The 72089-nt window shown below is 38.8% G+C and overlaps 1 protein-coding gene across 4 annotated transcripts; it reads left to right on the forward strand.

Annotated features, from left to right (window-relative positions):
• The first annotated feature begins 29682 nt into the window (after positions 1 to 29682).
• On the forward strand, positions 29683 to 50634 carry LOC110299447 (vomeronasal type-1 receptor 4-like). Of its 4 annotated transcripts, none has more exons than XR_015047993.1 (3): positions 29683 to 29765; positions 31318 to 31464; positions 50542 to 50634. XR_015047993.1 is itself a non-coding variant. In XM_085842009.1 (2 exons), exon 2 carries the CDS (start codon positions 35531 to 35533, stop codon positions 36488 to 36490), a length of 960 nt encoding a protein of 319 aa, XP_085698135.1. In that variant the 5' UTR covers positions 29687 to 29765; positions 35136 to 35530; the 3' UTR covers positions 36491 to 36682. The 4 variants fall into 4 exon arrangements, 2 of the variants coding, with proteins under 2 accessions (XP_085698135.1, XP_085698136.1); XR_015047992.1 differs by lacking the exon at positions 50542 to 50634 and adding an exon at positions 31582 to 31884 and having other exon boundaries at positions 29688 to 29765; XM_085842009.1 differs by lacking the exons at positions 31318 to 31464; positions 50542 to 50634 and adding an exon at positions 35136 to 36682 and having other exon boundaries at positions 29687 to 29765.
• The last annotated feature ends 21455 nt before the right edge of the window (positions 50635 to 72089 follow it).

Consider the following 72089-nt stretch of genomic DNA (forward strand, 5'->3'; position numbering starts at 1 on the left):
AGATGAAGGCTCAGAGTCTGATAGTGGAACTCTAGAAAACCTGGGTGAGCCCTAAGTTTCGATGCAGGTGGTCAGTGTGGTGGGGGCACAAAAATGGAGAGTGTGATTGCTAAAGATCCAGATAGGGTGATGCAGAGACAGGTTCAGGGATAGGGAGGAAGGTAGGGTAGGATGAAAAGCTAAAGATCCAAGAATACATTACTATTATTATTATTTTTTTATTTTTAAACTTTTTATTGGTTCTTTGTGAATTTTACAATCATGCACTCTAATCCCACTCATCTTCCCCTCACCTTGTACCCATCCCCCCACCCTTGCAACCTCCCAAACATCAGAGAAGAGAAACCTCATTGTGGAATCTGTACTGTGTCATAATACACTTTTCTCCATACTTCCTTATTTGAAAATGTCAAGATTCATTGGTCTGATAAGAGATCTCTAGATTCTGTAACTCTGACACTACACTGGGATATCCTGTTGTTGCTCTTTGGCATATAGATCTTGTAGATTTGGACTTGTAGGACCCACCCCTTCATGCATTCCAGCAGTTCATTGATGGGGTAGATGTTGGGGTGAGCTAATTCCAATCCCTGAATATGGGACAGAGGTTTTTGAATTTGTCAGCCTGATGACCCACTCTAACATCTCACTAGCAATCCCTACAACCAGGTCCAGTTCAACCCTGCTGTCCAGATGAGGTGCATGGTCCTCTCTCCAGAATGTCCAGCTGGTAAGGTTCTTTTACTGTCAAGACCCTTAAGCCGACTTCCCCATCTGCCATAGATAGGGAGGGATGATGGAGCAGAGGAGGGCATCTCTCCTTCATCTGTGCTACAGCCCAGCAGACAAGAGACAGAGATGGTACTCCTGGATGTCCATCATATAGGGCCAGCTCGACTGTGCTGTCCAGGTGAGGTCCTGGGCCTGCTTTCCTGAGTGCTGCAGCAGGTAGAGGACAGGACTAGCTCCTCTGTCTGCTGTAGGTCCTGGGGCATCTCTCCCTTATCTATGTCACTGAAAGGCAGACAAGTTGCAGGGTCAGCTATCTCACACTCCCTGGACTATCTCACTTGCAACCCTGCCATCTGGGTCAGCTCTACTGTGAGATACATGGCCAGATCTTCTGAATGCTGCAGTCTGTGAGTGATAGGGATAGTTCTCCTGAGTTTATGACCCCAGTATCAAGTCTCCTGCCAGCTGGGGATGGTTAGGGGCAAGAGCAGAGGAGGATATATCTCCTTCAACCAGGACACCTCACAGGAGACAAGTAGTAGGGCCAGCCTTCCCATGCTTGTCTCACCCTCAAGTCCTGCAATATGCAGAAATATCTCTCTTGAGTACAGCAGCTGACTAGGGTCAGGGTCAGCTCTCCTGCTCTCATGCCTTTAGGACCAGCTCTCCCTCAGTGCCCAGATAAGGGGTGCGGCCAGTTTTAAACATCACTCAGACATCAGTATATCCCTGGATGGGAGTCCAGGCCAGAAACTTGCACATGGCCTTTTGTTGTAAGAGACTCCTGTTGTTTCAGGGCCACAGCACAGGCCTCTAGTGTCAGCATAGGTTAGGACCTCACCATAATCCAAGGTGACATGGCTGGCTAACATTTGGCAGTTTCTCACTACCCTCAAGTCTTCAGTTCTTCTCTTTTTCATTCTGCCCACATCCCAAGGACACATTTTAAAATAGAAATTTCTCAGAAAAAATAGAAATAAAATACTGGGGCCGGAGCACCCAGGAGAGCCATCTTGGTTCCCGGATCCCACCGAGACTAGTCTGCACAGGTGAGAGTGTGGACTACAGAAGCTAACAGCTTCGGGGACAGGTGAAAGCCACAGAGCTACTGAGGCAGACCCCGTTTCGGGCTCCAGATATACGGGCACCTTACTTGCCAGAGGAGAGGTGTCCACCCGGCCTGGGAGGGCTTTGCCGGAGCACCTGGGGGAGCCATCTTGGTTACTGGATCCTGCCTAGACTAGTCTGTGCAGGTGAGAGTGTGGACTACAGAAGCTAACAGTTTCTGGGACAGGAACTGTTTCGGGCCTTCATCTTTTGCCAGGAGGCAGTTCCAAATGCCAGATATCTGTGCACTTTCCCTGAAAGAGGAGAGTTTGCCTGCGGACAGTGCTCTAACCACTGACACTCAGGAGAGAGCTAGTCTTCCAGGTCTGCTGATAGAGGCTAACAGAATCACAAGAGGAACAAACTCTAACCAGAGACAACTATAACAACTGACTCCAGAGATAACCAGATGGTGAAAGGCAGACATAAGCATCTTACTAACAGAAACCAAGACAACTCACCATCATCAGAACCCAGCACTCCCACCTTAGCCAGTCCTGGGCAGCAACAACATACCCAAAAAACTAGACCCAGATTTAAAAGAACATCTCATGATGATGGTAGAGGATATCAAGAAGGATTTTAATAACTCACTTAAAGAAATACAGCAGAACACTGCTAAAGAGTTACAAATCCTGAAAAAACAAACAAACAAAAACGGGAAAACACAACCAAACTGGAAGAAGTCCTTAAAGAAAAACAGGAAAACACATCCAAACAGGTGATGGAAATGAACAAAACCATACTAGACCTAAAAAGGGAAGTAGACACAATAAAGAAAACCCAAAGTGAGGCAATGCTGGAGATAGAAACCCTAGGAAAGAAATCTGGAACCATAGATGCGAGCATTAACAACAGAATACAAGACATGGAAGAGAGAATCTCAGGTGCAGAAGATTCCATAGAGAACATCAGCACAAAATCAAAGAAAATGGAAAATGCGAAAAGATCCTAAATCAAAACATCCAGGAAATCCAGGACACAATGAGACGACCAAACCTACGGATAATAGGAGTAGATGAGAATGAAGATTTTCAACTTAAAGAGCCAGCAAATATATTCAACAAAATTATAGAAGAAAACTTCCCAAACCTAAAGAAAGACATGCCCATGAACATACAAGAAGCCTACAGAGCTCCCAATAGGCTGGACCAGAAAAGAAATTCCTCCCAACACATAATAATCAGAACAGGAAATGCACTAAATAAAGATAGAATATTAAAAGCAGTAAGGGAAAAAGGCCAAGTAACATATAAAGGCAGGCCTATCAGAATTACACCAGATTTTCCACCAGAGACTATGAAAGCCAGAAGATACTGGAGATATGTTATACAGACACTAAGAGAACACAAATGCCAGCCCAGGCTACTATACCCAGCCAAACTTTCAATTACCATAGATAGAGAAACCAAAGTATTCCAGGACAAAACCAAATTCACACATTATCTTTCCACAAATCCGGCCCTTCAAAGGATAATAACAGAAAAAACAAAACAAAACAAAACAAAAAAAACAAAAAACAATACAAGGATGGAAATCACGTCCTAGAAAAAGCAAGAAGGTAATCCCTCAACTAACCTAAAATATGACAGCCACAAGAACAGAATGCCAACTCTAAAAACAAAAATAATAGGAAGCAACAATTACTTCTCCTTAATATCTTTTAATATCAATGGACTCAATTCCACAATAAAAAGACATAGACTAACAGACTGGTTACACAAACAGGACTCAACATTTTGCTGCTTATAGGAAACCCATCTCAGGGAAAAAGACAGACACTACCTCAGAATGAAAGGCTGGAAAACAATTTTCCAAGCAAACAGTCTGAAGAAACAAGGTGGAGTAGCCATTCTAATATCTAATAAAATCGACTTCCAACCCAAAGTTATCAAAAATGACAAGGAGGGGCACTTCATACTCATCAAAGGTAAAATCTTCCAAGAAGAACTCTCAATTCTGAATATCTATGCTCCAAATGCAAGGGCAGCCACATTCATTATAGAAACTTTAGTAAAGCTCAAAGCACACATTGTACCTCACACAAAAATAGTGGGAGACTTCAACACACCACTTTCATCAGTGGACAGATCGTGGAAACAGAAACTAAACAGGGACACAGTGAAACTAGCAGAAGTTATGAAACAAATGGATTTAACAGATACCTACAGAACATTGTATCCTAAAACAAAAGGATATACCGTCTTCACAGCATCTCATGGTACCTTCTTCAAAATTGAACATATAATTGGGCACAAACAGACCTCAACAGATATAAAAATATTGAAATTGGCCCATGCATCCTATCAGATCACCATGGATCAAGGCTGATCTTCAATAACAACATAAATAATAGAAAGCCAACATTCACGTGGAAACCAAACAATACTCTCCTCAATGATACCTTGGTCAAGGAAGGAATAAAGAAAGAAATTAAAGACTTTTTAGAGTTTAATGAAAATGAAGCCAAAACATACCCAAACTCATGGGACACAATGAAAGCATTTCTAAGAGGAAAACTCATAGCTCTGAGTGCCTCCAAAAAGAAACTAGAAAGAGCACACACTAGCAGCTTGACAACACACCTAAAAGACTAGAACAAAAAGAGGCAAATTCACCCAAGAGGAGCAGACGACAGGAAATAATCAAACTCATGGGTGAAATCAACCAAGTGGAAACAAGAAGAACTATTGAAAGAATCAACCAAACGAGTAGCTGGTTCTTTAAGAAAATCAACAAGATAGATAAACCCTTAGCCAGACTCACTAGAAGGCACAGGGACATCATCCTAATTAACAACATCAGAAATGAAAAGGGAGATGTAACTACAGATCCTGAAGAAATCCAAAACACCATCAGATCCTTCTACAAAAGGCTATACTCAACTAATGTAGAAAACCTGGATGAAATGGACAAGTTTCTAGACAGATACCAGGTAACAAAGTTAAATCAGGATCAGGCTAAAGATCTAAACAGTCCTATAACCCCTAAAGAAATAGAAGCAGACATTAATAGTCTCCTAACCAAAAATAGTCCAGGATCAGATGGGTTTAATGCAGAGTTCGATCAGACCTTCAAAGAAGATCTAATTCCAGTTCTTCACAAACTATTCCAGAAAATAGAAACAGAAGGTACTCTACCCAATTCATTCTATGAAGCCACAATTACTCTGATACCTAAACCACAGAAAGACCCAACAAAGATAGAGAACTTCACACCAATTTCCCTTATGAATATCGATGCAAAAATACTCAATAAAATTCTTGCTAACCGAATCCAACAACACATCAAAACAAATATCCATTCTGACCAAGTAGGTTTCATTCCAGGGATGCAGGGATCGTTTAATATATGGAAATCTATCAACATAATCCACTATATAAACAAATTCAAAAACAAAAACCACATGATCATCTTGTTAGATGCGAAGAAAGCATTTGACAAAATCCAACACCCCTTCATGATAAAAATCTTGGAAAGGTCAGGAATTCAAGGCCCCTTCCTAAACATGATAAAAGCAATCTACAGCAAACCAGTAGCCAACATCAAAGTAAATCGTGAGGAGCTGGAAGCAATCCCACTAAAATCAGGGACTAGACAAGGCTGCCCCCTTTCTCCCTACTTATTCAACATCATACTTGAAATCCTAGCCAGAGCAATTTCACAACAAAAGGAGATCAAGGGGATACAAATTGGAAAGGAAGAAGTCAAAATATCACTTTTTGCAGATGATATGATAGTATATATAAGTGACCCTAAAAATTCCACCAGAGAACTCCTAAATCTGATAAACAGTTTCAACGAATTAGCTGGATATAAAATTAACTGAAACAAGTCAGTGACCTTTCTCTACACAAATGATAAACAGGCTGAGAAAGAAATTAGGAAAACAACACCCTTCTTAATAGTCACAAATAATATAAAATACCTTGGCGTGACTCTAACTAAGGAAGTGAAAGATTTGTATTATAAGAACTTCAAGTCTCTGAAGAAAGAAATTAAAGAAGATCTCAGAAGATGGAAAGATCTCCCATGCTCATGGATTGGCAGGATCAATATACTAAAAATGACTATCTTGCCAAAAGCAATCTGCAGATCCCATCAAAGTTCTAACTCAATTTTTCAACGAATTAGATAGGGCAATCTGCAAATTCATCTGGAATAACAAAAAACCTAGGATAGCAAAAACTCTTCTCAAGGATAAAGGAACCTCTCTTGGAATCACCATGCCAGATCTAAAGCTGTACTACAGAGCAATTGTGATAAAACCTACATTGTACTGGTATAGCAACAGACATGTAGACTAATGGAATAGAATTGAAGACCCAGAAATGAACCCACACACCTATGGTCACTTGTTCTTTGACAAGGGAGCTAAAACCTTCCAGTGGAAAAAAGAGAGTATTTTCAACAAATGGTACTGGCACAACTGGCGGCTATCATGTAGATGAATGCAAATTGATCCATTCCTATCTCCATGTACCAAGGTCAAATCTAAGTGGATTAAGGAACTCCACATAAAATGAGAGACAGTGAAACTTATAGAGGAGAAAGTAGTGGAAAGCCTTGAAGATATGGGCACAGGGGAAAAATTCCTGAATAGAACAGCAATGGCTTGCGCTGTAAGATTGAGAATTGACTAATGGAACCTCATAAAATTGTCAACCTTATGTAAGGCAAAAGACACTGTCAATAAGGCAAAAAGCCATTAACAGATTGGGAAAGGATCTTTACGTATCCTAAATCAGATAGGGGACTAATATCCAATAAATGTAAAGAACTCAAGAAGGTGGACTCCAGAAAATCAAATAACCCCATTAAAAATGGGGCTCAGAACTAAACAAAGAATTCTCACCTGAGGAATACCAAATGGCTGAGAAGCACCTGAAAAAATGTTCAGCATCCTTAATCATCAGGGAAATACAAATCAACACAACCCTGACGTTCCACCCCACACCAGTCAGAATGGCTAAGATCAAAAATTCAGGTGACAGCAGATGCTGGCGAGGATGTGGAGAAAGAGGAACACTCCTCCATTGTTGGTGGGATTGCAAGCTTGTACAACCACTCTGGAAATCAGTCTGGCAGTTCCTTAGAAAATTGGACATAGTACTACCGGAGGATCCTGAAATACCTCTCTTGGGCATATATCCAGAATATGTTTGAATAGGTAAGAAGGACACATGCACCACTATGTTCATAGCAGCCTTATTTATTTATTTATTTATAATATTTTTTATTACATATTTTCCTCAATTACATTTCCAATGCTCTCCCAAAAGTCCCCCATACCCTCCCCTCCCCCCCACTTCCCTACTCACCCATTCCCATTTTTTGGCCGTGGCGTTCCCCTGTACTGGGGCAATATAAAGTTTGTGTGTTCAATGGGCCTCTCTTTCCAGTGATGGCCGACTAGGCCATCTTTTGATACATATGCAGCTATAGTCAAGAGCTCCGGGGTACTGGTTAGTTCAGAATGTCGTTCCACACTGGAAAGAACCTAGGTGCCAACTGGCGATTATCATGTAGAAGGATGTGAATTGATCCATTCCTATCTCTCTCTTTATTTACATTTCAACTTTTATCCCCTTTTCTCATTTCTCCTTTGAACCCCCCCATCCTATCCCCCGTCCCACAGCTCACTAATCTACCCACTACTGCTTCCCTGTCCTGGCATTCCTCTACACTGGGGCATTGAGCCTTCACAAGGCCAGGGGCCTCTCTCCTCATTGATGCTCCATAAGGCCATCCTCTGCTATATGTGGCTGAAGCCTTGAGTCCCACCTTGTTTACTCTTTGGTTGGTGGTTTAGTCCCTGGGAGCTCTGAGGGGGTGGGGTCTAGTTGCTTGATACTGTTGCTCTTACTATGGGGATGCAAACCTCTTCAGCTCCTTCAGTCCTTTCTCTAACTCCTGTATTTGTCAGACTCTGGCAGAGCCTCTCAGGAGACAGCTATACCAGGCTCCTGTCAGCAAGTACTTGTTGACATCCACAATAGTGTTTGGGTTTGGTAACTGTATATGGGATAGATCCTCAGGTAGGGCAGTCTCTGGATGGACTTTCTTTCAGTCTCTGCTCCACACTTTGTCTCTGTATCTCTTCCCATAGATATTTTGTTCCTCATTCTAAGAAGGACTGAAATATCCACACTTTTGTCTTCCTTCTTCTTGAGCTTCACATGGTCTGTGAATTATATCTTGGGTATTCTGAGCTTCTAGGCTAGTATCCACTTATCAGTGAGTGCATACCATGGGTGTTCTTTTGTGATTGGGCTACCTCACTCAGGATTATATTTTCTAGTTCCAACCATTTGCCTAAAAACTTCATGAATTCATTGATTTGGTCAAAGATCAAGTGACTGTAAGTGTGTGGTTTTATTTCTGGATCTTCAATTCTATCCCATTGATCAATATGCCTGTTTCTCAGACTTTTAACTTGTCTTTCTTTGGATCTCTCTGATGTCTCTCCATCCATTCTTCCCACTCTCTGAACCTTTCTTCCTCTCCCACTTCTGAATCAACATCATCTCAGCTTTCCTGAGAAATGTCAATAAGAGACAGCAAATGCCTGCTATAGAGAAATGGAGCTGCAAATCAAGGTTCAAGTCACTGAGATGCTCTTGTGATAATGAATCATGAAGGGCCCAGTAGCATCTCAGAGTCATCTCAAACTACAACTTCCATCAGCCTCTGTGCTCCCTGATGCTCATCTGCATAATGACAGCCTTCTATGTTCTAATATGACAAGTGTGTACCAATCGTGCCTTCTTGACAAAATTAATTTAAAAATTGATGTTCCTGAACAGAAGTGACCACCATGGTCAGGACATGTTTTGAGTCTATTTTGAAAACAATAGATCTCATGTTTCTTTCCCTACCCTGGAATTTTTCTCACTTTCTCCACCTCTGTCCATATCTCATCTTTGCCACACTGTGTGTGTGTTTGTGTGTGTGTGTATGTGTGTGTTTATATGTGTTTGTGTGCTTGTATGCATGGGTGTGTGTGATTAACCAGCACAAAAGTTGTTAAATTTAAATCACTTAGGAACAGATTGGTAAATAGCCACCACCTGCCTGGCCACCCTTACCCATCTGAAGACCTAAGAGTTAATGGATTATTTCACCACTGGGTCTTTTTTGAGTGATAGGATGTCCTAATCAGTGCACCACCAGTATTGTAGAGTAGGGGAGCAAGCCTGGGCTACCTAAGGCCCTATATCAATACACACGCATGTGCGCGTGTGTGTGTGCGCGCGCGCACACACACACAGACACACACACAGACACACAGACACACAGACACACAGACACACACACACACACACACACAGACACACAGACACACACACACACACAAATATCAATGCATATGCCCTTCCATCTGGCCAGTTGTTCCTGACATCTCATCTAAGAAGATCCTTCCTGTGACCCATCTTAAACCTGATCAATACCTCTGGCAACATGTATACAAAATGAACTTGACCCATCCACTGGGTTACTTGGGAAGGGAAATGGATGATCCCTGGTGGTGGTCCTGACTGTCAGTCATGTCTACAGTACAGACTGTTAGTACCTGTCAGTACAACCATCTCTGGGCATCTTCAGGGAATTGGTCCTAGGAATATCAAAGTCTTCTAGTGCTGAAAGTCCTTGAATAGAATGGTGCATGTTTACAAATAACCCACCATCATCCCCTTGTGACCTTTAGCTCAGTTTAGATTTCCATGTAGCTAATAGAAATTATATTCTATGGAAATGGTCAGTACCCATTTTCTTTAGGGAATAATGCTATAGGAAACAAAACTATACACATGTTTGATTTAGATGTATTTATGGTTTCAGATGGGTCACTCCATTGAATTTTATGCAACAATGTACTAACAATCAACAGCTCAGGTTAATGATATGAAAGAAACTCATTGACTAAATGTTAACAGGGAAGCAGGCTTTGTTTATATTTGCTGCATTGAAGTGATTTTCAAACACAGATACATTTGCTGCACTTGTTGGAATGAAAAGAATGTAGTGACTACAAGGGTGTAAGATGGGAACCAGTCTTGATGACAACTGATCTGCACCTGGATGATAAGCCTATGCTCTTTGTGAAGATTCACTAAGCTGTGCTTGTTTTGGTGATGACCCACTTCATCAATGTCTTCCCTCAAAACATAGAGTTGAGGCTCAGTGGTTAGGGGGCACTGCTGGTAGTATAGGCCACCTGAACTTAGTCTGCCTCTAGTGTCACATTGCTAGTAACTGCCTGTAATGCCAGCTTCATGGGGTTTGAGGTTCTATTTTGGCTTCTTCAGAAACCAGGTATGCATTTGTGCACTTGTACATAAACACACATGCATACACACAATTATGATGATACATGAGAGGGGGGAGAGAGGCAGAGATGACAGATAGATGGATGGATAAATACATCATGTATACATAAATAGATGATCAATGGTTGAATAAATACATAGATGATAGAAAAACAGAAATAGAGATAATTAATAGATAATAGATGGTTGATGAATTTACACACACACACACACACACACATATATATACAGACAAATAAATGGTAGATGATAGATAGATAGATAGATAGAACACATCATTTTTATTATAGTTGGGAATCAGAAGTTAAGAGCACATGCTGAACAGTCATGATGACTGGAGTTTGTATCCTAGCACCTATATAACAAGTCAAGGGATTCATATGTACCTCTGACACTGGATTATATTATTGGAGGATTAATATAGAAGATTTCTGGGACTTGCTGACTTCCAGACCCAGGTTCAGGGAGGGACCCTGCTTCAAAGGACTTGGCAGAGTGATAGAAGAGGACAGGTGGTGCCCTCCTCATTAACAGGTATATGTACCCAGTTTGAAATATATTCATCATATATGCATACATACATATACACATACATATTTAATACTCATAAATAAGCTATAGTTATAGTTAGAGTCTTTAGAAATTGTACTTACCCTTCTGCTTTCCGTCTGTGCCCAGAGCTGATCCTGCAACAGATCCTGTGCCACAGGGCTCCATATCCAAATACCACGAGGAGAGGGATGCTATCCAAGGAGTGCTAACATGCGTTTGATCTCATGTAAAACCACCACTTCTGTTCAGAGGAACCAGCCTGGAGTCCTCAGGGCACAGGAACTGAGGAGCAGCCTAGGACAGGATCCTTCTAGCTTCCATCTGGGACAAGAAGAGATCCTGTGCCACAGCTCTCCATACCCAAATGCCTCTGAGAGAGCTGGTCTCCTAGGAGTACTGAGACACAGGCTTGCAGGAGGGACAAGCCACAGTCAGGGACAGTAAGACCAGCTAACACCAGAGATAGCTAGATGGCCAAAGGCAAGAGCAAGTGCCACAGAACCTCTTGGGTCCCTTGCCTGTGTAGGACAGGTCTCTGGGTGCAGATGGGCAAGGAGTCCGCGAATGACAGACAGATGCACACAGAAGATTGTGTAGAATCTGAATGCATTGTCACAAAGTGAGCACCAGTCTTATACAATACAGAAAATAAAGGGGGTAGGAAGTCACATCAGGCAAAGTACATTGAAGTTACCCGACACAAAACAAAGGAATAACTTCAAAAGAGCTTACAGGAACCAGGTAATATTTACAGTAAAGATATAGCAGTCCTGCCTAGGGTCAGCTAATGACAGGTAAGGATTTCACATCCTAGTCACAATTATTGCTACTTCTTTGAGCCTTGTGAAAGCTAGTACCAGGGGGTTCTGCTCTAGCAGACCTTCTCATGAAAAATGCAATACCACAACTCCCCTATTTCCTAGGCCCTGATAAATTCTTGTATGACTGTAACTTTTAAGTATCTGTGGAGAATCTCCATTTGTCAGAAGAATTCACCAACTTGCTTCTAATATGCAATGTAGCCTGCTATACCTGGCTGTAGTGAAGATCCCTGTCTCAGTGGGATTCCCTAACTTTTACATGGTAAACCCATCTATTAGCTAGGCCATTGTGAATGGGTGAGACTGGCTACTGCCTCAAGTAAACACTCTGCAGACTAGTCATGAGCTAGTCTAGCTCTGTTCTTTGTAATGCTTAATTAGTTTCACTGTCTCTTCTAAGCTCCTCAGCTTCAAGCATTTTCTAGGACATTGGAACATTGGCGAAGGCTTAGCTATGTCAGAATTCAATCTTAAAAGGCACTTATAATAAGATAATACTAAAAGAGAGCACGTGGATCCATACACCAGACTAACTCAGGGATAGGGTGCCGCAGACCCTCTGGGTCCCTGTGTATGCATGGAACGGGGTCTCTCGACGCGGGTGGGCAAAGCGTGGATGAATGAGTGACAAACAGGCACACACAGGAGAGTTCGTGTGTAGAATCTGAATGTAATTTTACAATTCGAGCTTCAGACTTTTTATACAGAAGACAATAAAGAAGTTGGGTGACATACCTGCAAGGTACAAATGAGGTAACCGGATGCTTAATGATTCTTACACAGAACAGAGGAATGAAAACACAAAGATCGAAAGGAACTGGGCAATAAAATAATTGAGACAAAGTCAGCCCTATCTAAGGTCAGCTATAGTCTTAGAAGCCAGGTGTGAGAACTTTTCACTCCTAGGGCAAGGGCTTTCACACCCAAGTCATGGTTCTAACTAGGGAGTTCCGTTCTAGCTAACCATCTCATGAATAATGCAATACTCTAAAACCACAGCCCGATCTGCTTCCTAAACCATTGTAAATTCCTGTAAATAGGTGTAACTCAGCTATAATTCTAAGCATCTATTCTGGTTTCCCCTACGGTCAGAAACTTCTTTCTTCCTAGGTGATGGTAGATTCCTGTGAAGGGCAGTGACCTAACATTTACTCAAAGAGATAGTGTAATACCGGGGCAGTACTGAAATCCAAGCCCAAGGTCTTGCTAAGAATGAACTAGGACTGTTGGAACACTGGTTTAGCTATGTCAGAATTTAATCTTAAAAGGCACTTATGATAGGAAAATATTGAAAGAGAGCACGTGGATCCATACACTAGACTAACTCGGGAATGGAATTCGGGAATGAAAAATTACTGTATGGGTAGGGAATGCTAGACTCCAGGAGGAGAGCTTCCTTGAAGCCCTTTTGCCTCATGAGTGACTTTTAAGCCTTTCGGCCTGTCCAGTTGACTCGACTGGAGAGCGTAGCAATAGGGTATGAGTATATGGGTTATGAGAATGCCAAAGTTCCAGGAGATGAGTTTCCATGACTTTGCCTCATGAGTGCTCCCAGGCCTCTCGGCCTGCCAAGCAAACTTCACTGGAGTGTGCGTAGCAAGCAAGAACATAAGCAACAGAAACCAAGGCTACTTGGCATCATCAGAACCCAGTTTTCCCACCACAGCAAGCCCTGGATATCACAACACACCAGAAAATCAAGTCTCTGACTTAAAATCACATTTCATGATGATAGAGGGTGTTTTTAAAATTGGATATTTTCTTTATTTACATTTCAAATGTTATCCCCTTTCCCAGTTTCCCTCCCTCCTGGAAACACCCTATCATATCCTCTTCCTCCTGCTTCTACGAGGGTGCAAATTGTATCTTGGGTATTCTAAGTTTCTGGGCTAATATACACTTATCACTGAGTACATATGTGTGTTCTTTTGTGATCAGGTTACCTCACTCAGGATGATATCCTCCAGGTCCATCCAGTTGCTTAAGAATTTCATAAATTCATTGTTGTTAATAGCTGAGTAGTACTCCACTGTGTAAATGTACCACATTTTCTGTATCCATTCCTCTGTTGAGGGGCATCTGGGTTCTTTCCAGCTTCTGGCTATTATAAATAAGGCTGTTATGAACATAGTGGAGCATGTGTGCTCAATACATGTTGGAGCATCTTCTGGGTATATGCCCAGGAGAGGTATTGCTGGATCTTCTGGTAGTACTATGCCCAATTTTCTGAGGAACTGTCAGACTGATTTCCAGAGTGGTTGTACCAGCTTGCAATCCCACCAGCAATGTTCGAGTGTTTCTCTTACACCACATCCTCACCAGCATCTGCTGTCACCTGAGTTTTTGAACTTAGTCATTCTGACTGGTGTGAGGTGGAATCTCAGGTTTGTTTTGATTTGCATTTCCCTGATGATTAAGGATGCTGAACATTTCTTTAGGTGCTTCTCAGCCATTTGATATTCTTCAGCTGAGAATTCTTTGTTTAGTTCTGTACTCCATTTCTTAATAGGGTTATTTGGTTCTTTGGAGTCTTAACTTCTTGAATTCTTTGTATACATTTAATGTTAGCCTCTATTGGATGTAGGATTGGTAAAGATCTTTTCCCAATATGTTGGTGGCCTTTTTGTCTTATTGACAGTGTCCTATGCTTACAGAAGCTTTGCAATTTTATGAGGTCCCGTTTGTCGATTCTTGATCTTACAGCAAAAGCCATTGGTATTCTGTTCAGGAATTTCCCTCCTGTGCCCATATGTTAGAGGCTCTTTCCACTTTCTCCACTATAAGCTTCAGTGTCTCTGGTTTTATGTGGAGTCCCTTGATCCACTTGGACTTGAGCTTTGTACAAGGAGATAAGAATGAGTTGATTTGCATTCTTCTACATGTTGACCTCCAGTTGAACCAGCACCATTTATTAAAAATTCTGTCTTTTTTTCCACTGGATGGTTTTAGCTCCTTTGTCAAAGATCAAGTGACTGTAGGACTGTGGGTTCATTTCTGGGTCTTCATTTCTATTCAGTTGATCTTCCTGCCTGTCTCTGTACCAATACCATGCAGTTTTTAATCACTATTGCTCTGTAATACAAATTGAGGTCAGGGATGGTGATTGCTCCAAAAGTTCTTTTATTGTTGAGAATAGTTTTTGCTATCTTGGGTTTTTTTTGTTATTCCAGATGAATTTGAGAATTGCCTTTTCTAACTCTATGAAGAATTGGGTTGGAATTTTGATGCGGATTGCATTGAATCTGTAGATTGCTTTCAGCAGGATAGCCATTTTTTTTACTATATTAATCCTGCCAATCCATGAGTATGGGAGAGCTTTCCATCTTCTGAGATCTTTGATTTCTTTCTTCAGAGACTTGAAGTTCTTGTCATATAGATCTTTCACTTGCTTGGTTAGAATCACACCAAGGTAATATTATTTGTGGCTATTGTGAAGAGTCATGTTTCCCTAATTTCTTTCTCAGCCTGTTTATCCTTTGAGTAGAGGAAGGCTACTGATTAGCTTGAATTGATTTTATATCCAGCCACTTTACTGAAGTTGTTTATCAGCTTTAGGAGTTCTGTAGTGGAATTTTTTGATTCACTTAAGTATACAATCATATCATCTGCAAATAGTGATATTTGACTTTTTCCTTTTCAATTTGTATCCTCTTGATCTCCTTTTGTTGTCTAATTGTCCTAGCTAGAACTTCAAGTACTATGTTGAATAGATAGGAAGAGAGTGGTCAATCTTGTCTAGTCTCTGATTTTAGTGGGACTGCTTCAAGTTTCTCTCCATTCAGTTTGATGTTGGTTACTGCTTTGCTGTATATTGATTTTACCAAGTTTAGGTATGGGCCTTGAATTTCTGATCTTTTCAAGACATTTAACATGAAGGGATGCTGAATTTTTTCAAATGTTTTTTCAACATCTAATGAAATGATCATGTGGTTTTTTTCTTTGAGTTGTTTACGTAGTGGACTACGTTGATGGATTTTCGTATATTGAACCATCACTGCATCCCTGGGATCAAGCTTACTTGATCAGGGGTGAATGATTGTTTTGATGTGTTCTTGGATTCATTTGGCAAGAATTTTATTGAGTATTTTTCCATCAATGTTCATAAAGGAGATTGGTCTGAAGTTTTATTTGTTTGTTTGGTCTTTGTGTGGTTTAGGTACAAGTGTAATTGTGACTTCATAGAATTAATTTGGTAGTGTACCTTCTGTTTATATTTTGTGGAATAGGTTGAAGCTTATTGTTATTAGGTCTTTTTTAAAGGTCTGATAGAATTCTCTAGTAACCCCATCTGGTTGTGGGCTTTTTTTTTTTGTTGTTGTTGAAAGGCTATTAACAACTGCTTCTCTTTCTTTCAGGGTTATGGGACTGTTTATATGGTTTATCTGATCCTGTTTTAACTTTAGAACATTGTATTTGTCTAGAAAATTGTCCATATCATCCAGATTTTCCAATTTAGTTGAGTATAAACTTTTGTTGTAGGATCTGATGATTTTTTTGAATTTCCATGGGTTCCGTTGTTATGTTTTCCTTTTCTTTTCCGATTTTATTAGTTTGGACACTGTCTCTGTGCCCTCTGGTTAGTCTGGCTAAGGATTTATCTATTTTGTTGATTTTCTCAAAGAACCAGCTCCTGGTTTGGTTGATTCTTTGTATAGTTCTTTTTGTTTCTATTTGGTTGATTTCAACCCTGTGTTTGATTATTTCTTGCCATCTATTCCTCTTGGGTGTATTTGCTTCTTTTTGTTTTAGATCTTTCAGATGTGCTGTCAAGCTGCTAGTGTAAGCTTTCTCCAGTTTCATTTTGGAGGCACTTAGAGATATGAGTTTTCATTTTAGCCCTGCTTTCATTGTGTCCTATAAGTTTTTGTATGATGTGTCTTCATTTTCATTCTAAAAAGTTTTTAATTTCTTTTTTTATTTCTTCATTGACCAAGTTATCATTGAGTAGAGTATTGCTTAGTTTCAAAGTGTATGTGTGTTTTCTGTTGTCTTTGTTGGAATTTAAGACGTCTTCGTCTGAGGTGATCAGATAGGGTGCATAGGATTATTTCAATCTTCTTGTATCTGTTGAGGCCTGTTTTGTGGACAATTTTATGGTTAATTTTGGAGAAAGTACCAGGAGTTACTGAGAAGAAAGTATATTTTTTGCTTTAGGATGAGGTCTTCTATAAATATTTGTTAGATCCATTTGGTTCATCACTTCTATGAGTTTCACTGTGTCTCTGTTTAATTTCTGTTTCCAGGATCTGTCCATTGATGAGAGTGGGGTGTTAAAGTCTTCCACTATTATTGTGTGGGGTGCTGTGTGTGTTTTGAGCTTCAGTAAAGTTTCTTTTATGAATGTGTGTGCCCTTTCATTTGGAGCATAGATATTCAGAATTGAGAGTTCATCTTGGAATATTTTACCTTTGATGAGTATGAAGTGCCCCTCCTTGAATTGAGAAAATTGATATTAAGAGATATTAAGGAAAAGTAATTGTTGCTTCCTGTTATTTTTGTTGTTACAGTTAGGATTCTGCTCTTGTGGCTGTCTTCTTTTAGGTTTGTTGAAGGATTACTTTTTTGCTTTTTCTAGGGCTTAGTTTCCGTCCTTGTATTGGTGGTTTCCCCATATTATCCTTTGAAGGCCTGGGTTTGTGGAAAGACATTATGTGAATTTGGTTTTGTTGTGGAATACTTTGGTTTCTCCATCTATGTTAATTGAGAGTTTTACTGGGTATAGTAGCCTGGGCTGGCATTTGTATTATCATAGTGTCTGTATAACATCTGTCCAGCATCTTCTGGCTTTCATAGTCTCTGGTGAGAAGTCTGGAGTAATTCTTTTTTTTTTTAATTTATTTTTTATTAGATATTTTCTTTATATACATTTCAAATGCTATTCCAAATGTTCCCTATACCCTCCCTCCGCCCTGCTCCCCTGCCCACTCATTCCCGCTTCTTGGCCCTGGCATTCCCCTGTATTGGGGCATATAAAGTTCTCAATACCAAGGGGCCTCTCTTCCCAGTGATGGCTGACTCGGCCATCTTCTGCTACATATGCAGCTAGAGATACGAGCTCTGGGGGGGGGGTACTGGTTAGTTCATAGTTCAACCACCTATAGGGTTGCACCTTGGGTGCTTTCTCTAGCTTCTTCTTTGGGGGCCCTGTGCTCCATCTTATAGATGACTATGAGCATCCACTTCTGTATTTGTCAGGCACTGGTACAGTCTCATACGAGACAGCTATAACAGGGTCCCTTCAGGAAAATCTTTCTGGCATTGTGCAATAGTGTCTGGGTTTGGTGGCTGATTATGGGATGGATTCCCGGGTTGGGTAGTCTCTGGATAGTCCATCCTTTCATCTTAGCTCCAAACTTTGTCTCTGTAACTCCTTTCATGGTTATTTTGTTCCCTATTCTAAGGAGGAATGAAGTATCCACCCATTGGTCTTCCCTCTTCTTGATTTTCTTGTGCTTTGCTAATTGTATATGGGTTGTTCTTTGTCTCTGGGCTAATATCCACTTATCAGTGAGTGCATATCTAATGACTTCTTTTGTGATTGTGTTACCTCACTAAGGATGATATTTTCCAGATACATCCATTTGTCCAAGTATTTCATAAATTCATTGTTTTTAATTGCTGAGTAGAACTCCATTGTGTAAATGTACAACATTTTCTGTATCCATTCCTCTGTTGAGGGACATCTGGGTTCTTTCCAGCTTCTAGCTATTATATATAAGGCTGCTATGAACATAGTGGAGCAGGTGTTCTTATTACCAGTTGAAACTTCTTCTGGGTATATGCCCAGGAGAGGTATTGTTGGATCTTCTGGTAGTATTATGTTCAATTTTCTGAGGAACCTGTCTGGAGTAATTCTTTTTTTTTTTTTTTTTTTTTTTGGTTTTTCGAGACAGGGTTTCTCTGTGTAGCCCTGGCTGTCCTGGAACTCACTTTGTAGACCAGGCTGGCCTCGAACTCAGAAATCCACCTGCCTCTGCCTCCCAAGTGCTGGGATTAAAGGCGTGCGCCACCATGCCCGGCCCGTCTGGAGTAATTCTAATAGGCCTGCCTTTATATGTTACTTGACCTTTTCCCCTTACTGCTTTTAATATTCTGTCTTTATTTAGTGTATTTGTTGTTTTGATTATTATGTGTTGGGAGGAATTTCTTTTCTGATCCAGTCTATTTGGAGTTCTCTAGGCTTCTTGTATGTTCATGGGCATCTCTTTCTTTAGGTTTGGGAAGTTTTCTTCTATAATTTTGTTGAAGATATTTGCTGGCCCTTTAAGTTGAAAACCTTCATTCTCATCTACTCCAATTATCTGTAGGTTTGGTCTTCTCATTGTGTCCTGGATTTCCTGGATGTTTTGAGTTAGGATCTTTTTGCATTTTGCATTTTCTTTGTTTGTTGTGCTAATGTTCTCTATGGAATCTTCTGCACCTCATCTCTTGTATTCTGTTGCTGGTGCTTGTATCTGTGGTTCCTGATTTCTTTCCTAGGGTTTCTATATCCAGACTTGTCTCCCTTTGTATTTTCTGTATTGTTTCTACTTCCATTTTTAGATCCTTTATGGTTTTGTTCAATTCCATCACCTGTTTGGCTGTGTTTTCCTGTAACTCTCTAAGGGATTTTTGTGTTTTCTCTTTAAAGGCTTCTAGCTATTTACTCCTGTTTTCTTGTGTTTCCCTCTTAAATTCCCCCATCATCATCATGAGAAGTGACTTTAGATCCATGTCTTGTTTTTCTGGGCTGATGGTGTATCCAGGACTTGCTAAGTTGGGAGAGTTTGGTTCTGATGATGCCAAGTAACCTTGGTTTCTGTTGCTTCTGTTTTTTTCTTTTTTAAATTTTTTTAAATTTTAATTTTTTATTAGATATTTTCTTCATTTACATTTCAAATGCTATCCCAAAAGTCCACTATCCCCCCCCCGCCCCGCCCTGCTCCCCTACCCACTCACTCCCACTTCTTGGCCCTGACTTCTTATGCTTGCCTCCTGCCATCTGATTATCTCAAGTGCTTGCTGCCCTCAATATTTCTGATTGGAACCTGTCCTTCCTATAGTCCTAGTTGATTCAGGAATCCTCAGAGTCCAGCTTTCTCTGTGATCTTTTGATTGTGGGCCCCTGTGATTCTGAGATCTTGGTGTGTCAGAGATTTTGGCAGTCAAGCTTCCTCTGAGACCTTGAAATACTGGTGTGACTCAGCTCCTGTTATCCTGGGATCCTGTTGTTCTAAGATTCTGGGCGTGTTACAGTGCCTGGAAGTGGTGTCTCCTTTGAGGAGCATAAAGCTGTCTGATCAGTGATCCTAAGATCATGTGGAGAGTCCTCTGGGGACCTTGGGGGTGTCTGCTGACTCTAGGCCATAGGTGACTGGGTGCTGGTGCCGACCAGAAGGGACCAGTGCACCTGGTCAGGCTGGTTTTCTGCTGTCTCAGGTCCCGCATGATTGGATTGGAACAGGTGTTGTGTTCCACTCACCAGTGATCCTAAGATCTCGAGGTCAGTCCTCTGGGGACCATGGGGGTGTCCGATGACTCTGGGTCCTAGGTGACCCGATGCTGGAACCGACAGGAAGGGAATTGTCTTGCATACATTTTCTTAAGAGATTTATTTATTTCCTATTTAAGGATCTTTTTCACAGTAATAAATGCTATTGTAAGATCTTTTTCATAAGCTTTAGCTGTCCTAGAATGCCCAGAGCCTACTGTACTATGGTTGCTGAGTTCTAGTAGAGATCTTGTCCTGGCTTTTATTTATTGTGTTTTTGTGCGGGTATTAGATATCTGGGTTTAGGAAGATTATAATTCTAGATGCTGTGGTCTTTTCTCGTCTGTTCTTCATGCTTGTTTTGTTCCTTGGTTTCTATTTCCCCTCTTGTTCTTAGGAGAATGTGGTTGCTGCATGTTGTCTTGTAGGAAAATTTTTCTGGCATAGTTGTGAACATAGTGGCTTCAGGTTAAAATCTGTTTCTATGCATTGGTATTTGACTCTTAGAAATATGTATGGGCTATGTAAGGGAAAGGTCTGGAGAGTGTCCACAGCAGGTGGCGTTATGTTCTTAATCCCCTGGGAATGGGGTCAGAGAATGAGTAGAGGCAGCAGCACATGGTCTACTTTAGACCTGGGGATGAGACAAGGTGATTAGACTTGGGTGAAGATCAGAATTTACCCTTCTTGTTTCCCTGGCTGAAGTGGCTTGAGTGTTCCCATGGAATGTCATTTGAAGTTGGAGGCTGTGATAGAACAAAGAATGGACGGAGTGAGGATATATTTAGGTAGAGGTGGTCTGTGTGATCTATTGGTGATTGGGGCTGCAGGGAGTTGTGCGTGTGTGTGGGAGAGAATAGGAGCTTTGGCAGGTGGTCTGATGTGGGGCTGTGGTAGGGATGAACTAGTTTTGGAGAGTTGAAGATCTGCAGTTAGTTAGTTCCAGTGGTCTTTGTGTTCCTAGATAATACCAGTTCATTATGATCTTATATCAAAAACTGTGAAAATGCTATCTCAAAAATATTAAAAAATACAATAAACAAAACTAAAACCACTAGATGAAAATACAGGCAATATTATTTAAGATATTAGAGTAGACTAGAAATTTCTGGACAGAATTTCAATAACACACAAAAAAAGAACTAACCCAGGATATCAACAGATGAAATTAAAATGTGTCTGCATAACAATCAAACTATCAGCACAGTACACTAGGACCAGAATAGGAGAAAATATTTATCAGCTATTCTTTAAACAAAACCAATATCCTGAATTTACAAAGCACTGGATAGACTACATGGCAAATATCAAAATGGCTAATTATAAGTGAGCTAATGAATTAAATAGTTTTACAAAGAAGAAATAGAGTGAGTATATATTTTAATATTCACTCAATATTGTTATCTTCATGCAATTGAAAATTAAAGCAACTTTGTGATATCACTTCACTCCAAACACTATGTTACTATCAAGATATTTGAAAAGAAATATTGGGGAAGAAAAAGGTACACTTATTTACTGTTGTTCGTGGTACAAATTAATACACCCATTATGGAAATCACTCTGGAAGTTCCTATCAAAATTAAAAATAGTACTGCCATATAAACCATCTCCAGGTATATACTTAGAGAACTCCATATCTTACTAGAAATGTATTTGCACATCTGTGTTTACTGCTATTCACTAGACCAAGAAAATGGAACACAGGCATATATAAACAAATGAATCAATACTTCATAGTGGAATTATATATAAAGTAGAATGCTATTTAGTTTTATTTAAAATGAAAGCATAATGTTACAGAAGAAGGAGGATGGTAGAAGACAGGATTTGATTTAAAATATTCTAAACAAGTAAAAAGGGCTCTAGAGTAGTGCTTCATGTGTCAAAAGTATACGTCAGGGTTACTGAGGTATTGAAGATGACAAAAACTTGAGCATCATACCATTTGGAAGTGGGAAACAGGATACATGGAGAGAGGGTTAAGATATTTGATTTGGGAGAAGGCATATAGCAAGAGAATGGAATATAAAAATGATGACTAATGAGCTGAAGTTTAGGAAGATTACTCCTGAAGTGTTTTTATTAAATACCCATGTACATTTTCAAGTAAGTAAACAAAAATAAAACACCAGGTATCTGAAGTGAATTTTTCAAGTGGAGCACACATCTGAATAGAGTATATAGAGAAAAGAAAGAGAAAAAGCAATTCTGTAAGATGCTTAAAATTTCCTTTATCTAACTAAATAAAACAGACCTCTGTTGTATTGCTGAAGGCTACAGACTTGTTGATAAACATTTCAGAGGTTGGGCCAAGCTTGACGTGTGCAGGACTTTATATATGGAGTTCTACATCAATTGCCAGTAGATATCATGATATTTTCCTTGGCACATATGATTTTGTTAGTGTATTATTGTCTTCCTCACCACTGGTACGTAGAATTCTTTTTATAAAAACGATATAAAATTAATTGTAGTTAGAAAAATTTTTGAGAGTAACTTTCTAGAATGCCAGATAGAAGAAAAACAACCAACCTGGAATGCGTTTTGAATCATTCAGTCACATGTGCCATAGGAAGACCAAATTTTTACCATTTTAAAAAACTGTAATTCATCAAAGTTTTATGCATCACAGGAGCCGTCATAAATGAAGACTCAAAGACTTAGGAAAAGCTACTTATTCTAAGGATACAATAAGGAATGGACAGTTGTACCAAAATGTGATTGGATCAAACCGAATGACATAATTTAGTAGGTGGGAGAAGGGCTGTCTGCTCAGATTTCCTAGGTTTCTGTGCAGCACTCCTTACCAATGGGCAGTAAAGGATGACCATTTTTAAGGCAGATTATTTAAAAAACCCTTGTTATGGAATCCTGTGACTTGGATTGACATTATGCTGCTTTGAAAAATGAATATAATCCAGATCCTCAGGGATACCCTCGTGTCTCTAGCTGCATATGAATCAGAAGATGGCCTAGTCAGCCATCAGTGGAAAGAGAGGCCCATTGGTCGTGCAAACTTTATCTGCCTTAGTACAGGGGAACACCAGGGCCAAGAAGTGGGAGTGGGTGGGTAGGGGAGTGGGTCGGTGAGTGTGTGTGGGACTTTTGGGATAGCATTGGTAATATAAATGAAATAAATACCTAATAAAAAAATTACATCATGAAATTTACAGGCAAATGGATGCAACTAGTAAATATCATCCTGAGTGAGGTAATACAGACTCAGAAAGACAAACATGGTACATGGTCCCTTTAAGTGTATATTAGGCATAAAGAACAGGACAATTGTGTACCATTCTTATAACAAAAGGATCTAAGTAGCAAGGAGGATCAAAACGGGAAGGCTTGAATCTCATTGAGAAGGTGACATAATCACAGGTGGATGGATGGAGAAGACTAAGTCTGGGAGGGGGTGGGAATGAGAAGAGGAAGGATCTTGTATGAGGAGGACAGAGGGAGAGAGTACTGGAAGATCCAACTGGAATGGGGGGCATCTCTGGGAAAAGCCAGAAACCTAGAATAATAGATTCTCACAAGTATTGCTTTACTCTCCCCATTACTCCCTCAGGTATACTTACTAACCACTTTAACATTTCTTGGTCTCTAGACACATTCAGTCACACATAAACACACAGATAAAAATTGGGAGCTATGAAATTACACCTGGGATAGTGGTATGTATCTTTCTAACTTTGGATTGCATCATTTAATGGAGTAGTTTTACTTTCTCTTGCAGAAAATCCCTAAGGTGTTCTGCAGTGCCACTGCATGCGGAAGGGGAGACAGTAAGAACCCTAAGTTCTCCTCTCACATTTGTACTTTGTTTAAAGAGTTCCCAAGTTGCACTGACAATTTTGCCTCATCCCTTCATTATGCAACTGACTGTCTTTGCATGGCTGAGGGTTAACAGTGCCCTTCCTGGGACTGAACCTCTGAACCTGTAAGCCAGCCCCAATTAAATGTTGTTTGGTTTTTTTCTAAATAAGACTTGCCTTAGTCATGGTGTCTGTTCACAGCAGTAAAACCCTAACTAAGACACTTATCTATCTAAAATTAACCAAAATAAGGAAGGAAGTTTTATCAGCTGGTTGAATTAGTACCCTCCATCCTATGATCATATGATAAGTGGCTGACTGAACTCTTCAACTTATAGCTACTATGGAGATACTTGTAAATCTTTGCATACAGCTGCTCTTTACCTTACAGTAATGAAATGAAACCCATATAGAAATCCATAAAGAGATGATTCATTAATTAAAATTGGCCTCATTATGTAATAGAATGTTAATTAGATTTAATTAACATGAAAACACAAAATCTACAGGAATATGGTAGATAAGTAAGGTCACCCGAATGCAGAAAAAAAAAAAACAAACAACTTTTCACATTCCTCATTATATTCAGACCCTAGCCAGGGATGCTTTCATGCATATATATGGACAGTTGTGACTGTAGGTGCAAGAAAATATTAAGTGATGAAGGAGAAAATTCAAGTATGACTTGAAATAGGACAGATAGTTATTTTTCTAGTTTCAAAGATGTTTGGTTTCTTTTTCCTTTTTCTGTGATGGTCAAAGAGATAAAACGTTATTAACAGTGAAACTGTAAAACCCTAACTAAAGATTTATGGCTTTACAATAGTGACTTTAAAGCTGTTCAAAAATTCATTGAGAAATGTAGAAGTTGAGACTGTCCAAGTGCTATTTTGAATGGCTACTTTAACATAGCTGTGTGATATTTTTCCTTGTATGTTCACTACTTTCAAATAATTTATATATTTAAAATAACTTTAAGCATGATGATATGGCCGACTTCATTCCAGAGATAAAGAAATGGTTCAACCCATACTCATGATGTGTTTTTTCCACATGGATAGACTCAACTAAAACACTATGGTTATCTCATTAGAATAGACTTTGATAGTATCTTGCATCTCTTCATCATAAAAGTCATGGAGAAATTAGAGGTGAAAGGATAATGCCTCAACATAACAAAAGATACATGTGACAAACTTATGGCCAACATGATACTAAATGTTGAGAAACTGATACATTACCAATATTATCAGGAACAACAGAATAGTCTTTACTCTCTTTAATGGTGTTCAACAGGGTTTGAACTGAAGCTAATTTGTTAACGAAGTAAGAAAAGTTAATGAAATAAAGGAATACAAATAGAAAACTAGAAGTATATCTATTTTTACATAGTATTATTAAGGTATATTAATATATGCTAAGTATTCTATATTTAAGGGCCACAGAGGCCTCTGAAAAAATTCTTATTGATGACAAGTTAATTAATTTATTTCAGAATTAATTAATTAAATTAATCAAATTTAATTAATTTAAATTTAATTCAACTAATCAAATTAATTAATTAATTTAATATTTTAATTAATTTTATTCAGTTAATTAATTTCAGAATTAATACTCATATCAGACACCTTGTTACACACCAGTAACAAGTGTGTGTATGAAAGACATATATATATATATATATATATATATATATATATATATATATAAATTATTGTATACCTATAGACAGAGACAGAAGAGAGTGATATTAGAGAATTAGAGAGAATGAGTGATACAGTGAGAGAGGTCATCTAATACACTCAATCTCAATTTTCCTAAAGCTGCTCCCATTTAATATAGTTCCTCATGTTGTGATGACCACAACCATAAAATTACTTTAGTTACTGCTTCATAGATGTAGTGTCAGTACTGTTATGAAACACAGGGCAAATATCTGTTATGCATGGTATCTAATATGTGACTCCTTCTGCACAGGCTGAGAATCACTGATCTACTGCATCTCATCCTGTTTTCCACATATCTATGTATCAAGACTGACTTCAAAATGCAGATTGTGCTTTTCATCAGTGGTAGAACAGAAGTAGGCAGTACTGTTCAGGAAAAACAAGCACAAACAAAGAATCTGCTGAAGAGTTTCAGAGAATGGATATGAGCAGAGAAAGCAGATATCAGTAGAGAACAGAGACTGTAAAGAATATTCTTGCAGTCATAGATACTGGAATAGTTTCAAGGAGCTGCACAGGGTTAGGATCCAAGACTGAATTCCTACACTGACCACCTCCAATTATGTATAACACACTGAAATTTCGATGTGCTACTTCAAAAGTGCCTCAATTGGGGTATAACCTCACAAACAAATATCTTTTAGGAGGCATAATATATTTGAGTCATATAAATATAGAAAATGTGTTCACAGAGAGGATGATAGACATGAGAATGGAACACAAAATATTATTTGATCTGTAGAGGACAGAGGATAAAAATGGATATAATTTGTTTAAGATTATCCTAAAGAAAATGATAAGGAATCTAGAGTCATGTGTTAATGATCAAGCATATAAATTAGGATTCTGGGTGAGTTGTAGCTGTCTAAATGTTGAGCACTATAGTATTTGGGAGTAGGACACAGAGTATGTTGTGTATAGGGTCATATATTTCATTTGAGAGGAGCATAGAACAAGAGAATGGAGGACGGAAATGATGAATAATGGGATGAAGTTTAGGAAAATGACTACTAGAGTGTTTTCCTAAACACAGATGTCCCAAAAGACTTCACAGGAAAGATTAGTGACACAATAGAGATGAGACACTATCTGGAAAGTAAGGAATAATGAATATATGGTGACATTTTTTAAATTACAGGTTCAGAAAGATGGTGGATATGAATATTGTTTTGAAAATGTTCCCATTACATTTCTGAATAATTACGACACAGATATTGGTCTATAGTGCAAAGCACTCACCAGGGTTTAGGGATTATATTGTATAAACACCACCAGCTATGAACTTAAGTCCTGCCCTTGGTTAGGTGTAGACATAGGGATAGCTCTTAATATACCAAGGGTATTTCCAGACATATGGTGTCAGACTTGAACCTTGTGATATGTTTTAGTATGCCTTTGAAAGTATCCTCATCTCAAGTCTCATTATTTTCTATAATTAACGTTCTGTACTATTAAGGATGTAACAGAAAAGGTATACCATGCTGTGCTCAAATCTGTCCTCCTGGGCAACAGTATAGGAATGTCCACGTTGGCAGAAAATATTAAACCATCATTGTCTTCTCAATTTCAGATCAAAACATCCACATGTTTAGCCTGACAAGCCAGGAACTCAAGCACTTTTGCTGTGGTTAGATTTATTTGTTATATAGATACCCCAAGTTGCTTATTATGACCACAATTCTTTCAAAGCACAGATTTTCATAACCTCCTAGATCCTGGCATGAAAGAGGCTGTGCTGGCTAACTTTCATAGTACTAGAGAATGCTATGTAGGTTTAGCAGGGAGAAAAGTCACCAATAATCTTACCAACTGCTGGATCCTGCATACTTCAATACCAATCTGCCAAGCAAGGTGTGCACATTGATGAAATGGTGACCTGAGAGGTATCAGGTAGCTAACTGTTTCCTGAATCTATTTTAGATTTATTCCACATGAACATATTTCATGGGTGGCACTTTAATATTGGGCAAATATCCATGGCTTGAACTATTAGCATTATGCTAGTACCTGCTATTGTTATTTTGCTCAATGATCACACTGACAAATTGTATTTTACCTATATTTTATAGCCATAGACCTATGCTACTCTCAAACATTGTCAGGGAATTTTTTCATTAGGCAGAAGTAAATGGAGTGACACCTAAGCACTCAGGTACTGAGAACAGGAAGCTGTGAGCGATCAGTCCTAAATGGGATGTCTGTTCCATAGTCTTCTTATACCCACTCCAAAGCACAGTTTTAAAATAAAATGAATTTTTATATTATTTTAATTGATTGAAGTTTCTTAATGAATATTATGTTACATGTATGACACAACTTAGCAATCTTGGTATATTAAACCTGTATTAGTTATTTTCTATAGGTTTGAAAAATACATAAAAGAACAATTTGGTGGGGAATTTATGTTAACATGTACTTGAATGCATGCTGAGGAGACCTCTGTTTTATGGAAAGGTCCTTATTTATATGTTTTTTTACCACAATAATTTCATGGTATCATAAAATTAATTTATATTACATTACACTGCATTCTCATGGTCTCTGTGATAATTGTCATACCATATTTTTACTTTTATTCCTTGTTACCTAGATATTTTTTCATATCTGATTACTTCTGCTTAGTATGCCAAAGTGTGGCAGATTAGTTATTTAAATGCTAAGAAATAAACTGAGGACAATTGAGATCAATGTTAATAACTTGTAAAGTTTGGGGTCAATAAGTCTCTAGATTATTAGACCCTACCAGTGAAGATACCATATCTACATAGAGCATGGAGAAATGAGGTGGTAGTCACCCAGAGCTCCATTCTTACTGGTTAGTTTTTACAGTTCTGAAATTAATAATAAATCTTACCCAGATGTGAACCCCGAGAGCCATAACAGCAACAAGTGTGGTGCAATAGTTCCATGAACATCATGGGAGTACCCATCTATTTTATGATTGAATTGAAGGCCTACTTTACGGATTGAACCCATGCTGGCACCAGTATCAGGGTCAAGACTATGTGACTAAAGGATACTCAGTGAATAAATTAATACTCTCTCTCTTTTTTTTTTTTTTTTGCTAAGTAGATAGAGTTATAAACTGATACCTAACTTACTACCATTATACTGAGGTATTACCTGTATCTCTCAACCATTTTCAAAGAAACATCTTTTTGAGGTCTGTGATGATTACTAGAGGGGCCCATAATTAATGAACAGGCTGAGAATAAATGACTCAGTTTAATTCAGCTAAAAATGAGACAACTATATCATATCTCCTTCCTCTCAAGATTCAGGGATCAACATGGTAGAAGAGGGAGAAAGTGTCTAAGAACCAGAGGCGGTAGATGACTTGAAGGAAACAGGTTTTGTCAACAGAAAAAGATATTTGCTCATATGAATTTACTGGTTATATCACTATGCACAAAACCTGTAAAAGATAAACCTAGAAAAATCTCAGCAGGTTGGAGCCTTCAGAATGTCCCACTACTAGCTGAAGAGCTATTGGCCTAAAGTTGTGTCAGATTTCTATAGGGACTTAACAGGCGGGATGCTACCCATGCTTCTATAAATGCTCCTTAACAAGGCACAAAAGCATCTAAATACACTGTTTTATTTTGATAGCCTTTATTTTAAGAAACACATGTAATATGGCAGGAGTAATGGTGGGCAGATAAGAAAAGACTAGGCAAGGAGGTAACAGAGTAGAGGGTGGGTGGATGTGAATAAAACACATATGCATGCATGAAATATCCAAAAGCATTTAAGTAGTAAATGCTCTAAAATCTTTTAAAAAAAGAACTAACTTGATATGTGTTGGAAAAAGTCAGAGAAGCCTGAATCCAATGAGACAAAGAGACTTCTGTAAATTTCTCATGAATATTATATTAAGGTTTCTAGCACCGTCCACTGAAGAGCTGGTTAGACTTCAGGGATCCTGAAATCATAACACCACTTCAAAACAAATTGTCTGTTAGGGGACATTCATGAAAAACTTTTAAATTTGCAACTAGAAAAAGTTTCAGAAATGATTTTGTCTCCCAAAGGCTGTGCTGTCATTTCCACTACAGATGAAATGGAAATTGTCATTCTGGAGGGAGATGAGGTCACAGAGTCATCGTCCTTTATCTCAGGCTTCAGCTGCCTCCCTCTTCCACAGTGCTGGTTATTACGAAGTCAGGGTCTGTACACTGAGCTCACCATGCTGCAGACCAAGACGCCAGGTGAGTGTCTTATATTTCAAAAGTGTGCTGTAGAGCCAGCAAACAAGAGGCTCGAGTAAGGTCTCATGTTTGGTGATGAGAATCTTGGGTAGAACTGATCCATATAAGAGATGGAAATATTTTATATCTAAGAGGTGTGTGAGAAAGATAGAATTGTTCCTATCTTGTGAGCATCCCTGTTGGTTATTACTCTAATATAAATTTCCCACGGAAGATGACTGTAGTAAACACAAAGATAACTCAGTCAAACTCTGAAGATGCTGTAGAAGTAAGTCACTGTGATAACACACCTTACCTTGTATGGTATGTAGATATTATTATTATAGGTGACCTTTTCATGGTTCCAGACCATACTAAACATTATCATGGAACTATTAGAAGCATGCTACCACAGGGAGATGCAGGACATGAATCTGTTTTTAGTGTAAAATACATTCTTGTGTGACAGTATATTCATGAGTAATAGAAGCAGCTGCGTCTACAGTGAATAATCCCTGGTGTGAAAGTTGTTTGAAACCTCCCTCTTTAACTTTGCAAGGTAATACTGAAGCAAAGCTACAGTATGAGGATCAGGCTGGGACCAACTGTTATTGTGTTATCTCTTGGTTTAGTCACACTCTAATGTTAGGCATAACCTGACCATGCCTCTCCTCAGTGTTTATTGCTGTTGCTAATGGCCCTTGTCATTGGGGGGTCTGGGTTCTACTCCTCATCTACATGCATGTCTAAACCTAATTCATTTTTCAGATGCTCTTATGTGTATCTCAGATGCATCTTCTCTTTGACTGAATTACAACTTTTATTATAATGAGTTCATCAGTATAAGAAGTAAAAGTATATACAGAATTTTGAATAAAATATTTTCGTGACTCGATATTCTTATCTTGCTAAGTCAGCACACAGTGGTTTTCCATGATTCACTTTGTACAGAGTAATGGAGTTGGTAATTCATCTGTACTTAACAGTACATCCTTTTCCCCTCAATGAAAGGGGTGCATATTTCTGGGGACATTAAACACCAAATCTATCCCATGCTTGTGAATTGGAACTGGGAGGTGAGACAGTTTTTGTTTTGTTTGTTTTTGCTTTTTAAAAACCAGGTGAGATTTATGCAGTTTAGTAAAATCTTATTTAAGTTTGTCATTTGCCCTTTAAATAACCCTTTACTTCAAAATGAAAGAATATTTTTTACAAGATTTTTTTATTATTTATTTTGATTTTGTGTGGAGGAATGATTTACCCACATGCATGTATGTGCACAATGAGAATGCAGTGTCCTCAAAGAACAGAAGAGAGTGTGTGAATGTCCTGGAACTGGACTTACAGGAAGTTTTGGGGTGTTGGGAGCAAAACTCAGATTCTCTGCAACAGCAGCAAGTGTTCTTTACAATTTAATCATCATTATAGTCCCCCCAAATGAAAAGTTCCTACCGCCAAAAGTATACAATATACAACATATCAGGTAGAGAAACCAAACTGCATAGAAAGCAGAAAAGTAATAGACCAACTCGTATAGCCTTGTGATTAGAAACTGAGGTTCCTGTGTTTTCAGCACACAAGCCAAGCACAAGACCTTCCAGGAGCTACTTTGAAATAAAGAGTTTTTGGATTTCCAGAGGCACTTTTCCCTTTGGTTTATAATTGTACGTCTTGACAGTGAAACCACGATCAATATCAGACAGTTATAAACAGTAAAAAGGTATTTATTTATTATGTATTTATTTATTATAAGGATAGCATTGACTCATAAATTCTTACCACTGTAGACTCTTTTACATTTAATTAATAAAAATTTTCATTTTCCATTTCTTTTAAGGTTCTGGATGCAATGAGTATTGTAGAAGCAGTAGAAAATAAAATTAAGTCTAACTTGTAATCCATAGAAACAAAAAAACTAATATTGAATATGGAGGTGGGGACCTTATCATGGCCTAGGACAAGATACAATGAAAATTAGGGCCGGGCGTGGTGGCGCACGCCTTTAATCCCAGCACTTGGGAGGCAGAGGCAGGCGGATTTCTGAGTTCGAGGCCAGCCTGGTCTACAGAATGAGTTTCAGGACAGCCAGGACTACACAGAGAAACCCTGTCTCGAAAAACCAAAAAAAAAAAAAAGAAAATTAGGGAACAATCTGCATCAGTGATGCCCACACTGAGGAGTCTTCTAGACAAAGAAGGAAGACATCTGTCAAAACATGTTCACGAGGTCAGTATACACTGGTCCAATGTGATCAATGTGAGAACTTTTGAAGCAGAGAAATTGAAGAATACAACTTAACTTTTCCTTGAGAGGAAATATGCACATATGGGTGAATGTACGATAAATAAGTCCCCCTAGTAGCTGGCTCTGCAGAGCTACTAGGGCCATGTTATTTCTGCCTGATATACCAGTGAATATAATATACTGAAAGAACATAGAAGGAAACAGAGGGAAACAGAGGGAAATCAGGACTGGTATTCATCTTTAGGAGCTATGTTCATCCAGACTATAAAATATGATTGGGTAAGAAAAGCTGAAGAATTTGAATGATACAGATTGATACACATACAATAAAAATAAGTCTTTTAAAATTATAATTTCCATTATATTTCAACTCTCATCAAAATAAGACAAAGTTAATATTTACCTGTGGGGTATTACATTTCAGTGGTAATGATGACTTCATAATTTCAGGTACATGGTGATCTCAGTGAAACTTATCATTCTGGCAATCGCAGCTACCCATTCCTATCATTGCTGAGATGACATGCAATCTCCTTAGGCTAGAACTGGTATGTAGAATTCTGTTTTGTGCATATCAGGTAATAAATCATGGGCTGCCACTGAGCATGTGTGTGTGGTCTGCTGGTGAATGCTCCCATACCTACTGGATGATATAAAAAGTCAACTGGTTTGTTTGCTATTCTTTATTATGATTTATTTATTTATTATATATACAGTATTCTACCTTCCTGTATGCCAGCCAGCCAAAAGAGGGCACTAAACCTTGTTTTATATGGTTATGAGACACCATGTGATTGCTAGGACCTGAAATGAGAACCTGTAGAAGACCAGTCAACACTTTTTTTTTTAAAGAGATTTATTTATTTTATGCATGAGTACACTTATTGCTGTCTTCAGACACACCAGAAGAGGGTGTTTTTCGAGACAGGGTTTCTCTGTGTAGTCCTGGCTGTCCTGAAACTCATTCTGTAGACCAGGCTGGCCTCGAACTCAACCATCCCATTACAGATGGTTGTGGGTCAGCATGTGGTTGCTGGGGGTTGAGCTCAGGACCATCTCTCCAGCCCCAGTTAACACTCTTAACCTCTAAGCCATCTCTCCAGATACGTGTTGTTATATTTAACAATGGGATTACTGATTCCTAGTGCAATTCTCCCCTTTCCTCTTTTCACATCTCTTGGTGTGAATGTTCAGGTTTGTTTAGGCCGTCATCATATGCTGAGACATCATATGTGTAGCTTCCTCAACATTTCTAATAGAAGCAGTATAGCAGCAGATATTTGTCCCTCTGACTATTAGAATCTTTCTGTGTCCTCTACCACAATGTTCCCTAAGCTATGAGTGCAGTAGTTGTATTGTGGGTGGTGCAACTGGTGGTACAAAATGGGAACAATATTCTAGATTGTGAAAAGTTTTTGTTTCTTTGATTGTTTTCTGCATTTAGATTAGTTGTGTTTTTGTCAGGGTCTCCTTGTTTTGCAATGAGAGCTTTCTATCTTTAGAAATTAGATGAAGGATTGCAACAATAGAAGAAAATATTCTTCCTCCAGGAAGAGCCTCCTAATTTGGTTATCCATTGCTAAATGGTCAACACTGAAACCATACACATGAATACATGCAAGTAACATTTTACAAACTGAGTAGATTTTATATATCTATAAATATAAATCCAAACATATACATATATATTTGTAACAGCAATTAAAGAAAAGAAGCCAGAGGCCAACAATTTGTGAGAATAGGTGTGTGCCTTCTTGGAGGCACTGGAGAGAAGGAAGGTACAACTGTATTTTAATTTCAAAAATTAAACAGGTTGAAGTACACCTTATAAAAATACCTCCGGTCACAAATTACCTTGTAATTATTCAATATGTTTCTCAGAAAATTTAATATTGAATAGAATATCAGGGAAAAAATGAATGTGATTACTGCTGTGTAGAGCTATGTTTACTCCACCTCAGAAGATGTGGCCTATTTTAAAATGTTTACAGTGACATTCACAGCCATTGCAAGGGCCTGAGATTCTGAGTTTAATAACAAGGATGTCCATGTTTGATATTTTCAACTTTATTTCCTTGATTTATATTTATATTATGAGAGTTTCCTTTTGTTACACTGCATTGATGGCCTACCTGATGCATTGAATTCTTTTTTACCATATTCATTCTCAGCTTCTGATTTGTGCATGATTATTGCAGAAAATGTTTCAGTAGAGTCACTGAACATTTCAGCAGTAGTTATTAGTTATTATTCATCAGATATTATCATTATCCTTGCCATTCCTACTGGCATATTTTGCCTATTTTTATTCTTTTGTGCATTAGTGAGATTTGATCACACCAGATATTGCCATTTCTCTAACAGTCCTAACCACATTGTGTATATATTTATGTATGCCTATGTGGTATGACTTTTTATAAGAGCTAGCTATTAACTTACTATGACATAAGTTTTTGTTCATGTCTAAGACTCTTGTGGAATAAAGACTTGAAAACCACTGAGCCTCAACAAAGTACTTATTCATAGTTTGTATTTAACAGACTTGAGGACTGTCTAAAGAGAAACATTTCTCATATAGCAGCCTGGAGGTCATTTTACATGGAGTTTTTTAAAGGTAAAAATTCAGAAAATCTATATCCTGGTTAGCAGTTGGAATCCGGAAGCAAAGAGATCAAGCATTATAACATAATTCAGAACCATGCAATTTGTGGGGCACTTGGACTCCCATCATATTGAATAGGGTAATATATGTTCCAATGGAACTTTTTGTGGGAGGTTGTAGAAAAGGCAGGGTCAATTACAGGTTAAACCAAAGATGACTCCAACAAATAAAAGATATAGGGACAGTTGCCCTGTCAAGAGACTATAGACATATTTTGAGTGGTTTTATGTATTTCTCATTACTCATCTTTGGGTTTTAGATGAGACATGCATTAGGAATTGTCTTATTAGAGAAAACCGACCATACTCTAGAGAATATATGCATAAAACACATTGGAATTAATATTTTAATTACTTTTTTCTTCTTCTTTGGGTAATCATTTCATTGGGGAAAATCTGGAAAGATGTGGAATTGAATGAGATCAGGTTAAGTTCTGTGAATCTCCCAAATAATCAATAAAAAAACGTTTTGTTTCATTTTCATAGTTGTTATTGAAGCTGATTTCTTTTACAACATGAATACCAAATATCAGTGTATTTTGAAAGTTTTACTTTACATTTGTTTACATTGCATGTCAGTTTTACTTGTTTCTCATGAACCAACATCACATTATCCTGAATGCTGCATTTTCAAGGAATCTTGATGGATGTCTTCTCATAAATATGCACATTATGAGTTATTGGGAAATCCCACAAAAACACACACGGAAAATGACTACTCCTGTCAAAATTTTGTGGATGAGGCATTTTACGTGGTTTATATTGATCCTGTATTCTTGAAGTTCCAGGATATTTTTTGTTTCAGCCTCTCTAAAGCTCCATGGTTAATGGCATCTTCTTTCACCCCCCAGCTATAATCAGTTGGTATTCTAAAGGAAATTATGATGAAGCACAGAATAGACTTCTGGAATCTGACTACCAGAATCATTTTATTATCACAAACTACTGTTGGAATTCTGGTAAATTTCTCTCTTATGTTCTACTATCTAGTCCTTTACTACAGAAAATGCAGATTAAAACCTACAGATTTCATTCTATTGCACCTACTGGCAGCCAATTCCTTGTTCATTATTTCTTCAGGAGTGCCTCACATAATAGCACTTTGGGGACTGAAACAGTTCTTGAATGGTATTGTATGTGAGCTCCTATTCTATATTCAAGGATTTGGGAGAAGTGTGTCTATTTGGACCACTTGCCTCTTGAGTGTTTTTCAGGCCATGACCATCAGCCCCAGAAAATCCTGTTGGAAGGATCATAAAGTCAAAGCTTTAACGCACAGCGGCTGTTCCATTTCCCTCATGTGGGTCTTGCACATGCTAATACATTTTATTATCTTTGTGTACCCATTTATAAAAAAGGATAGTAAAAATGTGACAAAACTACAAGATTTTGGATACTGCTCAATAGTAAAGAAACAAAATATCACTGAATTTCTCTATGCAGCATTGGTGATGTTCCCTGAATTCTTCTTTTCTGTGCTCATTGCCTGGTCCAGTGGCTCCATGGTAGTCATTCTACTCAAACACAAGCAAAGGGTTCAACACATCCATAGAACACATGTCTCTAGAAGAAACTCCCCTGAATCCAGAGCCACCGAGAACATTCTGGCTCTGGTGTCCACATTTCTGGCCTTTTATACTCTGTCTTCCATTTTAAGAGGGTGCATTGCTCTTTTGTACAATTACAATTGGTGGTTGATGAACATAAATCATGTTACTTCTCTGTGTTTTCCGTCTTTTGGACCATGTGTTTTTATGAGAAGTTACTCCCTCATGTCTAGATTCAATTTGGTCCATTTAAGAAAAACAAACCTATCTCCTAACTTAGTTATAAATATGTAAAATGTAAGTGTTATATATTATGCAATTGTATACTCACTTATTACCCTGAGAAATCAATAAAGAAATTTAAGGTGGTAGCACCTTGTCCAAAATCAAAATTAGTAGGAGAGTTTTGTCTGCTGGTCGAATCAGCAGCCTACATGAGCTGATCATACTATTTTTGTTTTTTTTTATACAGGGTTTCTCTGTATAGCCCTGGCTGTCCTGGAACTCACTCTGTAGACCAGGCTGGCCTCAAACTCAGAAATCCACTTGCCTCTGCCTCCCAAGTGCTGGGATTAAAGGCGTGTGCCACCACCGCCCGGCTTGATCATACTATTATGGGCCCATTTTACACCTCACCTAGCAGCTACTACAGTTTTTCCTTAGCCCAGATGATGTTTACAAAAGCTAGTAAACCAACTGCCAAAAAATGTGCCCTTCTTGTGCCTTTCATGCTGTCAACGATTATTGCTGAGGTCCAGTTCAGAATTCATTTCTCTTAGGAAGGCAAGCAAGAGCCATAGGAGATTGAGGGAGTAAACATTGATTACTTTTGGCAATTTTATACCTTTCTTTATCTCTTTGCTATTCTGTGGCCCAAAGCCTCTGGCTTCTGCCAATTCAGTCTTGCTGATAGCAGCAGTGGATTAAGGAAAGAAGTTTAACTTTGGTAAATGGTATCTCTGCCTAGAAAACTGTCCATTTTGTTAAGATTTTCAAATTTTGTAGATTATAGGCTTTTGTAATAACACCTAATGATTCATCACATTTCCCTAGTGTCTCTTGTTAAGCCTCACTCTCACTTTTCATTTCTGATTTTGTTTGTTTGGAAACTTTCTCTCTGTCTTCTGGTTAATTTGACTAAGAATTTGTCTGTCTTGTTGATTTACTCAAAGAAACAGCTTTTGGTTTCTTTGATTTTTTTTGAATCATTTACATTGTTTCTAACTGCATGATTTAAGCCCTGTTTGATTATCTCATTTTCTACTACTCTTTTGTGTGCATGCTCTTTTTAAAAATTATTTAAAAAATTTTGAGGTATAGATTTAGATTGCTGATATGAGAACTTTCTAATTTCTTTATGGAGATACCTAGTGCTATGAACTTTCCTCTTAAGCCTGCTTTCATTTTGTCCTATAAATTTTGGTATGTGGCTTAATTTTCATTGAATTCTAGAAAGTCTTCAATTTCTTTATTTCTTCCCTGAGCCAGAGATAATGGAAGTGAGAATTGTTCAATTTCAATTAGTGTGTAGGGTTTCTGTTTTTTTTTTTTTTTCCTGTTGTTGAAATCCAGCATTAATTAATCAATGGTAGTCTGATAAGATATAACACATTTTTTCAATTTTATTGTTACTTACCAAACTTAAATCAAGATGTGGTTATTTCTATAACCACAATAGAAATAGAAGCAGTCATTAAAGTCTTTGAAACAGAAAAGCCCAGGGTCAAATAGTTTTGGTGCAGAACTCTACCAGACTTTCCAGGAAGAGATAATTCCAATACTCCTCAAACTCTTCCACAAAATGGAAATGGAAGGAACAATGCCAAACTCATTCTTTGAGGTCATAGTCAGTCTGATACCAAATCCAAACAAAGACTCAACAAAGAAAAATTCAGAATGACTTCTCTTATGAACACTGATGCAAAAATACTCAATAAAATACTCATAAACCAAATCAAGGAACCATCAAAGACATCATCTAACAAGATCAAGTACGATTCATACCAGGAATGTTCTAATATACAAAGTACCATCAACATAATCCACCAATTAAACAATCTGAAAGAAAAAAATCATATGATTATCTAACTAGTCTATAAAAAAAAAAAACTCGATAAAATCCAACACTCATTCATACTAAAGGTATTAGAGAAATCAGAGAAGAGGACACATAATCAAAGCACATACAGCAAGACAATAGCTAACATCAAACTGAATGGAGAGCAAGTTGGTTCATTTTCATTAAAATCAGGGATAAGACAAGACTGTGTACTTTCTCTCTATCGATTCAATATAGTACTTGAAGATTTAGCTCGAGCATTAAGACAACTAAAGATCAAGGAGGTACAAACTGGAAAGGAAGAAGTCAAAGTACTGCTATTTTCAGATGATATGATAGTTTATATAAGGGACCCAAAAAGTTCGATCAGTGAACTCCTACAGATGTTAAACACCTTCAGCAAAGTGGATGGTTACAAAATTAACTCAAAGAAATCAGTAGCCTTCGTTTATGCAAAATATAAACTGGCTGAGAAAGAAATAAAAAAAATGTTTAAAAAGCCACAAATACTATAAATTTTTTTGATGTAACTTTAACCAGGAAAGTGAAAGAGCTCTATGACAAGAACTCCAAGAGTCTCTGAAGAAAGAAGTTGAAGAAGATATCAGAAGATGGAAAGATCTCTCATGCTCATGGATAGGTAAAATTAACATAGTTAAAATGGCCATCCTAACAAGAGCAATCTACAGATTCCATACAATCCCCATCAAAATTCCAACACAATTTTTTATAGATCTTGAAAGAACAATTCTCAACTTTATATGAAAAATAAATTCCTGAATAATAAAAGAACTTCGGGAGGAATCACCATCCCTGACCGCAAGCTTTAGAAGTGATAGTGATTAAAAATCAATCAATCAATCCATCAATCAATCAAACAAACAAAGAAACAAAGAAACAAAAACTGTATGGAATTGGTACAAAACAGAATCTAATTCAAGAACAAAAATAAAGCCATACACCTACGAAAACTTGATTTTTAATAAAGAAGTCAAAAACATATAATTAAAAAAAAGAAAGCATCTTCAACAAATGGTGCTGGTCTATCTGGATGTCTATATGTAGAAGAATGAAAACAGATCCATACTCATAACTCTGCATAAAACTCAAGTCCAAGTGGATCCAAGACCTCAACATTAAATGAGATGCACTAAATCTCATAGAATAGAAAGTGGGACATACCCATGAATTCATTGTTACAGGAGACAAGTTTCTGAACAGAATACCAATATCTCAGACTCTGAGATCAAAAATTAATAAATGGGACCTCATGAAACTGCAAACTTTTGTAAGACAAAGGACACTGTTAATAGGACAAATTGGCAACTCACAGATTAGGAAAGGTTTTCACTAACCCTATATCCTCTGACAGAGGGCAAATATTCAAAGTTTACAAAGAACTCAACAACCTAAATAATCCAATTTAAAAAAATGAGTTCAGACCCAAACTGACAATTCTCAACAAAGGAAAATCTAATTACTGACACGCACTTAAAGAAATGTTTAAATTCTTTAGTCATTAATGCATTATACTAGTTTGCATCCACAGCAGCAATGAAGGCATATCCCTTTCAGTCTACATAAACTCCACTATGATTTCTCACTTGTATTATTGAATTTAGTAATGCTGATAAGTATAAGATTGACTCTCAAACTAGTTCTGACTTGTTCTGTTCAGATACATAAGGATATTAAACTTTTAAGCAGTTCTCAGCCACCGTGATTCTTCTATTGAGAAATCTCTGTCTACTTCTTTCTGCAGTTTTAAATCGAAATATTTGGTTTGTTAATATCTATTTTTTTTAGTTTTGTAAAATATAATTTGGACATTACTCTTCTGTCAGATTTAGAGCTGGTATCTTTTCCCATTCTGTAGGCTACTGCTTTGTGCAAATTCCAATGTCCTTTGTCATTCAGAAGCCTTTCAGGTTTATGAGGTCTTATTTATTTATTGTCAGTCATTTTTTGCCTGTGGTTATGTTTCTTTTCAAAAAGTTTTTGCCTGTGCCAATCTATTGAAGGCTACTCTCTTTCCATTCTATCAGGTTGAGTGTATCTGATTTTAGGTTGAAGTACTTAATCCGTTTGGAATTGAGTTTTGTGCAGAGCAATTAAGTATAGATCTATTTACATACAGCTACATGCAGCCATCGAGTTTGAATAGCACAGTGTGTTAAAGATTTTGTCTTTTGTCTAGCCTGTTTCTGATTTTTTAAATAAAAAAGTAATTGTGTTACCTTCACTCAGGATAATATTTTCTAGTTTCACCCATTTACCTAAGAATTTCATAAGTTCATTGTGTTTAATAGCTGAGTAGTACTCCATTGTGTAAATGTACCACATTTTCTGTATCCATTCCTCTGTTGAGGTACATCTGGGTTCTTTCCAGCTTCTGGCTATTATAAATAAGGCTGCTATGAACACAGTGGAGCATGTGTCCTTATTACAAGTTGGAACATCTTCTGGGTATATGCCCAGGAGAGATTGCTGGATCTTCTGGTAGTACTATGTCCAATTTTCTAAGGAACCGCCAAACTGATTTCCAGAGTGGTTGTAACAGCTTGCAATTGCCAGAAATGGAGGAGTGTTCCTCTTTCTCCACATCCTCACCAGCATCTGCTGTCACCTGAATTTTTTATCTTATACATTCTGACTGGTGTGAGGTGGGATCTCAGGGTTGTTTTGATTTGCATTTCCCTGATGATTAAGGATGTTGAACATTTTTTCAGGTGCTTCTCAGCTATTTGCTATTCCTTAGTTGAGAACTTGTTTAGCTTTGTACCCCATTTTTAAAAATATGGTTATTTGAATTTCTGGAGTCCAGCTTCTTGAGTTCTTTGTATATATTGGATATTAGTCCCCTATCAGATTTAGGATTGGTAAAGATCCTTTCCAAATCTGTTTGTTGGTGGCCTTTTTGTCTTATTGACAGTGTCTTTTGCCTTACAGAAGCTTTGCAATTTTATGAGGTCCCATTTGTTGATTCTTGATCTTAGAACACAAGCCATTGCTTTTCAGTTCAGGAATTTTTCTCCTGTACCCATATCTTTGAGGCTTTCCACCACTTTCTCCTCTATAAGTTTTAGTGTCTCTGGTTTTACATGGAGTTCCTTGATCCACGTAGACTTGAGCTTTGTATACAGAGATAATAATGGACCAATTCATATTCTTCTACATGAAAACTGGCAGTTGTGCCAGTATAATTTGTTGAAATTGGTGTCTCTTTTCCACCGGATGATTTTAGCTCCCTTATCAAATATCAAGTGAGCTTAAGTGTGTGGGTTCTATTCTGGGTCTTCAATTCTATTACATTGATCTACCTGTCTGTCACTATACCAGTAACAGCAGTTCTTAATCACAATTGCTCTGTAGTACAGATTTTGATCAGGCATGAAGCTTCCACCAGAGGTTCTTTTATTGTTGAGAATAGTTTTTGCTATTCTAGGTTTTTTGTTATTCCAGATGAATTTGCAAATTGCCGTTTCTAACTTGGTGAAAAATTGAGATGGAATTTTGATGGGGATTGCATTGAATCTGTAGATTGCTTTCGGCAGGATAGCCATTTTTACTATATTGATCCTGCCAATCCATGAGCATGGCAGATCTTTCCATCTTCTGATCTTCTTTGACTTCTTTCTTGAGAGACTTGAATTTCTTACCATACAGATCTTTCACTTCCTTAGTTAGAGTCACACCAAGGTATTTTATATTATTTGTGACTATTGTGAAGGGTGTTGTTTTCCTAATTTCTTTCTTAACCTGTTTATCCTTTGTGTAGAGAAAGGCCATTGATTTGTTTGAGTTAATTTTATATCCAGCTACTGCACTGAATCTTTTTATCAGGTTTAGGAGTTCTCTGGTGGAATTTTTAAGGTCACTTATATATACCATCATACCATCTTCAAATAGTGATATTTTTTACTTCCTTTCCAATTTGTATCCCCTTGATCACCATTTGTTGTCTAATTGCTCTGGCTAGGACTTCAAGTACTATATTGAATAGGTAGGGAGAAAATGGGCAGCCTTGTCTAGTCCCTGATTTTAGTCGGATTGCTTCAAGTTTCTCTTCATTTAGTTTGATGTTGGCTTGGTTTGCTGTATATTGTTTTTATTATGTTTAGGTATGGGCCTTGAATTCCTGATCTTTCCATGACTTTTATCATGAATGGCTGTTGGGTTTTGTTAAATGATTTCTCAGCATCTAATAGGATGATCATCTGATTTTTGTCTTTGAGTTTTTTAATAGAGTGGATTACATTAATGGATTTCTGTATATTAAACCTCTCTGCATCCCTGGGATGAAGTCTACTTGATTTTTATGGATGACCGTTTTGGTGTGTTCTTGGATTTAGTTTTTGAGAATTTTATTGAGTAATTTTGCATTGATATTCATAAGGGAAATTGGTCTGAAGTTCTCTATCTTTGTTGGGTCTTTGTTGAGTTTAGGTATCAGAGTAATTGTGGCTTAATAGAATGAATTGGGTAGAATACCTTGTGTTTCTATTTTGTGAAATAGTTTGAGGAGAATTGGAATTAGGTCTTCTTTGAAGGTCTGATAGAACTCTGCACTAAACCCATCTGGTCCTGGGCTTTTTTTGGTTGGGATACTATTTAATGACTGCTTCTATTTATTTAGGGGATATGGAGCTGTTTAGATCATTAATCTGATCTTGATTTAACTTTGGCACCTGGTATTTGTCTAGAAATCTGTCCATTTTATCCAGGTTTTCCAGTTTTGTTGAATATAGCCTTTTTTAGTAGGATCTGATGATGCTTTGGATTTCCTCAGATTCTGTTGTTATGTCTCCCATTTCTTTTTTTTTAATTACGTATTTTTCTCAATTACATTTCCAATGCTATCCCAAAAGTCCCCCATACCATCCCCCACTTCCCTACCCACCCATTCGCATTCTTTTGGCCCTGGCATTCCCCTGTATTGGGGCATATAAAGTTTGCAAGTCCAATGGGCCTCTCTTTCCAGTGATGGCCGACTAGGCCATCTTTCGATACATATGCAGCTAGAGACAGGAGCTCCGGGGTACTGGTTAGTTCATCATATTGTTCCAACTATAGGGTTGCAGATCCCTTTAGCTCCTTGGGTACTTTCTCTAGCTTCTCCATTGGGAGCCCTGTGATCCATCCAATATCTGACTGTGAGCATCCACTTCTGTGTTTGCTAGGCCCCGATATAGTCTCACAAGAGACAGCTATATTTGGGTCCTTTCAGCAAAATCTTGCTAGTAATGCAATGGTGTCAGCGTTTGGAAGCTGATTATGGGATGGATCCCTAGATATGGCAGTCTCTAGACGGTCCATCCTTTCATCACAGCTCCAAACTTTGCCTCTATAACTCCTTCCATGGGTGTTTGTTCCCAATTCTAAGAAGGGGCACAGTGTCCACACTTTGGTCTTCATTCTTCTTGAGTTTCATGCGTTTAACAAATTGTATCTTATATCTTGGGTATCCTAAGTTTTGGGCTAATATCCACTTATCAGTGAATACATATTGTGTGAGTTCCTTTGTGATTGTGTTACCTCACTCAAGATGATGCCCTCCAGGTCCATCCATTTGGCTAGGAATTTCATAAATTCATTCTTTTTAATAGCTGAGTAGTACTCCATTGTGTAAATGTACCATAATTTCTGTATCCATTCCTCTGTTGAAGGGCATCTGGGTTCTTTCCAGCTTCTGGCTATTATAAATAAGGCTGCTATGAACATAGTGGAGCATGTGTCCTTCTTACCGGTTTGGATATCTTCTGGATATATGCCCAGGAGAGGTATTGCTGGATCATCCGGTAGGACTATGTCCAATTTTCTGAGGAACCACCAGACTGATTTCCAGAGTGGTTGTACAAGCTTGCAATCCCACCAACAATGGAGGAGTGCAGGATCAACATTATAAAAATGGCTATCTTGCCAAAAGCAATCTACAGATTCAATGCAATCCCCATCAAAATTCCAAATCAATTCTTCAACGAATTAGAAAGTGCAATCTGCAAATTCATCTGGAATAACAAAAAACCTAGGATAGCAAAAACTCTTCTCAAGAATAAAAGAACCTCTGGTGGAATCACCATGCCTGACCTAAAGCTTTACTACAGAGCAATTGTGATAAAAACTGCATGGTACTGGTATAGTGACAGACAAGTAGACCAATGGAATAGAATTGAAGACCCAGAAATGAACCCACATACCTATGGTCACTTGATCTTCGACAAGGGAGCTAAAACCATCCAGTGGAAGAAAGACAGCATTTCAACACATGGTGCTGGCACAACTGGTTGTTATTATGTTTCCCTTTTCATTTCTGATTTTGTTTTGTTTTTTTTTTAAGTTGTCACATTTTTTTTAATTAGGTATTTTCCTCAATTACATTTCCAATGCTATCCAAAAAGTCCCCAATACACTCCCCCCCCCCAGTCCCTCACCCACCCACCCCCACCCCTTGGCCCTGGCATTCCCCTGTACTGGGGCATATAAAGTTGGCAAGTCCAATGGGCCTCTCTTTCCAGTGATGGCCGACTAGGCCATCTTTTGATACAAATGCAGCTAGAGTCAAGAGCTCTGGGGTACTGGTTAGTTCATAATAATGTTCCATCTATGGGGTTGCAGTTCCCTTTAGCTCCTTGGGTACTTTCTCTAGCTCCTCCATTGGGGGCCCTGTGATCCATCCAATAGCTGACTGTGAGCATCCACTTCTGTGTTTGCTAGGCCCTGGCATTGTCTCACAAGAGACAGCTATATCTGGGTCCTTTCAGCAAAATCTTGCTAGTATATGCAATGGTGTCAGCGTTTGGAAGCTGATTATGGGATGGATCCCTGGATATGGCAGTCTTTAGATGGTCCATCCTTTCTTCACAGCTCCAAACTTTATCTCTGTAACTCTTTCCATGGGTGTTTTGTTCCCAATTCCAAGAAGGGGCACAGTGTCCACACTTTGGTCTTCGTTCTTCTTGAGTTTCATGCATTTAACAAATTGTATCTTATATCTTGGTTATCCTAAGTTTTTGGGCTAATATCCACTTATCAGTGAGTACATATTGTGTGAGTTCCTTTGTGAATATGTTACCTCACTCAGGATGATGCCCTCCAGATCCATCCATTTGCCTAGGAATTTCATAAATTAATTCCGTTTAATAGCTGAGTAGTACTCCATTTACCACATTTTCTGTATCCATTCCTCTGTTGAGGGGCATCTGGGTTCTTTCCAGCTTCAGGCTATTATAAATAAGGCTGCTATGAACATAGTGGAGCATGTGTCCTTCTTACCGGTTGGAACATCTTCTGGATATGTGCCCAGGCGAGGTATTGCTGGATCCTCTGGTAGTATTATGTCCAATTTTCTGAGGAACCGCCAAACTGATTTCCAGAGTGGTTGGACCAGCTTGCAATCCCACCAACAATGAAGGAGTGTTCCTCTTTCTCCACATCCTCGCCAGCATCTGCTGTCACCTGAATTTTTGATCTTAGCCATTCTGAGTGGTGTGAGGTGGAATCTCAGGGTTGTTTGAGTTGCATTTCCCTGATGATTAAGGATGTTGAACATTTTTTCAGGTGCTTCTCTGCCATTCTGTATTCCTCAGGTGAGAATTCTTTGTTCAGTTCTGAGCCCCATTTTTTAACAGGGTTATTTGATTTTCTGGAGTCCGCCTTCTTGAGTTCTTTATATATATTGGATATTAGTCCCCTATCTGATTTAGGATAGGTAAAGATCCTTTCCCAATCTGTTGGTGGTCTTTTTGTCTTATTGACGGTGTCTTTACATTGATGGATTTTCGTATATTGAACAATCCTTGCATCCCTGGGATGAAACCTACTTGGTCAGGATGGATGATTGTTTTGATGTGTTCTTGAATTCGGTTAGCGAGAACTTTATTGAGGATTTTTGCATCAATATTCATAGGGAAATTGGTCTGAAGTTCTCTATCTTTGTTGGGTCTTTATGTGGTTTAGGTATCAGAGTAATTGTGGCTTCATAGAATGAGTTGGGTAGAGTTCCTTCTACTTCTATTTTGTGGAATAGTTTGTGCAGAACTGGAATTAGATCTTCTTTGAAGGTTTGATAGAACTCTGCACTAAACCCATCTGGTCCTGGGCTTTTTTTGGTTGGGAGACTATTAATGACTGCTCCTATTTCTTTAGGGGATATGGGACTGTTTAGATCATTAACCTGATCTTGATTTAACTTTTGTACCTTGTATCTGTCTAGAAACTTGTCTATTTCATCCAGGTTCTCCAGTTTTGTTGAGTATAGCCTTTTGTAGAAGGATCTGATGGTGTTTTGGATTTCTTCAGGGTCTGTTGTTATGTCTCCCTTTTCATTTCTGATTTTGTTAATTAGAATACTTTCCCTATGCCCTCTAGTGTGTCTGGCTAAGGGTTTATCTATCTTGTTGATTTTCTCAAAGAACCAGCTCCTCGATTGGTTGATTCTTTGAATTGTTCTTCTTGTTTCCACTTGGTTGATTTCACCCCTAAGTTTGATTATTTCTTGCCATCTACTCCTCTTGGGTGAATTTGCTTCCTTTCGTTCTAGAGCTTTTAGGTGTGTTGTCAAGCTGCTAATGTGTGCTCTTTCTAGTTTCTTTTTGGAGGCACTCAGAGCTATGAGTTTTCCTCTTAGAAATGCTTTCATTGCGTCCCATAAGTTTGGGTATGTTGTGGCTTCATTTTCATTGAACTCTAAAAAGTCCTTAATTTCTTTCTTTATTCCTTCCTTGACCAAGGTATCATTGAGAAGAGTGTTGTTCAGTTTCCACGTGAAGGTTGTCTTTCTATTATTTATTTTGTTATTGAAGATCAGCCTTAGTCCATGGTGATCTGATAGGATGCATGGGACAATTTCAATATTTTTGTATCTGTTGAGGCCTGTTTTTTGACCAATTACGTGGTCAATTTTGGAGAAGGTAACATGAGGTGCTGAGAAGAAGGTATATCCTTTTGTTTTAGGGTAAAATGTTCTGTAGATATCTGCCAGATCCATTTGATCCATAACTTCTGTTAGTTTCACTGTGTCCCTGTTTAGTTTCTGTTTCCATGATCTGTCCATTGGTGAAAGTGGTGTGTTGAAGTCTCCCACTATTATTGTATGAGGTGCAATGTGTGCTTTGAGATTTACTAAAGTTTCTTTAATGAATGAAGCTGCCTTTGTATTTGGAGCATAGATATTCAGGATTGATAGTTTCTCTTGGAGGATTTTACCTTTGATGAGTATGAAGTGCCCCTCCCTGTCTTTTTTGATGACTTTGGGTTGGAAGTCAATCTTATCAGATATTAGAATGGATACTCCAGCTTGTTTCTTCATACCATTTGCTTGGAGAATTGTTTTCCAGCCTTTCATTCTGAGGTAGTGTCTATCTTTTTCTCTGAGATGAGTTTCCTGTTAGCAGCAAAATGTTGGGTCTTGTTTGTGTAGCCAGTTTGTTAGTCTATGTCTTTTTATTGGGGAGTTGAGTCCATTGATATTAAGAGATATTAGGGAGAAGTAATTGTTGCTTCCTTTTATTTTTGTTGTTAGAGTTGGTGTTCTGTTCTTGTGGCTGTCTTCTTTTAGGTTTGTTGAGGGATTACCTTCTTGCTTTTTCTAGGACGTGGTTTCCGTCCTTGTATTGGTTTTTTTCTGTTATTATTCTTTGAAGGGCTGGATTTGTGGAAAGATAATGTGTGAATTTGGTTTTGTCATGGAATACTTTGGTTTCTCCATCTATGGTAATTGAGAGTTTGGCTGGGTATAGTAGCCTGGGCTGGAAATTGTGTTCTCTTAGTTTCTGTATAACATCTGTCCAGGCCTTTCTGGCTTTCATAGTCTCTGGTGAAAAATCCAGTGTAATTCTGATAGGCTTGCCTTTATATGTTACTTGACCTTTTTCCCTTACTGCTTTTAATATTCTATCTTTATTTAGTGCATTTGTTGTTCTGATTATTATGTGTCGGAAGGAATTTCTTTCCTGGTCCAGTCTATTTGGAGTTCTGTAAAGTTCTTGTATGTTCATGGGCATCTCTTTCTTTAGGTTTGGGAAGTTTTCTTCTATAATTTTGTTGAAGATATTTGCTGGTCCTTTGAGTTGAAAATCTTCATTCTCATCTACTATTATCCATAGGTTTGGTCTTCTCATTTTGTCCTGGATTTCCTGGATGTTTTGAGTTAGGATCTTTTTGGATTTTGTATTTTCTTTGATTGTCGTGCAGATGCTCTCTATGGAGTCTTCTGCACCTTAGATTCTCTCTTCCATCTCTTGTATTCTGTTGCTGATGCTGGCATCTATGTTTCCAGATTTATTTCCTAGGGTTTCTATCTCCAGCGTTGCCTCAATTTGGGTTTTCTTCATTGTCTCTTCTTCCCTTTTTAGGTCTTGGATAGTTTTATTCAATTCCATCACCTATTTGGTCTGGTTTTCCTGCAATTCTTTAAGGGATTTTTGTGCTTCCTCTTTAATGTCTTCTACCTGTTTAGCAGTGTTCTCCTGCAATTCTTTTTTTTTTTTTTTTTTTTTTTTGGTTTTTCGAGACAGGGTTTCTCTGTATAGCCCTGGCTGTCCTGGAACTCACTTTGTAGACCAGGCTGGCCTCGAACTCAGAAATCCACCTGCCTCTGCCTCCCAAGTGCTGGGATTAAAGGCGTGCGCCACCACCGCCCGGCTCTCCTGCAATTCTTTAAGGGATTTTTGTGCTTCCTCTTTAATGTCTTCTACCTGTTTAGCAGTGTTCTCCTGTATTTCTTTAAGTGTGTTATTAAAGTCCTTCTTGATGTCCTCTACCATCATCATGAGATATGCTTTTAGATCCGGGTCTAGCTTCTCCGGTGTGTTGGGGTGCCCTGGACTGGGCAAAGTGGGAGTGGTGTGTTCTGATGATGGTGAGTGGTCTTGGTGTCTGTTAGTAAGATTATTACGTTTACCTTTCACTATCTGGTAATCTCTGGGGTTAGTTGTTATCATTGTCACTGTTTAAAGATTGGAGCAGATGCTGTGTTCCACTCACCAGAAGTCTTAAGATCCTGTGGCGGGTGTCGTGGGTAGCTGGCGGGTGTCAGCTGACCCTGTGCCCTAGCTAACCCGGTGCTGGTCAGACCAGAAGAGGCTTGTGGCCCTACTCAGGCCGGTTTTCTGCCTCCCCAACCAAAGCAGTCTCAGGTTCCATGCGATTGGACTGGAGCAGAAGCTGTGTTCCACTCACCAGAAGGCTCAAGATCCTGTGGCGGGTGTCGTGGGTAGCTGGCAGGTGTCAGCTGACCCCGCGCCCCAGCCACTCCGCTGCTGGTCAGACAGGAAGAGGCCTGTGGCCCCACTCAGGCCGGCTTTCTGCTTCCCTAACTAAAGCAGTCTCAGGTCCCACGCGATTGGATTGGAGCAGAAGCTGTGTTCCACCCACCAGAAGTCCCAAGATCCTGTGGCGGGTATCGTGGGTAGCTGGCGGGTGTCAGCCGACCCTGCGCCCTAGCTACCCTGGTGCTGGTCAGACCAGAAGAGGCTTGTGGCCCTACTCAGGCCGGGTTTCTGCCTCCCCAACCAAAGCAGGTCCCTTGTCGAAGATCAAGTGGCCATAGGTGTGTGGGTTCATTTCTGGGTCTTCAATTCTATTCCATTGGTCTACTTGTCTGTCACTATACCAGTACCATGCAGCTTTTATCACAATTGCTCTGTAGTAAAGCTTTAAGTCAGGCATGGTGATTCCACCAGAGGTTCTTTTATTCTTGAGAAGAGTTTTTGCTATCCTAGGTTTTTTTGTTATTCCAGATGAATTTGCAGATTGCTCTTTCTAATTGGTTGAAGAATTGAGTTGGAATTTTGATGGGGATTGCATTGAATCTGTAGATTGCTTTTGGCAAGATAGCCATTTTTACAATGTTAATCCTGCCAATCCATGAGCATGGGAGATCTTTCCATCTTCTGAGATCTTCTTTAATTTATTTCTTCAGAGACTTGAAATTTTTATCATACAGATCTTTCACTTCCCTAGTTAGAGTCTCGCCAAGATATTTCATATTATTTGTGACAATTGAGAAGGGTGTTGTTTCCATAATTGTGGCCTCCCTTCCCCCAGCCTGGAACCTGCTTGCTCAAGGGTGGAGCTACCTTCTCATTTGTCCTGCCACGCCTACTGCTGGACCCTGCCTTTGCTGCCTGGAGGCATACACGTGTTCGTCCTGCTACTGGACCCTGAGTTACTTGGTGGGAAATTGGATTCCCTCCCCTTTCCTTTATAACTGAGTGTCTGAAAGTAGTAAAATTGAGCTTTGATCAGAATGTTGTCTTAGCTCCATTCATTCTTCCGCCCCGTCTAGATTCCTCTCTTTTCAGCTCGAACTGCCATTCTCATTTGAACCGTTCGTGTTGTGGACTGCCGGCAGGCCGCAACAGTTGGCGCCAGAACTGGGACCTGAAGAATGCTAAGAGAAACGACTGCTGTGTGGAGCTCCACAAGAAAGGAAAGGATCTTCGTATCGAAGCATCGGAGCAACGGACAGGTACACATGCTAGCGCTAGCCTAAAATTTCAGTTTTGTAAAGTGTTGCTGAGGATGCGGTAGGATACGAATCAAGTTTGAATCAGTGCTAACCCAACACTGTTTCTGCTTGGGTCAGCAGCTCGTTAATCGGAACTAGATACGGAGACAGGCGGCGTGCCACAGCTTTTTAGAAAGCTGCTTAGGTGGAAGAAGGAAGGGTTTAAAGTCATGGATCAGGCGGTTGTTTTTAGTTTTCAGGAGTTGTTTCAGGCCAGAGGAGTAAGGCTTGAAGTACAATCAGTAAGAAATTTTTTAGATAAGATAGATAGCTGTTGTCCATGGTTCAAGGAAGAAGAAACGATAGATTGTGGAACCTGAGAGAAAGTTGGTGAGGCCTTGAATATCGCTCAGACAGATAATTTTACCCTAGGTCTCTGGGCGCTTGTAAATGATGCTATAAAAGATGCAATTTTTCCAGGGCTAAATTGCCCTCAGGTGGAGCTTGTGGTATCTCAGGAGGAGTGCCTATCAGAGAAGGCCTCCTCACAAAAAGATCTTCTTAACTCAAAAATTGATAAATGTGGAAATTCTGATGATGGACTGAATTTTAACAAAAATCACTCAGATAGAGGAATTGCCCATTACCTTAATGAGAATTGGTCCTCTTGCGAATCTCCCGCTTCACCTATAGTTACCACTTCGGGAGGTGCTACTCATAGGGACACACGGCTAAGCGAGTTAGAGTTTGAGATTAAGCTTCAGAGGCTGAGTCTCTTAAGATATTTCTAGTTTAGATAATGATTAATGTGGTTCCTATCCTAAATAGTAAAATTTAAGATAAGATATAAAGCAATGCCTCTTTATTAAAGCGTTAAAGCTTGCTTTAATAGGTATTCATAGGTATTAATTGATATCCAAACTTCGTAATATGATAGTAATGCTTCTAATATTGATTTTAACAGTGATAAATTGTTTTAAACATAGGTTTTGCTTTCCCAAAGTTGTAGATATTATCCTAACCTTGCACAAAAACTTAAAAATTATGGTTAAAACTGCCATTGTTCCATTGACTGCAGCTTGTAGTTTGATTGCAAATTTAAGATTAATGCTCAGATTAAAAAGTATTTTACCTTTGAGTCAATACAGGGCTCTGGGCAGCCCCAGAGCTGCTTGTGGCCCTTTCTTTTGTTCTGCAAACAATGCCTAAAAAAGTTTTTCCCTGTGTTCAAGAAAATTTCTTTTTAACAGTGTTACAGATCTATTCAGATGTTTAAAATAATGCTTAAATTCAAAGATTTTTGCTTCTAGTAAACTGGTAATCACTAGAAAATTTTGCCTCTACGTATGGCTAATATAGCTTTACATTATGTAAGAAAAATGTTTATTGTTTCTGCTTCTTTACAAGAAGCCAAAAGTTTTAATCTTTCAGTATATATTGTTTCCTAAGTGGAAAGTATTTTATTAACTAATGCTTCTCAAGGGAAGTTTACCTTAAATCCTTGCTCTCACCCAAAAGATTCAGAGACAGTATCCTTTTATTATTTAGTGTTTTAGTTTACTACAAAAGGTTTTACAAAAAATAAAGAAAGCTTTTATAATTTTTGTTAATTGGTAATTAAAAATTAGTTGTGCCCAAGACAATTCTTCGGCCAGAAAAAACATTATTGTAAAGTCATTTTTCTCATCCTCCCAGCCAATCGTTGGCCCACGTGGGCCCAACTAGCTGCTGTGGGGCAAAGTCTTAAGACACACAGTTGCCCCTGTTCCCAACACAAATAATCTGGTTGTGTGCTGTAGATGGTGTTTTAAAATGCTGAACAATCAAACCTTAATTTATATATTAATAGTCAATGCTATATCTCTGAGCTCATAATTACTTAAAATTGTTCGTCCCTCAGATACTATTTATTCTCAAATTTACAATTGCTTATACATATTTCTAGTTAATAAATAAATAAATTATGCACGTGTGACTCTTAATAACTTTTCAAGCTTTCTAGTTACAACCGTTCCTTAAAAAAAAAAAAAAGATTGAAAGTTCAATTAGTCACTGCCCCTTTACAGCCAAATATTTAAATGTTTTGTCCAACAAGTTATTAATTCAAAAGGTTAGATATTGTAAAATTTTAAACTTTAACCTCTTAAAATACAAAAGAGAAAAATTGTATCCCCATATATACTATTTAGTGCATTTACATGCACACTATTTAAAACATACCTTTATTTTCAAAATTTGAGATTGAAATGTCAAATTTAATAAATGCTTTTTAGTATTTTAAAAGGGTCTACTTATTGGCTTATAGATTGATCCTAAAACAGCTACCTTATTAAGAAAGGGAAAAACAGGTTCTCTCCACAGAACTCTACAGAAGCATATTGGTAATTCGTGTGCTGAGCTGACAGGTAAGTTAACTCAGTGTCCTGATTAAAAGGACTAAAAGATTAAATTCATGTTTTAGATCCATCCTTGCTTGTCATTTTTCCAGTTTAGACTAGCTTCTAGCCTTTTAACTTTATGGCAATAGTACATCAGAGACTGTATATTCAGACTTAGTAAAATTAGTCATTTAATAGAGTCATAATGATTTTTCACTCTTCTTCAGTGTGACCAGCCATTCTATCTCAATCTTAGACTGGTCTAATATTCAGTTCAATTATTAGAGATTCCTATATTCTAAATTACCTAGCAAAGTTAATTCAGAGCATTTCCCCCAAGGTCACCAAAGGCTCATCTTGCCTTCACCTTATTTGTCCTAAACTTTTTGCAAACTGACATTAAAGGTCAGTCTGCAGCGGAACGCCACTGGCACCCAGTTACTTCTAATTCTTATGCATTGGTAAAATGGAAGGATGCCCTGACTAAAAAATGGAAGGGTCCGAATCCAGTTCTAATCTGGGGAAGAGGCTCGGTTTGTGTTTTTTCACGAGATGAAGATAGAGCACGGTGGCTACCAGAGAGATTAACTCATCAGGTAAACACAGATTCTGTCTCTTCTCGTAAGTATCATTCTAAAGACTAAAATTCCTCTTGTGCTTAGAATTCAGCTGGGAGTAGAAGCTCCCAGAAACTGTTTTCCTCTGAGCCAATTCCCCTACAGGAGGCCGGAGATTAGCTTTAGCTTTACAATTTGCATCTAAATAAAGTACCTTGACTTCTCCAAACAGAAAATTTACAGTGCTACTCTCTCATTGTTTAGATTTCTTTCTTTTCTCAAGCAGGTCAATCCACATTCTCCGGATCTCCACCCCTAAGAGCAAACAGGTGGTACTGCTAATCTCCTTCCAAGGACATCCCAGCACGTGGCTTTCACTCTAAGATAAGATTTAGATTTACCAGGAGAGCTAGGGAAGTAGAAATTTCATATATTTACAGAGATTAGTTCTTATTTTGATAGAGATGGGCTTAGTCCATTAGCTGGCCTCTGGCTTTTCACCCTTGCTGTTACTGCAAGGTGTCCTTAGTTCCTCAGGCTAGGGAATAACAGAGATGAAGAGGAAAGACCTCCAGCTCCTATTTTAACCACAATCCATGGTGTTAATACTGACATAATTCTTGTCTAGGCCTTGCTAAATCTGAGGTTGACAAGTCTCATATAGAGACCACGCATCGCTCAGAACTGCGCTACTGATTCATAATCATATGAATACAGTATGGGTACCGCTTGGCGCAGGAGATTACTGCGGGGGAAGGTCCAGCTTGACCGTTTCTGAGTTCCCTGTGCGACACACCTGATTTGAAAGAGGTTGGTATCTGATTCCAGCAAAAACAAAACAAAACAAAACAAAAAAAACAAAACAAAAATACCTAAGGCTCTGCCTCCCCTCCCCAAAAGATACCAAGAGCCACAGATGTGAGTTGTTATAAAGCTCACGGGAGGAATCAGGTCAATGTCCACCCAAGTCAAGGTTAAAGGCCCACTCATCTATGGATGAAAAAAATCATTTGATCACCTCTGTTAAGCATTGCCTATTTAAACTTAATTAATAGGGGGGAGAGAGGTTGGAGACCTTACTGTCGAAAGGACAAGCCCTTCACTGCCTCCCACCCAAATAAAAAAGCCAACTGGCCTTGTACTAAAGAGCTGGTCTTACCCCTTCTCCCTGTTTCCCTGGCTGTCACCCAAAATTGCGGAGGAATATTAGCTCAGTGTTATTCTAAATTTGTTTAGTTAAACTCAGCCAGGGTTCCAACGCCCTACTTAAAATGCAAACAGGTAGTTGCCTATTCAGCACTAATTAGCATTATAAAGTCAGAGCCTATTCTGTTAGTGGTTTACTAGGATAATAAAGACAGTCTTAGCCAAATACAGTTTACCATTAGAAAAGTTAGGGAATCCCACGGAAACAGGTTTTTTCTTTAGCCCTAAGAACTCAGGCAGAACTATTGAACATAAATAATTTTTCTGCCTCAGGCCAGCCCTCTTTTTTGTTTGTTTGTTTGTTTGTTTTGTTAACTAATGGGAGGAGATGTGGCCTCCCTTCCCCCAGCCTGGAACCTGCTTGCTCAAGGGTGGAGCTACCTGCTCATTCGTCCTGCCACGCCTACTGCTGGACCCTGCCTTTGCTGCCTGGAGGCACACACGTGTTCGTCCTGCTACTGGACCCTGAGTTACTTGGCGGGAAATTGGGTTCCCTCCCCTTTCCTTTATAACTGAGTGTCTGAAAATAGTAAAATTGAGCTTTGATCAGAATGTTGTCTTAGCTCCATTCATTCTTCCACCCCATCTAGATTCCTCTCTTTTCAGCTCGAACTGCCATTCTCATTTGAACCGTTCGTGTTGTGGACTGCGGGCAGGCCGCAACACATAATTTCTTTCTCAGCCTGTTTATTCTTGGTGTAGAGAAAGGCCATTGACTTGTTTGAGTTAATTTTATATCCAGCTACTTCACCGAAGCTGTTTATCAGGTTTAGGAGTTCTCTGGTGGAATTTTTAGGGTCACTTACATATACTATCATATCATCTACAAAAAGTGATATTTTGACTTCATCTTTTCCAATTTGTATCCCCTTGATCTCCTTTTCTTGTCGAATTGCTCTGGCTAGGACTTCAAGTACAATGTTGAAATAGGTATGGAGATAGTGGACAGCCTTGTCTAGTCCCTGATTTTAGTGGGATTGCTTCCAGCTTCTCACCATTTACTTTGATGTTGGCTACTGGTTTGCTGTAGATTGCTTTTATCATGTTTAGGTATGGGCCTTGAATTCCTGATCTTTCGAAGACTTATATCATGAATTGGTGTTGGATCTTGTCGAATGCTTTTTCCGCATATAACAAGATGATCATGTGGTTTTTGTCTTTGAGTTTGTTTATATAATGGATTATGTTGATGGATTTCCGTATATTAAACCATCCCTGCATCCGTGGAATGAAACCTACTTGGTCAGGATGGATGATTGCTTTAATGTGTTCTTGGATTCGGTTAGCGAGAATTTTATTGAGGATTTTTGCATCAATATACATAAGGGAAATTGGTCTGAAGTTCTCTATCTTTGTTGGATCTTTCTGTGGTTTAGGTATCAGAGTAACTGTGGCTTCATATAATGAGTTGGGTAGAGTTCCTTCTACTTCTATTTTGTGGAATAGTTTGTGCAGAACTGGAATTAGATCTTCTTTGAATGTCTGGTAGAACTCTGCACTAAACCCATCTGGTCCTGGGCTTATTTTGGTTGGGAGACTATTAATGACTGCTTCTATTTCTTTAGGGGATATGGGACTGTTTAGATCGTTAACTTGATCCTGACTTAACTTTGGTACCTGGTATCTGTCTAGAAATTTGTCCATTTCCTCCAAGTTTTCCAGTTTTTTTGAGTATAGCCTTTTGTAGAAGGATCTGATGGTGCTTTGGATTTCTTCAGGATCTGTTGTTATGTCTCCTTTTTCATTTCTGATTTTGTTTAATTAGGATGCTGTCCCTGTGCCCTCTAGTGAGTCTAGCTAAGGGTTTATCTATCTTGTTGATTTTCTCAAAGAACCAACTCCGTGTTAGGTTTATTCTTTGAATTGTTCTTCTTGTTTCCACTTGGTTGATCTCACCCCTGAGTTTGATTATTTCCTGCCGTCTGCTCCTCTTGGGTTAATTTGCTTCCTTTTGTTCTAGAGCTTTTAGATGTGTTGTCAAGTTGCTAGTGTGTGCTCTCTCCAGTTTCTTTTTGGAGGCACTCAGAGCTATGATTATCTCTCGTAGAAATGCTTTCATTGTGTCCCATAGGTTTGTGTATGTTGTGGCTTCATTTTCATTAAACTCTAAAAAATCTTTAATTTCTTTCTTTATTCCTTCCTTTACCAAGGTATCAATGAGAAGTGTGTTGTTCAGTTTCCACGTGAATGTTGGCTTTCCATTATTCATGTTGTTATTGAAGATCAGCCTTAGTCCATGATGGTCTGATAGGATGCATGGGACAATTTCAATATTTTTGTATCTGCTGAGGCCTGCTTTGCGACCAATTATATGATCAGTTTTGGAGAAGGACCCGTGAGGTGCTGAGAAGAAGGTATATCCTCTTGTTTTAGGATAAAATGTTCTGTAGATATCTGTTAAGTCCATTTGTTTCATAACTTCTGTTAGTTTCACTGTGTCCCTGTTTAGTTTCTGTTTCCATGATCTGTCCGTTGATGAAAGTGGCGTGTTGAAGTCTCCCACTATTATTGTGTGAGGTGTAATGTATTCTTTGAGCTTTTCTCAAGTGTCTTTAATGAATGTTGCTGCCCTTGCATTTGGAGCATAGATATTCAGAATTGAGAGTTCCTCCTGGAGGATTTTACCTTTGATGAGTATGAAGTGTCCCTCCTTGTCTTTTTTGATAACTTAGGGTTGGAAGTCAATTTTATTCGATATCAGAATGGCTACTCCAGCTAGTTTCTTCAGACCATTTGCTTGAAAAATTGTTTTCCAGCCTTTCACTCTGAGGTAGTGTCTGTCTTTTTCCCTGAGATGGGTTTCCTGTAAGCAGCAGAATGTTGGGTCCTGTTTGTGTAGCCAGTCTGTTAGTCATTGTGCCTTTATTGGGGAATTGAGTCCAGTGATATTAAGAGAGATTAAGGGAAAGTAATTGTTGCTTCCTTTTATTTTTGTTGTTAGAGTTGTCATTCTGTTCTTGTGGCTGTCTTCTTTTTGGTTTGTTGAGGGATTACTTTCTTGCTTTTTCTAGGGCGTGATTTCTGTCCTTGTATTGTTTTTTTTCTGTTATTTCCTGTGAAGGTCTGGATTCGTGGAAAGATAATGTGCGAATTTGGTTTTGTCGTGGATTACTTTGGTTTCTCCATCTATGGTAATTGAGAGTTTGGCTGGATATAGTAACCTGGGCTGCCATTTGTGTTCTCTTAGTGTCTGTATAACATCTGTCCAGGCTCTTCTGGCTTTCATAGTCTCTGTTGAAATGCCTGGTGTAATTCTGATAGGCCTGCCTTTATATGTTACTTGAAATTTCTCCCTTACTGCTTTTAATATTCTATCTTTATTTAGTGCATCTGTTGTTCTGATTATTATGTGTCGGAAGGAATTTCTTTTCTGGTCCAGTCTATTTGGAGTTCTGTAGGCTTCTTATATGTTCATGGGCATCTCTTTCTTTAGGTTTGGGAAGTTTTCTTCTAAAATTTTGTTGAATATATTAGCTGGCCCTTTAAGTTGAAAATCTTCATTCTCATCAACTCCTATTATCTGTAGGTTTGGTCTTCTCATTGTGTCCTGTATTCCTGGATGTTTTGAGTTAGGATCCTTTTGTGTTTTGTATTTTCTTTGATTGTTGTGCCGATGTTCTCCATGACATCTTCTGCACCTGAGATTCTCTCTTCCATCTCTTGTATTCTGTTGCTGATGCTCGCATCTATGGTTCCAGATTTCTTTCCTAGGGTTTCTATCTCCAGCATTGCCTCACTTTGGGTTTTCTTTATTGTGTCTACTTCCCTTTTTAGGTCTAGTATAATTTTGTTCATTTCCATCACCTGTTTGGATGTGTTTTCCTGTTTTTCTTTGAGGACTTCTACCTGTTTGGTTTTGTTTTCCTGTTTTTCTTTAAGGACTTGTAACTCTTTAGCAGTGTTCTCCTGTATTTCTTTAAGTGAGTTATTAAAGTTCTTCTTGATGTCCTCTACTATCGTCATGGAATATGCTTTTAAATCCAGGTCTAGCTTTTCGGTTGTGTTTGGGTTCCCAGGACTAGGTGGGGTGGGCATGCTGTGTTCTGATGATTGTGAGTGGTCTTGATTTCTGTTAGTAGGATTCTTGTGTTTGCCTTTCGCCATCTGGTAATCTCTGGGGCTGTGCAGAATAAACTCAATGGGGTCCCGGAACCAAGATGTCTTCTGCCGATGCTCAGGCAAAGCGCTCCCTCTCTGCTCGGACCCTTTTCCTCTGGCAGGGAGGGTGGCCGGATGTCTGGGGCCTGTGCAGAATGCACTGGGCAGGGTCCTGGAACCCGAATGTCTGTAGCCGATGCTCAGGCAAAGCGTTCTCGGGCCGGTTGGATCCCTAACCTCTGGCAGGGAAGGTGGCCAGATGTCTGGGGCCTGTGCAGAATGCACTGGGCAGGGTCCCAGAACCCGGATGTCTCCAGGCCTGTTTTATGACCGATTATGTTGTCAATTTTGGAGAAGTTACCATAAGGTGCTGAGAAGAAGGTTTATCTTTTTTGATTTAGGGTAAAATGTTCTGTAGATATCTGTTAAATCCATTTGTTTTATAACTTCTGTTACTTTCACTGTGTCTTTGTTTAGTTTCTGTTTCCAGGATCTGTCCAGTGATGAGAGTGGGGTGTTGAAGTCTTCCACTATTAATGTGTGCGGTGCAATGTGCTTTGAGCTTTACTCAGTTTCTTTAATGAATGTGGATGCCCTTGCATTTGGAGCATAGATATTCAGAATTGAGAGTTCATCTTTTAACATTTTACCTTTGATGTGTATGAAATGCCCCTCCTTGTCTTTTTTGATACTTTTGGGTTGGAAGTCGTTTTTATTCAATATTAAAATTGCTTCTCCAGCTTGTTTCTTCAGACCATTTGCTTGGAAAATCATTTTCCAGCCATTTACTCTGAGGTAGTGTCTTTCTTTTTCCCTGAGGTGGTTTTTCTGGATGCAGCAAATTATTGGGTCCTGTTTATGTAGTAAGTCTGTTAGTCTATTGCTATGCACACTGCAGTGAAGTTTGCTTGGCAGGCTGAGAGGCCTAGGAGCACTCATGAGGCAAAGAGTTTCAGGGAAACTCACCTCCTCGAACTTTGGCGTTCTCATAACCTGTATACTCATACCATAGTGTTAGTCTGGTGTATGGATCCATGTGCTCTGTTTTAGTATTATCTTATTATAAGTGCCTTTTAAGATTGAATTCTGACATAGCTAAGCCTTTGCCAGTGTTCCAAAGTCCCAGAAAATCATTGAAGCTGACAAACTTGGAATTCAGTAGGAATTCAGTGAGAAGGTTACCTATTCAGTAACATTTAAATTTACTTCTAGTACAGACAGTGAAACTAATTAGGCATTACAAAGAACCTAGCTGGAATAGCTCAGGGCTAGTCTGCAGAGTGATTACTTAGGGCAGTAGCCAGTCTTACCCAAACAGAATGGCAGGGCTAATAGGTGGGTTTAACATGTAAGAGTTAGGGAATCCCACTGAGACAGAAATCTTCACTACAGCCAGGTATAGCAGGCTACATTGCATATTAGAAGCAAGTTGGTGAATTCTTCTGACAAATGGAGATTATCTACAGATACTTAAAGGTTATATTCATACAAGAATTTATCAAGGCCTAGGAAATAGGGGTGTTGCGGTATTGTATTATTCATGAGAAGGTCTGCTGGTGCTAGCTTTTACAAGGCTCAAAGGAATAGCAGTAATTGTGACTAGGGTGTGAAATCCTTACCTGTCATTAAGCTGACCCTAGGCAGGACTGCTTTATCTTTACTGTAAAAATTTATCTGGTTCCTATAAGTCCTTTTGAAGTCATTCCTTTGTTTTGTGTTAGGTAACTTCAACTACTTGGCTTGCTGTGACTTTCTACCCCCTTTATTTTCGGTATTATATAAGATTGGTGTTTACTTTGTGACAATACATTCAGATTCTACACAATCTCCTGTGTGCATCTGTCTGTCATTCACCGACTCCTTGCCCATCTGCACCCAGAGACCCGTCCTACGCAGACAAGGGACCCAAGAGGGTCTGTGGCAGTCTATGTCTTACTGGGGAATTGAGTCCATTGATATTAAGAGATATTAAGGAAAGGTAATTGTTTCTTCCTGTTATTTTTGTTGTTAGAGTTGGGATTCTGTTCTTGAGGCTATCTTCTTTTATATTTGTTGAAGGATTACTTTCTTGCATTTTCTAGGGTGTCATTTCCCTCTTTGTGTTGAAATTTTACCTTTATTTTCCTTTGAAGGGCTGGATTTGTAGAAAGATAATGTATAAATTTGGTTTTGTCATGGAATACCTTGGTTTCTCCATCTATGGTAATTGAGAGTTTTGCTGGTATAGTTTTGCTGGCATTTGTGTTCTCTTAGGGTCTGTGTAACATTTGTGCAGGATATTCTGGTTTTCATAGTCTCTGGTGAGAAGTCTGGTGTAATTCTGATAGGTCTGCCTTTATATGCTACTTGACCTTTTTCACTTACTGCTTTTAATATTCTATCTTTATTTAATGAATTTGTTGTTATGATTATTATGTGTTGGGAGGAATTTATTTTCTGGTTCAGTCTATTTGTAGTTCTTTTGGCTTCTTGTATGTTCATGGGCATCTCTTTCTTTAGGTATGGGAAGTTTTCTTCTATAATTTTGTTGAAGATATTTACTCACCCTTAAATTGAAAGTCTTCAGTCTCATCTATACCTATTATCCCTAGGTTTTGTCTACTCAATGTGTCCTGGATTTCTTGGATGTTTTGAGTTAGGATCTTTTTGGATTTTGGATTTTCTTTGATTGTTGTGTCCATGTTTTCTATGGAATCTTCTACACCCGAGATTCTCTCTTCCATTTCTTGAATTCTGTTTCTGATGCTTGCATCTATGGTTCCTAATTTCTTTCCTAGTAATTCTATCTCCAGAGTTGTCTCCTTTTGTGATTTCTTTATTGTTTCTTCTTCAATATTTTTTGGTTGTGGATGTTTTTCTTCAATTCTTTCACCTGTTTGGTGGTGTTTTCCTTTAACTATTTTTGCTTCCTCTTTAAGGTCTTCTAGCTGTTTACCTGTTGTTTTCCTGTATTTCTTTAAAGGAGTTATTTATTTCCTTCTTAAAGTCCTCCATCATCATCATGAGAAGTGACTTTAGATTCATATCTTGCTTTTCTGGTGTGACGGTGCATCCAGGACTTGCTATGCTGGGAGAGTTTGGTTCTGATGATGCCAAGTAACCTTGGTTTCTGTTGCTTCTGTTCTTATGCTTGCCTCCTGCTGGCTGATTATCTCAAGTTCTTGCTGCCCTCAATATATCTGATTGGAGTCTGTCCTTCCTATAATGCAGGTTGATTCAGGATTCCTCAGAGTCCAGCTTTTTCTGTGATTCTGTGATTTTGGGGTCCTGTGAACCTGAGATTCTGGGTGAGTCAGAGTTCTTTGCAGTCAAGCTTCCTCTGAGACCCTGAGATCCTGGTGTGACCAAGCTCCTGTTATCCTGGGATCCTGGAATCCTAAAATTCTGAGCATGTTACAGTTTGTTACCTGAAAGTAGTGTCTTCTCTGGGGACTGTGGGGCTGTCTGGTGTGTTCGAAACCAAGGTATACCAGCACTGATCAGGAGGAACCTATGCTGCTGGTCAGGCAGGGCTCCTGAGTCCTTGCTCCCGCTGTCACAGGTCCATCACAGTTGGTTTGGAACTGATGTTGTGTTCCACTCACCAGCGATCCTAAGATTGCTTGAAGAGTACTCTGGAGACTGTGGGACTGTCCACTTAGTTCACTCCCAAGGTGACCTGGAGCTGGTGCAGACTGGAAGGGACTTCAGCCCCTGGTCATGCGGGTTTTCTGCTTCCCTGCTGCTGACACAGGCCTGGTCTGATTAGATTGTAATCAATGTTGTTTTCCACCCACCAGTGATCCTAAGATCGCATATAGAGTCCCACCATGTGGTTTTTAATTACTATTACTCTGTAGTACACCATAATGTCATGGGTGGTGATTCCTCATGGTGTTCTTTAACTGTTCAGGAGTGTTTTGGTTATCCTGGGTTTTTTGCTTTTCCATGTGAAATAGAGAATTGCTTTTTCAAGATTTGCAAAAATTCTGTGGGAATTTTATGATCATTGTATTGGATCTGTAGATTGCTTTTGTTAAGATGGCCATTTTCACTGTTTTAATCCTTCCTATCCATGAGTATGAGAAAATGTCCATCTTCTGGTATCTGGTTCTTTTTCTTTCTTCAGGGACTTGTAGTTCCTGTCATACAGATCTTTCACTTGCTTGGTTAAAGTTACACTAATATATTTTATATTATTTGTGGCTATTGTGAAGGATGCTGTTTCAATAATTTCTTTCTCTGCCCATTTATCATTTCAGTAATAGTGGGACACTGACTTTTTTGAGTCTATTTGTTATCCAGCCACTTTGCTGAAGCTGGGTATCAGCTGCAGGAATTTTCTGGTGGAATTTTTGGCATCACTTACTGTATAGTATCACATGCAAATAGCCATACTTTGACTTCATTTTTTCAACTTGTATCCACTTTATATTCGTTTGTTGTCTTATTGCTCTGGCTAGAACTTGAAGTACTATAATGAGTAAATAGGGACAGAGTGGGCAACCTTGTCTTGTTCCTGATATCAGTGAAATTGCTTTAACCTTTTCTCCAGGTTTGATGTTGGCTATTGGCTTGATATATATTCCTTTGATTATGTTTAGGCATGTGCCCTATATTCATCCCTGATTTCTCTAATTTTTTTAAACATAAAGTGTTATTGAATTTTGTCAAAAGTTTATCCAATCTAATATTCTAGTTATCTAATAACATTATCATGTGGTTTTTTTCCTTTCAGTTTATTTATATGGTCGATTGTGTTGACGTATTTTTGTATATTCAAGTATCCCTAAATCCCTGGGATGAAGGCTACTCAATTGTGGTGAATGACAGTCTTGATATGTTTCTAAATTCAGTTTGTGAGAATTTTATTGAGTATTTTTGCATCCATGTTCATTAGATAATTTGGTCTAAATTTTTCTTTCCTCTTTGGGTGTTAATGTGGTTTAGGCATCAGAGAAACTATGGCTTCATTGAATGGGCTATGTTGTGTTCCTTCTGTTTATATTTTATGGGATAGTTTTAGTAGCACGTGTATTAGCTTTTCTTTGAAAGTGTGGTAGAACTCTGCACTAAAATGTCTGGCCCTCAGCTCTTATTTTTCATTTGAAGATTTTTAATGGCTGCTTCTATAGCTTTAGGAGTAGTAGGGCTTTTAAAATAGTTTACCTGATCTTGATTTAACTCTGGCAAGTGACATCTTTCTAGATAGATTTTCTAGAAAATCATCCATTTCATTAAGATTTTCCAATTTTGTGGAGTCTGGGCTTTGAAGTAAGACCTAATGATTCTTTGAATTTCCTCAGTGAATCCCTTTTTATCTCTTTTCATTTCTGATGTTGTTTGCTTGGCTACTGTATTGGTTAGTTTGTATTTGGTAAGTTCAGCTAAGAGTTTGTCTATCTTGTTGATTCCTTCAAAAACCACTTCTTGGTTTCCTTGATTGTATTGCTTTCTTTGTTTCTGACTGATTGATCTCACCTCTGAATTTCATGATTTCCTTGGCTTGTACTCTTCTTTGGTGAGTGGAGATGTGGCAAAAGAATGGAGATCTTGCTGGGATAGCAGGCTGTTCTGAGAACTTTCGATTGGGTCAAAGGACTTTGGTATGTAAATGTTCTCTTCTCTTTTTTGGTTTATTTTTGTAGCTTCTGAGAGAGCAAGAAGGGCTTGTAAAGATGTCTTGCAGAATCTTAGCGACTACAGAAATCTTCCCAGACTACAACACCCAGCAGAATTTGAATCAATATACACAAAGAAAATGAGATATTCCATGACAAAAAATTTAAACAATATTTATTCACAAATCTAGCCCTACAGAAGATACTAGAAGGAAACTCCAACCAAAAGATGTGAACTACAGCTAAGAAAACATAAGAAATAATTAAACCCTACAAAAAAGAAAAAAAGGACACACACACACACACTACCACAATATTAAAATAATAGGAATTAACAATTGCTGGTCATTCATAACTCTCAATATCTACGAAATAAAATCCCTAATAAATATACCAGGCTAACAGATCTTTCTTTTTGTTGCATAAAGGAAATAAACCACAGCAACAAAGACAGATATTATCTCAGAGTCAAGGACTGAATAAAAGTTTTTTGTTTTTGTTTGTTTGTTTGTTTTGGCAAACTGAACCATGAAGTAAGCTAGAATAGTCATTGTAATATATAATGAAACATGTTTTCAACCAAATTTAATAGAATAAAATGAGAAAGGATACTTTATACTCATCAAAGGGAAAGTGGAGTAAGATGACATCTTGATTCTGAATATCTATGTCCCAAATGCAAGGGTATCAACATTCATAAAGGAAATATTGTGAAAACTTAAATCATACACTGAAACCCATGTAATAGTGGGAGAGTCCTATACCTCATTCTCACCAATGGAACAGGTCATGCAGACAGAAACTAAACGAGAAGTAGTGAAATTAAGAAGAGTTATGAAACAAATGGACCTAACAGATATCTGCAGAGCATTTCACACAAATACAAACATACCTTCTTCTCAGAACCTCACAGAACATTTTCCAAAACTGACCATATAATCTGTCACAAAGCAGTGCTCAACAACAACAATAAAGATTGAAGTAAGCTCTTTCACCTTATCAGATTACCATGGATTAAATCTGTATTTCTACAACAGAAGCAACAGAAAGCTTACAAACTCATGAAAACTGAACACCTCTCTACTTAATGACCACTGGGTCAAAGAAGAAATAAAGAAAAAAAATTTAAGACTTTCTAGAAATCAATGAAAATGAATGCCCAACATACCCAAACATATGGGACATGATAAGAGCAGTGTTAAAAGCAAAGTTCATAGCATTAAGTAGCTTCATAAAGAAACCAACAGCACATTTGAAAACTCTAGAACAAGGAGAAATAAACACATACAAAAGTAGATAGTGGTACCAAGGTCCCCAGAGGACTCTCCATTCTGCAGGACCCCTAGCACACGTAGGACCCTGGGATCATGGGTGAGTGGAGAGTTCCAAAGAATCCGGGAAGGTCTTGTGCCAGCAGGAACAGGGACAAAAGGAAACCCACCTGACCAGAGGCTGGGATTCATTCCGGTCTGGGCCAGCTCTGCCACCTTCCACCTGAACCCGTGGGAGGGTGCCAAGGTCCCCAGAGGACTCTCCATTCTACAGGACCCCTAGCACACCCAGGACCTTGGGACCACTGGAGAGCATGTGGGCAGCAGAAGCAACAGAGCTTCTTGGACAGGGTCCCTTCAGGTCTTCATCCTCAGCCAGGAGCAGAGCTGAGACCCAGACTCCTGGGCACTTTACTTGCCAGAGGAAAGTTGGCCTACAGGGAGGGCTCTGATCCCAGGTCTCAGGAGGTGGATCTGAGCTCCAGACTTTAGTGTACCTTCCCTGCAAGAGGAGAGATTGCCTGCAGAGAGTGCTCTGACTGCTGGGACTCAGGTGAGAGTTGGACTCTCTGGAGTGCTGACAGAGGCTAACAGAATCACAGGAGGAACAAGCTCTAGCCAGAGACAGCTAGGACATTAATACCAGAGATTACCAATGGCAATAGGCAAACATAAGAATCTTACTAACAGAAACCAAGACCATTGGGCATCATCAGAACCCAGTATGCCCACCACAGTGAGTCCTGGATACCCCAACACACCTGAAAAGCAAGACTCAGATTTAAAATCATATCTCATGATGGTGGCAGAAGATTTTAAGAAGGACATTAATAACTCACTTAAAAAAATACAGGAGAACACTGCTAAACAGGTAGAAGTTCTTAAAGAGGAAACACAAAAATCCCTTAGAGAATTATAGGAAAACACAACCAAACAGGTAATGGAATTGAAGAAAACTATCCAAGATCTAAAAATGGAAGTAGAAACAATAAAGAAAACCCAAAGGGAGATTCAACACCTCTAGTCTCTAAGAGAACCTGCATTTACATATACATACCCTCACAGACACATAATTTCAAGAATAAATATAATAGGACAGGAGCGGTGGCTCAGCTGTTAAGAGTACTTGTTGAAGTTTGGAGCTGAGCCTAAAGGATGGACCATCCAGAGACTGCCCCACCCATGGATCCATCCCTCAATCAGCCACCAAATGCAGACACTACTGCATATGCCAGCAAGATTTTGCTGAAAAGAACCATGGTATAGCTGTCTCTTGTGAGGCTATGCCAATGCCTGGCAAATACAGAAGTGGATGCTTACAGTCATTTATTGGATAGAACACAGGGCCCCCAATGGAGGAGCTAGAGAAAGTACCCAAGGAATTGAAGTGGTCTGCAACACTATAGGTAGAACAACAACATGAACTAACCAGTACCCCCAGAGCTCATGTCTCTAACTGCATATGTAGCAGAAGATGACCTAGTTGGCCATAATTGGGAAGAGAGACCCCTTGGTCTTGCAAACTTTATATGCTCCAGAATAGGGGAATGCCAGGGCTAAGAAGTGGGAGTGGGTGGTTAGGGGAATGGGGCAAAGGAATGGTATAGGGGACTTTTGGGATAGCATTTGAAATGTAAATGAAGAAAATATATAATAAAAAATTGAAAAAAAAGTAGATAGTAGCAGATAAACAAACACAGGGCTAAAATCAATGAATTAAAAAAGAAGAGAATGGCAGATCAGCATGTCCTACCCTCAATGTCACAGCCTACCTACCTACCAGGTGGTTTGCTCTAACCAAGAACATAGGTGAGAATGCTGCCTTAATATCCATGCCATCTGGGACTTCCACAGAGCCCAGCAGACCTGGGATCTCTGCAGGCCTGCCTAAATTCCATCTGCCTTCTGGTATGTTCCTCAACATGCATTCATGGTAAAGCTGTCTGCCTGGCCCCAGAGAACCTCAGCTGGCCTCTTGCAGGAGGTCTGTTCTAACCAAGTACAGAGGTGGACTGCTTTAGCCAGAGACACAGGAGGCCTACTCTAACCTGCAACACAGGAGTTCTGCCCTAACCAGAGAAATTACTGCCTCCCTCCAAGGAACCCTTTTCTAACCCAGGTCACACAGCTCTATGTGCCTCCAAGGACACTCAGTCCTTGTCACTCAGTCCAAGTCACTCAGGCTGGTGAACATCAGAGATAACTAGATGGCAAAAGGCAAGCACAAGAACTTAAACATCTGAAGCCAATATAATATGGCATCATCAGATCCCAGTTCTCCTACAACCGAAAGCCTGGGTACATCTGAAGAGCAAGATTCAGATCTAAAATTCCATCTCCCATGTTCATGGATCTGCAGGATTAATGTAGTGAAAATGGCCACTTCACTTAAAGAAATCAACAGATTCAATGCAAACCCCATCAAAATTTCAAGATAATTCTTCACAGACATAGAAAGATAAATTCTCAGCTTCATATGGAAAAACAAAAAACCCAATATAGTGAAAAAGTCTCAACAATGAAAAACCTTCTGACATCAAGATATACTGTAGAACAATAGTGATAAACACTACATGGTATTGGTAGAGGACGACCAATTGAATAGAATTGAATTCCTAGAAATAAACCCATACACCTACTAACACTTGATGTTGACAAAGAAGCCAAAATGATACAGTGGGAAGAAAAGAGAGCATCTTCCACAAATGGTGGTTGTCAATCTCCCAGTTTGCATATAGAAGAACACAAATTGATCTATATTTATGACCATCCGCAAAACTCAAGTCCAAGTGAATCAAGGACCTGAACATAACACTAGATACACCAAATTTAAGAGAAGAAAAGGAGAGAAATAGCCTGGGCTATTTCTGACACAGGGGAATATTTCCTGACAAGAACACCAATGGCTTAGGCTCTAAGATCAACAATTGACAAATGGGACCTCACGAAACGGAAAGGCTTTGTAAAGCAAAGGACACTGTCAATAGAACAAAACAGCAACCTATAGATTGGGAAAGATCACTACCAACCCTACTACAATAGAGAGATAATATCCAAAATACATAAAGAACTAAAAAGTTAGACTCAAAAACAAACAAACAAATAACCCAATTAAAAATGGGGTATGGGTTGGGCAGTGGTGGCACATGCTTTTAATCCCAGCACTTGGGAGGCAGAGGCAGGCAGATTTCTGAGTTCGAGGCCAGCCTGGTCTACAAAGTGAGTTCCAGGACAGCCAGAGCTACACAGAGAAACCCTGTCTCAAACAAACAAACACCAAAAAACAACAACAAAAAATTGGGTACGGAACTAAACAGAGAATTCTCAACAGAGGAATCTCAAATGGCCAAGAAGCACTAAGTGTCCAACATCCTTAGTCATCAGGGAAATGCAAATCAAAACAACCCCAAGATTCTACCTTACACCAACCAGCATGGCTAAGATAAAAAAGTCAGTAAGAGCACATACTGGCAAGTCTGTGGAGAATGAGAAACATTCCTCCATTGCTGGTGGGATTGAAAACTGTTACAAAGACTCCAGAAATAAATGTGGCAGTTGCACAGAAAACTGGAAATACCAGCTACACATAATCCTGGTAGGCTACTGAAAAGCTGCTCCATCATCCCACAAGGACATGGCCTTCACTGTGTTCGTAGCAACCTTATTGTTAGAGCCAAAAACTGGAAACACAATCCTGATGTCCCTCAGCTGAAGAATGGAAACAGAAAATGTGGTTCACTTACACTCTGAAATACTATTCAGCTATTAAAAATGAGGACATAATAAATTTTGCAAGCAAATGAGTGGAAATAGAAAATATCAACCTCAGTGAAATAACTCAGATCCAAAAAGACATGCATAGTATGTACTCACTAATGAGCAATATTATTAAAACATACAGAATGCCCATGATATAACTCACAGACCCTAACAAGTTTATCAGGAAGGAAGGCACAAGTGAGGATCCTTCAGTCTCACTTAGAAGGGGGAACAAAATAATTATGGGAGACAGAGTGAGGATGGAACATCTGTGGAAGAGTGGAAGGGAAGGGGAAATGGAGGTAGGATCAGGCATGGGGCAAGATAGGAGAGAAGTTCAGAGGACTAGGAGAATAAATAGAAATATTCAGTGCTGGGGACTGGGGGACAGGGACAGTCTCTAAAAATCCCCTATAGTCCTGGGATGTGAGACACTCCCAGGACTCAATGAGATGACCAAGTTAAATTGCACTATAGTAGGGAGATAGAAGCTGAAGATACTACCTCCAGTAGGTGGACAGGGATGGGATCACCAACTCATCTTCAAAATTTTTGACCCAGAATGAATCAAGTCTAAAAGAAATGCAGGGATATAAATGAGGCAGAGACTAAAAGGAAGGCCATTCCAGTGACTGGGCAATTTTTGGTTCTGTCCCATAGAAAGGCACCAAACTCTGACACTACTAGTGATGCAATGTTGTGCTTGCATGGCTGTCCTCTGAAAGTCTCAACCAACTGCTGATTGAGAGAGATGCAGATAATTACAGCCAACAATTGGACTGAAGTTGGGGGACCCTATGGAACAGTTAAGGGAAAGATTAAAGGAGCTGAAGGGGGTGGCAAATCCATAAGAAGACCAACAAACAGGGTTAACTAACCTGGATCCCTGGTAGTTTCTAGAAATGAAGCCATCAACCAAAGAGCATACATGGGCTGGTCCATGGCCTCAGGCAAATATATAGAAGAAGATTGTCTTGTCTAGCCTTAGTGGGAGAGGATATGCCCAATCCTATAGAGACTTGATGCCCCAGGGAAGGGTGATGCCAGGGGTTGATGGTGGGATGGGGTTCAATGAGTGGGCTAGCAAAAGAAAAAGAAAAAAAACAAAGAAAAAAATACAAAGAATCAATAAAACCAAAGTTTGGTTCTTTGAGAAAATCTACAAGACAGACAAAAATCTTAGCCAAATTAACTAAAAGACAGAGAGACATTTTCCAAATTAATAAAATCAGAATTAAAAGGGTGTGTATAACAACAGACACTGAGGAAATCCAAATATATCATTAGGTCTTACTTTAAAAGCCTATACTTCACAAGATTGGAAAATATGTGAAATAGCCAACCAATGAAGGCAAAAATTGAGACCCATGCCATGGGTCAGTGCCAACCTCTGATACTATTAATGATACTCTGTCAAGCTTGCAGACAGGAGCCTAGAATAACTGACCACTGAGAGGCTCCACCCAGCAGCTGACCTAAACAGATGCAGAGACACAGCCAAATTGTGGGGGAAGGTTGAAGCAAATTGTGGGGAAGGATTGAAGAACTTGGAGGGACTAAGGATGTCACAAGAAGACCAACCATTTGAAATAACTTGGACCCTTGGGGACTCCCAGAGACTGAAACACCAAGCTAAGAGCATGCATCTGCTAGATCTAGGCCCCCTACATATTTGTAGCAGATGTGCAGCTTGCTCTTCAGGCAGGTCCACCAACAATTCTAGTGGGGACTTAATCTCACTCTGTTCCTTCCTGTGGATTATGTACCTCTGAGCTGGGATGCCCTATCTCCCACAAATGGTAGAGAACATGCTGAGTTCTGGAGTGACTTGAGGTGCCAGAGTGAGTTGTTTCTCAGGAGGGACTCTCTCTCTTCTCAGAACAGAAATCGAGCGGGAATGGGATGAGCAGTGTTAGGGGGAAACTGGGAGGAGATGGCAACTGTGATGTGATATAAAGTGAATAAATCAGTAAATGAATAGAAAAATATACAAATACTTACAGACCAAATCTAGTAATACATCAAAAACATCATCCACCATGATCAAGTAGTCTTCATCCCAGGGATGGCAAAAATTGTTCTGGATATGAAAATCCATCAATGTAATCCACTATGCAAACAAACTCAATGGAAAAGGAAAAAAAAATGACATGATTGTCCCATTAGATGATGAAAAATCCATTGACAAAATCTAACACTTCTTCATGTTACAAGTCTTGGGCAGATCAGGGATATAAGCCCATACCTAAACACAGTAGATAAAATATATAGCATTCCATAACAAAAATCAAATTAAATAGAAATGTAAACAATTCCATGAAAATCAGAGGCAAAACAAAACTTCCCTCTATCTTCCTATCTATTCAACATAGTACTAGAGATTGTAGCTAGAACAGTAAGACAACTGAAGGAGATCAAAAGAACTCAAGACGTTAGACTCCAAAGAACCAAATAACCCTATTAAAAAATGGGGCACAGAGCTAAACAAAGAATTCTCAACTGAGGGATACTAAATGG

This window comes from Mus caroli, unplaced genomic scaffold, assembly GCF_978045245.1.
Source record: "Mus caroli unplaced genomic scaffold, Mus_caroli_1 scaffold_8, whole genome shotgun sequence".
Classification (NCBI taxonomy): domain Eukaryota; kingdom Metazoa; phylum Chordata; class Mammalia; order Rodentia; family Muridae; genus Mus; species Mus caroli.

Coding starts and splice junctions, on each gene's coding strand:
- LOC110299447 (XM_085842009.1), top strand. CDS start 35,531: ATGATGAAGCACAGAATAGACTTCTGGAATCTGACTACCAGAATCATT.